The sequence below is a fragment of the Heptranchias perlo genome, unplaced genomic scaffold (genome assembly GCF_035084215.1).
Source record: "Heptranchias perlo isolate sHepPer1 unplaced genomic scaffold, sHepPer1.hap1 HAP1_SCAFFOLD_579, whole genome shotgun sequence".
NCBI classification, from domain to species: domain Eukaryota; kingdom Metazoa; phylum Chordata; class Chondrichthyes; order Hexanchiformes; family Hexanchidae; genus Heptranchias; species Heptranchias perlo.
The window spans coordinates 68,968-141,056 of NW_027139601.1; the positions used below are offsets into that span (position 1 = coordinate 68,968).

Here is a 72,089-nt window from a genome sequence, read left to right on the forward strand (position 1 = left end):
CCACTTCTGTCTCTCTCCCCCCCCCCCACTTCTGTCTCTCTCCCCCCCCCCCACTTCTGTCTCTCTCCCCCCCCCCACTTCTGTCTCTCTCCCCCCCCCCCACTTCTGTCTCTCTCCCCCCCCCCCCACTTCTGTCTCTCTCCCCCCCCCCCACTTCTGTCTCTCTCCCCCCCCCACTTCTGTCTCTCTCCCCCCCCCCCACTTCTGTCTCTCTCCCCCCCCCCCACTTCTGTCTCTCTCCCCCCCCCCCCACTTCTGTCTCTCTCCCCCCCCCCCACTTCTGTCTCTCTCCCCCCCCCCCACTTCTGTCTCTCTCCCCCCCCCCCACTTCTGCCTCTCTCCCCCCCCCCCCACTTCTGTCTCTCTCCCCCCCCCCCACTTCTGTCTCTCTCCCCCCCCCCCACTTCTGTCTCTCTCCCCCCCCCCCACTTCTGTCTCTCTCCCCCCCCCCCACTTCTGTCTCTCTCCCCCCCCCCCACTTCTGTCTCTCTCCCCCCCCCCCACTTCTGTCTCTCTCCCCCCCCCCCCACTTCTGTCTCTCTCCCCCCCCCCCACTTCTGTCTCTCTCCCCCCCCCCACTTCTGTCTCTCTCCCCCCCCCCCACTTCTGTCTCTCTCCCCCCCCCCACTTCTGTCTCTCTCCCCCCCCCCCACTTCTGTCTCTCTCCCCCCCCCCCACTTCTGTCTCTCTCCCCCCCCCCACTTCTGTCTCTCTCCCCCCCCCCCACTTCTGTCTCTCTCCCCCCCCCCACTTCTGTCTCTCTCTCCCCCCCCCCCACTTCTGTCTCTCTCCCCCCCACTTCTGTCTCTCTCTCCCCCCCCACATGTCTCTCTCTCCCCCGCACTTCTGTCTCTCTCCCCCCCCCACTTCTGTCTCTCTCCCCCCCCCCACTTCTGTCTCTCTCCCCCCCCCCCACTTCTGTCTCTCTCCCCCCACTTCTGTCTCTCTCCCCCCCACTTCTGTCTCTCTCCCCCCCACTTCTGTCTCTCTCTCCCCCCCACTTCTGTCTCTCCCCCCCCCCACTTCTGTCTCTCTCTCCCCCCACTTCTGTCTCTCTCCCCCCCACTTCTGTCTCTCTCTCCCCCACTTCAGTCTCTCTCTCCCCCCCACTTCTGACTCTCCCCCCCCCACTTCTGTCTCTCCCCCCCCCACTTCTGTCTCTCCCCCCCCACTTCTGTCTCTCCCCCCCTCACTTCTGTCTCTCCCCCCCTCACTTCTGTCTCTCCCCCCCCCACTTCTGTCTCTCCCCCCCCCACTTCTGTCTCTCCCCCCCCCACTTCTGTCTCTCCCCCCCCCCCACTTCTGTCTCTCTCCCCCCCACTTCTGTCTCTCTCCCCCCCCCACTTCTGTCTCTCTCCCCCCCCCACTTCTGTCTCTCTCCCCCCCCCACTTCTGTCTCTCTCCCCCCCCCACTTCTGTCTCTCTCCCCCCCCCACTTCTGTCTCTCTCCCCCCCCACTTCTGTCTCTCTCCCCCCCACTTCTGTCTCTCTCCCCCCCCACTTCTGTCTCTCTCCCCCCCCACTTCTGTCTCTCTCCCCCCCCCCACTTCTGTCTCTCTCCCCCCCCCCACTTCTGTCTCTCTCCCCCCCACTTCTGTCTCTCTCCCCCCCCCACTTCTGTCTCTCTCCCCCCCCACTTCTGTCTCTCTCCCCCCCCACTTCTGTCTCTCTCCCCCCCACTTCTGTCTCTCTCCCCCCCCACTTCTGTCTCTCTCCCCCCCACTTCTGTCTCTCTCCCCCCCCACTTCTGTCTCTCTCCCCCCCCACTTCTGTCTCTCTCCCCCCCCACTTCTGTCTCTCTCCCCCCCCACTTCTGTCTCTCTCCCCCCCCTCTTCTGTCTCTCTCTCTCTTTCCCCTCCCTTCCGTCTGTCTCTCTCTCTTTCCCCTCCCTTCCGTCTGTCTCTCTCTCTTTCCCCTCCCTTCCGTCTGTCTCTCTCTCTTTCCCCTCCCTTCCGTCCGTCTCTCTCTCTTTCCCCTCCCTTCCGTCCGTCTCTCTCTCTTTCCCCTCCCTTCCGTCCGTCTCTCTCTCTTTCCCCTCCCTTCCGTCCGTCTCTCTCTCTTTCCCCTCCCTTCCGTCTGTCTCTCTCTCTTTCCCTCCCTTCGTCTGTCTCTCTCTCTTTCCCCTCCCTTCCGTCTGTCTCTCTCTCTCTCTCCCCCTCCCTTCCGTCTGTCTCTCTCTCTTTCTCCCCTCCCTTCCATTTCACTTGCTCCCGTCTCTCTCTCCCCCTCCCTTCCGTCTGTCTCTCTCTCTCTCCCCTCCCTTCCATTTCACTTGCTCCCCGTCTCTCTCTCCCCCTCCCTTCCGTCTGTCTCTCTCTCTTCCCCTCCCTTCCGTCTGTCTCTCTCTCATTCCCCTCCCTTCCGTCTGTCTCTCTCTCTTTCCCTCCCCTTCCGTCTGTCTCTCTCTCTCTTTCCCTCCCTTCCGTCTGTCTCTCTCTCTCTTTCCCCTCCCTTCCGTCTGTCTCTCTCTCTCTCTCCCCCTCCCTTCCGTCTGTCTCTCTCTCTTTCTCCCCTCCCTTCCATTTCACTTGCTCCCCGTCTCTCTCTCCCCCTCCCTTCCGTCTGTCTCTCTCTCTCTCCCCTCCCTTCCATTTCACTTGCTCCCTGTCTCTCTCTCCCCCTCCCTTCCGTCTGTCTCTCTCTCTTTCCCCTCCCTTCCGTCTGTCTCTCTCTCTTTCCCCTCCCTTCCGTCTGTCTCTCTCTCTTTCCCCTCCCTTCCGTCTGTCTCTCTCTCTTTCCCCTCCCTTCCGTCTGTCTCTCTCTCTTTCCCCTCCCTTCCGTCTGTCTCTCTCTCTTTCCCCTCCCTTCCGTCTGTCTCTCTTTCTTTCCCCTCCCTTCCGTCTGTCTCTCTCTCTTTCCCCTCCCTTCCGTCTGTCTCTCTCTCTTTCCCCTCCCTTCCGTCTGTCTCTCTCTCTTTCCCCTCCCTTCCGTCTGTCTCTCTCTCTTTCCCCTCCCTTCCGTCTGTCTCTCTCTCTTTCTCCCCTCCCTTCCGTCTGTCTCTCTCTCTTTCTCCCCTCCCTTCCGTCTGTCTCTCTCTCTTTCTCCCCACCCTTCCGTCTGTCTCTCTCTCTTTCTCCCCTCCCTTCCATTTCACTTGCTCCCCGTCTCTCTCTCCCCCTCTGTTTCTCTCTCTGTCTCTCGTGCTTGTATCCTGTCCACCCACCTGACTTATTTCCCGATGAGCTTCTCCAGCAGAGCTCACTGGCTGTTCTGAAGCTCTCTTTGCAATGATTCTGTGACAGTAAGGCTCTCCTTGTATAACTCACTCCTTCCACCCGTTCGCCCCAGTTGGCACCACCCACAGCCCAAACCTTAACTGGGAACCTGTCTGAAACCCTCCACCCCCGACAACAGTAAGAGTCACCCTGAGGTGTGACGTTCCCTTGCAGTAGTGAACGTGTCCGCTTTCTGCGCACGACCAGCCTGCTAGTGAACTCGGTGGTGTGGAGGATGCTGCGTGTGAACCCATTCCAAGAATACGTCGATATTTCACCGCACTGGAATTGTTACCAGAATATGCACGAGAGGCGGAGACACACAGACAGTCGTGCACGAGAGGCGGAGACACACAGACAGTCGTGCACGAGAGGCGGAGACACACATCCAGTCGTGCACGAGAGGCGGAGGCACACATCCAGTCGTGCACGAGAGGCGGAGGCACACAGCCAGTCGTGCACGAGAGGCGGAGGCACACAGCCAGCCGTGCACGAGAGGCGGAGGCACACAGCCAGCCGTGCACGAGAGGCGGAGGCACACAGCCAGCCGTGCACGAGAGGCGGAGGCACACAGCCAGCCGTGCACGAGAGGCGGAGGCACACAGCCAGCCGTGCACGAGAGGCGGAGGCACACAGCCAGCCGTGCACGAGAGGCGGAGGCACACAGCCAGCCGTGCACGAGAGGCGGAGGCACACAGCCAGCCGTGCACGAGAGGCGGAGGCACACAGCCAGCCGTGCACGAGAGGCGGAGGCACACAGCCAGCCGTGCACGAGAGGCGGAGGCACACAGCCAGCCGTGCACGAGAGGCGGAGGCACACAGCCAGCCGTGCACGAGAGGCGGAGGCACACAGCCAGCCGTGCACGAGAGGCGGAGGCACACAGCCAGCCGTGCACGAGAGGCGGAGGCACACAGCCAGCCGTGCACGAGAGGCGGAGGCACACAGCCAGCCGTGCACGAGAGGCGGAGGCACACAGCCAGCCGTGCACGAGAGGCGGAGGCACACAGCCAGCCGTGCACGAGAGGCGGAGGCACACAGCCAGCCGTGCACGAGAGGCGGAGGCACACAGCCAGCCGTGCACGAGAGGCGGAGGCACACAGCCAGCCGTGCACGAGAGGCGGAGGCACACAGCCAGCCGTGCACGAGAGGCGGAGGCACACAGCCAGCCGTGCACGAGAGGCGGAGGCACACAGCCAGCCGTGCACGAGAGGCGGAGGCACACAGCCAGCCGTGCACGAGAGGCGGAGGCACACAGCCAGCCGTGCACGAGAGGCGGAGGCACACAGCCAGCCGTGCACGAGAGGCGGAGGCACACAGCCAGCCGTGCACGAGAGGCGGAGGCACACAGCCAGCCGTGCACGAGAGGCGGAGGCACACAGCCAGCCGTGCACGAGAGGCGGAGGCACACAGCCAGCCGTGCACGAGAGGCGGAGGCACACAGCCAGCCGTGCACGAGAGGCGGAGGCACACAGCCAGCCGTGCACGAGAGGCGGAGGCACACAGCCAGCCGTGCACGAGAGGCGGAGGCACACAGCCAGCCGTGCACGAGAGGCGGAGGCACACAGCCAGCCGTGCACGAGAGGCGGAGGCACACAGCCAGCCGTGCACGAGAGGCGGAGGCACACAGCCAGCCGTGCACGAGAGGCGGAGGCACACAGCCAGCCGTGCACGAGAGGCGGAGGCACACAGCCAGCCGTGCACGAGAGGCGGAGGCACACAGCCAGCCGTGCACGAGAGGCGGAGGCACACAGCCAGCCGTGCACGAGAGGCGGAGGCACACAGCCAGCCGTGCACGAGAGGCGGAGGCACACAGCCAGCCGTGCACGAGAGGCGGAGGCACACAGCCAGCCGTGCACGAGAGGCGGAGGCACACAGCCAGCCGTGCACGAGAGGCGGAGGCACACAGCCAGCCGTGCACGAGAGGCGGAGGCACACAGCCAGCCGTGCACGAGAGGCGGAGGCACACAGCCAGCCGTGCACGAGAGGCGGAGGCACACAGCCAGCCGTGCACGAGAGGCGGAGGCACACAGCCAGCCGTGCACGAGAGGCGGAGGCACACAGCCAGCCGTGCACGAGAGGCGGAGGCACACAGCCAGCCGTGCACGAGAGGCGGAGGCACACAGCCAGCCGTGCACGAGAGGCGGAGGCACACAGCCAGCCGTGCACGAGAGGCGGAGGCACACAGCCAGCCGTGCACGAGAGGCGGAGGCACACAGCCAGCCGTGCACGAGAGGCGGAGGCACACAGCCAGCCGTGCACGAGAGGCGGAGGCACACAGCCAGCCGTGCACGAGAGGCGGAGGCACACAGCCAGCCGTGCACGAGAGGCGGAGGCACACAGCCAGCCGTGCACGAGAGGCGGAGGCACACAGCCAGCCGTGCACGAGAGGCGGAGGCACACAGCCAGCCGTGCACGAGAGGCGGAGGCACACAGCCAGCCGTGCACGAGAGGCGGAGGCACACAGCCAGCCGTGCACGAGAGGCGGAGGCACACAGCCAGCCGTGCACGAGAGGCGGAGGCACACAGCCAGCCGTGCACGAGAGGCGGAGGCACACAGCCAGCCGTGCACGAGAGGCGGAGGCACACAGCCAGCCGTGCACGAGAGGCGGAGGCACACAGCCAGCCGTGCACGAGAGGCGGAGGCACACAGCCAGCCGTGCACGAGAGGCGGAGGCACACAGCCAGCCGTGCACGAGAGGCGGAGGCACACAGCCAGCCGTGCACGAGAGGCGGAGGCACACAGCCAGCCGTGCACGAGAGGCGGAGGCACACAGCCAGCCGTGCACGAGAGGCGGAGGCACACAGCCAGCCGTGCACGAGAGGCGGAGGCACACAGCCAGCCGTGCACGAGAGGCGGAGGCACACAGCCAGCCGTGCACGAGAGGCGGAGGCACACAGCCAGCCGTGCACGAGAGGCGGAGGCACACAGCCAGCCGTGCACGAGAGGCGGAGGCACACAGCCAGCCGTGCACGAGAGGCGGAGGCACACAGCCAGCCGTGCACGAGAGGCGGAGGCACACAGCCAGCCGTGCACGAGAGGCGGAGGCACACAGCCAGCCGTGCACGAGAGGCGGAGGCACACAGCCAGCCGTGCACGAGAGGCGGAGGCACACAGCCAGCCGTGCACGAGAGGCGGAGGCACACAGCCAGCCGTGCACGAGAGGCGGAGGCACACAGCCAGCCGTGCACGAGAGGCGGAGGCACACAGCCAGCCGTGCACGAGAGGCGGAGGCACACAGCCAGCCGTGCACGAGAGGCGGAGGCACACAGCCAGCCGTGCACGAGAGGCGGAGGCACACAGCCAGCCGTGCACGAGAGGCGGAGGCACACAGCCAGCCGTGCACGAGAGGCGGAGGCACACAGCCAGCCGTGCACGAGAGGCGGAGGCACACAGCCAGCCGTGCACGAGAGGCGGAGGCACACAGCCAGCCGTGCACGAGAGGCGGAGGCACACAGCCAGCCGTGCACGAGAGGCGGAGGCACACAGCCAGCCGTGCACGAGAGGCGGAGGCACACAGCCAGCCGTGCACGAGAGGCGGAGGCACACAGCCAGCCGTGCACGAGAGGCGGAGGCACACAGCCAGCCGTGCACGAGAGGCGGAGGCACACAGCCAGCCGTGCACGAGAGGCGGAGGCACACAGCCAGCCGTGCACGAGAGGCGGAGGCACACAGCCAGCCGTGCACGAGAGGCGGAGGCACACAGCCAGCCGTGCACGAGAGGCGGAGGCACACAGCCAGCCGTGCACGAGAGGCGGAGGCACACAGCCAGCCGTGCACGAGAGGCGGAGGCACACAGCCAGCCGTGCACGAGAGGCGGAGGCACACAGCCAGCCGTGCACGAGAGGCGGAGGCACACAGCCAGCCGTGCACGAGAGGCGGAGGCACACAGCCAGCCGTGCACGAGAGGCGGAGGCACACAGCCAGCCGTGCACGAGAGGCGGAGGCACACAGCCAGCCGTGCACGAGAGGCGGAGGCACACAGCCAGCCGTGCACGAGAGGCGGAGGCACACAGCCAGCCGTGCACGAGAGGCGGAGGCACACAGCCAGCCGTGCACGAGAGGCGGAGGCACACAGCCAGCCGTGCACGAGAGGCGGAGGCACACAGCCAGCCGTGCACGAGAGGCGGAGGCACACAGCCAGCCGTGCACGAGAGGCGGAGGCACACAGCCAGCCGTGCACGAGAGGCGGAGGCACACAGCCAGCCGTGCACGAGAGGCGGAGGCACACAGCCAGCCGTGCACGAGAGGCGGAGGCACACAGCCAGCCGTGCACGAGAGGCGGAGGCACACAGCCAGCCGTGCACGAGAGGCGGAGGCACACAGCCAGCCGTGCACGAGAGGCGGAGGCACACAGCCAGCCGTGCACGAGAGGCGGAGGCACACAGCCAGCCGTGCACGAGAGGCGGAGGCACACAGCCAGCCGTGCACGAGAGGCGGAGGCACACAGCCAGCCGTGCACGAGAGGCGGAGGCACACAGCCAGCCGTGCACGAGAGGCGGAGGCACACAGCCAGCCGTGCACGAGAGGCGGAGGCACACAGCCAGCCGTGCACGAGAGGCGGAGGCACACAGCCAGCCGTGCACGAGAGGCGGAGGCACACAGCCAGCCGTGCACGAGAGGCGGAGGCACACAGCCAGCCGTGCACGAGAGGCGGAGGCACACAGCCAGCCGTGCACGAGAGGCGGAGGCACACAGCCAGCCGTGCACGAGAGGCGGAGGCACACAGCCAGCCGTGCACGAGAGGCGGAGGCACACAGCCAGCCGTGCACGAGAGGCGGAGGCACACAGCCAGCCGTGCACGAGAGGCGGAGGCACACAGCCAGCCGTGCACGAGAGGCGGAGGCACACAGCCAGCCGTGCACGAGAGGCGGAGGCACCGTCAGACACAGCCGTGCACGAGAGGCGGAGGCGCAGGCGCAGACAGTCAGGCACGAGAAGCGCAGACGCAGACAGTCAGGCACGAGGGGCGGAGACACACGGTCGTGCACAAGAGGCGGAGACAGAGACATTGTGCACGATAATGCAGAAATGCCCATTTGACAGAAGAGAGACAGTTCATCCTTTTAGTTTTCTGCCTTTGTTTTTCTAAACTCTGGCCTAATAAATTAGTGAGAGCAGATCGCACGGCTGGTGGGAGACCACCGACAGGAAGTGCAGGTTCTGTCTTTATCCTCCCACTCTGCGCTGGCACTGTCGCACGAGGGGCTGCCACACCGCCGCCCTGGCACCAGGCACATGAGGGGTCTCTCACACCAGCAGCTCACCGAGCTCCGAAACCGCCTGGCCGGAGCTCGCAGAGACCCTGGCACAGGACAGAGCCTCTCTCCAGGACCCGAACAGCAGATCGAAGCTGAAATTCGCAAGCTCAGACCAAAGGAACCACGTGACTGAAGATATCAACAAAAGAAACAAAGCCAGCCTAAATATTTGGGGGACAGGGAGCAAGATCTTGGGGGTTGGTCTGGATCAGGCCCCTGTGTTAACCTCCTGACCCTACGTGGAATCGTATAGCACAGAAGGAGGCCATTCAGCCCATCTTGCCTGTGCCGGCTCTTCGAAAGTGCGATCCAATTAGTCCCACTCCCTGGCCTTTTCCCCGCAGCGCTGTAAATTTTTCCCCTTCAAGTATTTATCCGATTCCCTTTTGAAAGTTATTATTGAATCTGCTTCCACCGCCCTTTCAGGCAGCGCATTCCAGATCAGAACAACTCGCTGCGTAAAAAAACACTCTCCTCATCTCCCCCTCTGGTTCTTTCACCAATCACCTTAAATCTGTGTCCTCTGGTTCCCGACCCTCCTGCCACTGGAAACAGAATAAATAAGGAGAAACTATCAAAACCCTTCCTGAGTTTGAACACCTCGATTAAATCTCCTCTTAACCTCCTGCTCCAAGGAGAATGACCCCAGATTTTCTAGTCTAATAGGTCCATGTAGCCGATTTCAGTAGGGTGGTTGTGCCACTCGTGTGGCCCTGAGGCACACCTATAAGAGCCTCGGGTCCCATCCCCAGTCTGCGCTGTTAGCCGAGCTCATCTGGAGTGGGTTGGGGGGGGGGGCTTCAGTTGGCCTCAGTGCCCCCGTTAGGGAGTGGGAAAATCAGCCGGGGGTTCCTGATCACTTGCCTGCTGGGTGTGGGGCTCGGGCCAGGACGGGATTGGAGCCGGCTGTGATGTCCTCCACAGTTCAGTATCCTTCAACACCGACTGTCCGGGCTCACCCCATGAAGATTGGCCACTCGAGCGAGGTACCGGAGGGTGGCCAGTGGCCAGTGGCATCCGCCTCACAGAGAGTGTTAGCGTCTTCAGGGGAGGAGGGGACAAACTGGGAGAAGAATGTGGCTCCACCAGACACTTGCTGTTCGCGCTGAGTGTTGCATTTTCCTCGCACAGCGTTCGGTGCTGTGAACATTGAGAGTTTCTCGACCAGCAACAACACCTCGCATTGATACAGCCCCTTCAACGGAGGAAAACGTCCCAAGGCGCTTCACAGGAGCGTAAATCAGACAAAAATAGTGACACCGAACCACATGAGGAGATATTAGGACAGGTGACCAAAAGCTTGGTGAAAGAGGGAGGTTTTAAGGAGCGTCTTAAAGGAGGGGAGAGAGGTTTAGGGAGGGAATTCCAGAGCCTTGTTCCGTCCTGAATCCACCCCTGGCCTATCACACCCCATCTGCACCTCCACCCCTGGCCTATCACACCCCATCTACACCTCCACCCCTGGCCTATCACACCCCATCCACACCTCCACCCCTGGCCTATCACACCCCATCTACACCTCCACCCCTGGCCTATCACACCCCATCTACACCTCCACCCCTGGCCTATCACACCCCATCTACACCTCCACCCCTGGCCTATCACACCCCATCCACACCTCCACCCCTGGCCTATCACACCCCATCTACACCTCCACCCCTGGCCTATCACACCCCATCCACACCTCCACCCCTGGCCTATCACACCCCATCTCCACCTCCACCCCTGGCCTATCACACCCCATCTACACCTCCACCCCTGGCCTATCACACCCCATCTACACCTCCACCCCTGGCCTATCACACCCCATCTACACCTCCACCCCTGGCCTATCACACCCCATCTCCACCTCCACCCCTGGCCTATCACACCCCATCTACACCTCCACCCCTGGCCTATCACACCCCATCTACACCTCCACCCCTGGCCTATCACACCCCATCTCCACCTCCACCCCTGGCCTATCACACCCCATCTCCACCTCCACCCCTGGCCTATCACACCCCATCTACACCTCCACCCCTGGCCTATCACACCCCATCTACACCTCCACCCCTGGCCTATCACACTCCATCTACACCTCCACCCCTGGCCTATCACACCCCATCCACACCTCCACCCCTGGCCTATCACACCCCATCTCCACCTCCACCCCTGGCCTATCACACTCCATCTACACCTCCACCCCTGGCCTATCACACCCCATCCACACCTCCACCCCTGGCCTATCACACCCCATCTACACCTCCACCCCTGGCCTATCACACTCCATCTACACCTCCACCCCTGGCCTATCACACCCCATCTACACCTCCACCCCTGGCCAATCACACCCCATCTACACCTCCACCCCTGGCCTATCACACCCCATCTACACCTCCACCCCTGGCCTATCACACCCCATCTACACCTCCACCCCTGGCCTATCACACCCCATCTACACCTCCACCCCTGGCCTATCACACCCCATCCACACCTCCACCCCTGGCCTATCACACCCCATCTACACCTCCACCCCTGGCCTATCACACTCCATCTACACCTCCACCCCTGGCCTATCACACCCCATCTACACCTCCACCCCTGGCCTATCACACCCCATCTACACCTCCACCCCTGGCCTATCACACCCCATCTACACCTTCATCCCACGTGCCCCTCCACCTCCACCTATCCCCTACAGCCCACACCCTAATCACGTTTTTATCCCTCTCCTTTTGCTCGGAGTTTCTGTTCCGTGTTCTCCCCACTGGACTTGTTTCTCATTTGTTTTATGACCTGGATTAAATCTCCTTCCCCAATCTCTTATTTTAGTCATGATGTGGAGATGCCGGTGATGGACTGGGGTTGACAATTGTAAACAATTTTACAACACCAAGTTATAGTCCAGCAATTTTATTTTAAATTCACAAGCTTTCGGAGATTTTCTCCTTCCTCAGGCAAATGTTTCAAGATCTCCTTGAAGCCCACCAGCGAACAAATGTTATCTGTTTTTAATATAATGGGTCATTTGCTGGCTCTCTCTGCCTTCCGGATGTTTCTGCCTCTCTCTGTGTTTTTTTTTCTCTGTTTTTTTTTCCCTGTTTGTTTTTTTATTGAATGTGTATTCGGAGGTTCTGCAGGTAACACCTCTCTGTCTGAACACGGTGATTGCCTTGGCAACGGGCAGTTGCAGGGGCAGTCTGTAAACACCATTTCTTATTTTAGTTGCACTGGAGACTGGTTACCCACAAACAGGAAGTCTGGATCAGTTTGTGGAGTGTGTGTACCCGGTAGTTTACCATATTCCGAATCCAGCGTGGGCTGATGGGGAGGAGAGTCTTACGCCCCTTGAGTTAGGGTGAAGAGCCCCTTGTAGTTTGGTGCTACGTTCTCGATGCCCCTTCCACCCACACCGCGCACCGGGTCGAAAGGTCACGTCAAGCCAAGCGAAGGTAGAGACAAGCTGAGGCACTGACTTCCTGCTCGGGCTCATTCTCATCCTGAAACTTTTAATGTTGCAAAAATGCAATCATATTTGGCAAAGGTGTCTGTAGCCGAGGGCTTACAGAGCAGGAAAGGCCCAGGCTTCACTCCTGGCCTGTACTAAGTGAGCTGATCTCACCCAGGGCAGGACTGAACAGTGAATCGTTCCCTTTTACCCACTGTGTACTGTACAATGTACAGGAGCTGACACTGAGACACACACGGGGCCGTACAGTCCCAGACAGGAGTGAATCGTTCCCTTTTACCCACTGTGTACTGTACATGTACAGGAGCTGACACTGAGACACACACGGGGCCGTACAGTCCCAGACAGGAGTGAATCGTTCCCTTTTACCCACTGTGTACTGTACAATGTACAGGAGCTGACAGTGAGACACACACGGGCCGTACAGTCCCAGACAGGAGTGAATCGTTCCCTTTTACCCACTGTGTACTGTACAATGTACAGGAGCTGACACTGAGACACACACGGGCCGTACAGTACCAGACAGGAGTGAATCGTTCCCTTTTACCCACTGTGTACTGTACAATGTACAGGAGCTGACACTGAGACACACACGGGGCCGTACAGTCCCAGACAGGAGTGAATCGTTCCCTTTTACCCACTGTGTACTGTCCATGTACAGGAGCTGACACTGAGACACACACGGGGCCGTACAGTCCCAGACAGGAGTGAATCGTTCCCTTTTACCCACTGTGTACTGTCCATGTACAGGAGCTGACACTGAGACACACACGGGGCCGTACAGTCCCAGACAGGAGTGAATCGTTCCCTTTTACCCACTGTGTACTGTACAATGTACAGGAGCTGACACTGAGACACACACGGGGCCGTACAGTCCCAGACAGGAGTGAATCGTTCCCTTTTACCCACTGTGTACTGTACAATGTACAGGAGCTGACACTGAGACACACACGGGGCCGTACAGTCCCAGACGGGAGTGAATCGTTCCCTTTTACCCACTGTGTACTGTACAATGTACAGGAGCTGACACTGAGACACACACGGGGCCGTACCGTACCAGACGGGAGTGAATCGTTCCCTTTTACGCACTGTGTACTGTCCATGTACAGGAGCTGACACTGAGAGACACACGGGGCCGTACAGGACCAGATAGGAGTGAATCGTTCCCTTTTATCCACTGTGTAATGTCCATGTACAGGAGCTGACACTGAGACACACACGGGGCCGTACCGTACCAGACGGGAGTGAATCGTTCCCTTTTACCCACTGTGTACTGTACAATGTACAGGAGCTGACACTGAGACACACACGGGGCTGTGCAGTCCCAGACGGGAGTGAATCGTTCCCTTTTACCCACTGTGTACTGTACAATGTACAAGAGCTGACACTGAGACACACACGGGCCGTACAGGACCAGACGGGAGTGAATCGTTCCCTTTTACCCACTGTGTACTGTACAATGTACAGGAGCTGACACTGAGACACACACGGGGCTGTGCAGTCCCAGACGGGAGTGAATCGTTCCCCTTTTACCCACTGTGTACTGTACAATGTACAGGAGCTGACACTGAGACACACACGGGCCGTACAGTCCCAGACGGGAGTGAATCGTTCCCTTTTACCCACTGTGTACTGTACAATGTACAGGAGCTGACACTGAGACACACACGGGGCTGTGCAGTCCCAGACGGGAGTGAATCGTTCCCCTTTTACCCACTGTGTACTGTACAATGTACAGGAGCTGACACTGAGACACACACGGGCCGTACAGTACCAGACAGGAGTGAATCGTTCACTGAGACACACATGGGGCCGTACAGTCCCAGACAGGAGTGAATCGTTCCCTTTTACCCACTGTGTACTGTACAATGTACAGGAGCTGACACTGAGACACACACGGGCCGTACAGTACCAGACAGGAGTGAATCGTTCCCTTTTATCCACTGTGTACTGTACATGTACAGGAGCTGACAGTGAGATAAATATTGATGATCGGTGACAGGCATCAGTAAACGATCAGGCTCTGGGTGGTGTGTATCGATATCCACTTGCAGTGTTTGTGATTCTCTGCTCTGTGCAAGGAGAGGCAGAGCTGAGATGACAGTCTGTGGTGTAACTGTTCTTTGTGGTTTTCCCCTGTGATTACCCATGTGCTTTGCAATATTGATGCTACAACAGGGCGAGAAAGAGAGGCGGAGAGAGAGAGAGGCAGCAAGAGAGAGAGAGAGAGAGAGAGGCAGCGAGAGAGAGAGAGAGAGAGAGAGAGGCAGCGAGAGAGAGAGAGAGAGAGAGAGAGGCAGCGAGAGAGCGAGGGAGAGCGAGGCGGTGGCTCCTATTAATCTCACCAGCTGTCTGGTACAGCCGGCTGCAGACTGCACCAGGCTTGAATCGAGCTCTCACCCCGTGGTTTGCAGTGCGGACAGTATTTGACCCGAAGGGGTTTATGTGTGGTGAGGGGGATTTGCTACAGAGAATGACAGAACGCTGTCGGAGTGACTAACAGAAAGCAGCTCGCTCTCTCAAGGAGCCTCCAACCTGACGGCACATTTCCTCTCCGCAACAGTCAACCGTGCGAACGCAAAGTTTTTTTTTTTGGAGGGGGGGGTGCTGGATCGGTGATCGTGAAAAGGAAGATGCCCCCTCTCTCCTGAGAGGAAGAGGTGAGAGCTAAGTTTGTGTTCCTCTCTCTCTCTCTCTCTCTGCGTGTTTGAAAGCACGTCTTTTATCACCTGGTGATTGTCTGCAAACGACATGGGAATTATAGAATCGTACAGCACAAGAAGGAGGCCATTCGGCCCATCGTGCCTGTACCGGCCCTTTGAAAGAGCTATCCGATTAGTCCCACTCCCCCCCCCGACTCCCCCCTTTCCCTTAGCCATGCGAATTTTTCCCCTTCAAGTATTTATCCGATGCCCTTTTGAAAGTTATTATTGAATCTGCTTCCACGGCCCTTTCAGGCAGTGAATTCCAGATCAGAACAACTCACCGATAGAGAGAGTGCTAGCAAGTGAAGAGGAACAGGGCCTCGTGTTTAATCCCCACAGCCTGCTTGAGGCTCGATCGGAGGTGCAGGCGAAAGATTACACTTTGCAGTTTGTTTCTTTTCCTTCTTTAGAAGAAGAGAGATCGATTCTTCAGATTTGCTCAAACTTCTGCCGAGATTTGCAAGTTGGGCTTTTGGAGGAAAAAAAAAAGGACGCTGCCTGGTTTTTCCAATTGTTGAATGGACCGGCCGGCTCTGTCGGACCCTTGAGGCGTCCGAACGCTGGCGGATAAGGGGAGGACCGAGGGTGAGTCGTGTCGGCAGATCACCGGATTCTTTCCCAGGTCAGCCCCAGGATGGCCTTGCAGGGAAAGAGGAAAGAGAAGGGGATGGTTACGGAGTACGACACACAGCTGAAAGGTTAGTCCTGTGTGTCTGTCCGTCCGTCTGTGTCTGTCCGTCCGTCTGTGTCTGTCCGTCCGTCTGTGTCTGTCCGTCCGTCTGTGTGTCTGTCTGTCTGCCCTGTGTGTGTCTGTCTGCGTGTGACCTGCTCTCTCACTGTGTATTACTGCGTCTCTATGGGTCTCTGCTTGTGTGAGGTTTCCTCTCAGTCCGTGTGTGTGTGTCTGGCCCTGACTGTGTCTCTGGGTTTGTGTCTCTGGGTTTGTGTCTCTGGGTTTGTGTCTCTGGGTTTGTGTCTGTGTCTCTGGGTTTGTGTCTCTGGTTTGTGTCTCTGGGTTTGTGTCTCTGGGTTTGTGTCTCTGGGTTTGTGTCTCGGTCTCTGGGTTTGTGTGCTCGGTCTCTGGGTTTGTGTCTCGGTCTCTGGGTTTGTGTCTCGGTCTCTGGGTTTGTGTCTCTGGGTTTGTGTCTCTGGGTTTGTGTCTCTGGGTTTGTGTCTCGGTCTCTGGGTTTGTGTCTCGGTCTCTGGGTTTGTGTCTCGGTCTCTGGGTTTGTGTCTCGGTCTCTGGGTTTGTGTCTCGGTCTCTGGGTTTGTGTCTCGGTCTCTGGGTTTGTGTTTGTGCCTCTGGGTTTGTGTTTGTGCCTCTGGGTCTGTGTCTCTGGGTTTGTGTTTGTGTCTCTGGGTTTGTGTTTGTGTCTCTGGGTTTGTGTCTGTGTCTCTGGGTTTGTGTCTGTGTCTCTGGGTTTGTGTCTGTGTCTCTGGGTTTGTGTCTCGGTCTCTGGGTTTGTGTCTCGGTCTCTGGGTTTGTGTCTCAGACTTCTCTTTCCTCGTTGTCCACAGTTTTTTAAAAACCATGTATGGAGCCACCTGAGCACCACTCCCTGATTAACCCAGTTATATCTCCACTTCTCAACCGGACTGCACTCATCATCGTGGGGCCTCGCTCGGCCCTTCCCCCAGTGTCCGCGACCGTGGGGCCTCGGCCCTTCCCCTGCACCGTGGGGCCTCGCTCGGCCCTTCCCCCAGTGTCCGCGACCGTGGGGCCTCGGCCCTTCCCCTGCACCGTGGGGCCTCGCTCGGCCCTTTCCCCCAGTGTCCTCCACCATGGGGCCTCGGCCCTTCCCCTGCACCGTGGGGCCTCGCTCGGCCCTTTCCCCAGTGTCCTCCACCGTGGGGCCTCGGCCCTTCCCCCGGTGTCCTGCACCGCGGGGCCTCGTCCCTCCCCCTGCACCGCGGGGCCTCGTCCCTTCCCCCTGCACCGCGGGGCCTCGTCCCTCCCCCTGCACCGCGGGGCCTCGTCCCTCCCCCTGCACCGCGGGGCCTCGTCCCTCCCCCTGCACCGCGGGGCCTCGTCCCTCCCCCTGCACCGCGGGGGCCTCGTCCCTCCCCCTGCACCGCGGGGCCTCGTCCCTCCCCCTGCACCGCGGGGGCCTCGTCCCTCCCCCTGCACCGCGGGGGCCTCGTCCCTCCCCCTGCACCGCGGGGCCTCGTCCCTCCCCCTGCACCGCGGGGCCTCGTCCCTCCCCCTGCACCGCGGGGCCTCGTCCCTCCCCCTGCACCGCGGGGCCTCGTCCCTCCCCCTGCACCGCGGGGCCTCGTCCCTCCCCCTGCACCGCGGGGCCTCGTCCCTCCCCCTGCACCGCGGGGCCTCGTCCCTCCCCCTGCACCGCGGGGCCTCGTCCCTCCCCCTGCACCGCGGGGCCTCGTCCCTCCCCCTGCACCGCGGGGCCTCGTCCCTCCCCCTGCACCGCGGGGCCTCGTCCCTCCCCCTGCACCGCGGGGCCTCGTCCCTCCCCCTGCACCGCGGGGCCTCGTCCCTCCCCCTGCACCGCGGGGCCTCGTCCCTCCCCCTGCACCGCGGGGCCTCGTCCCTCCCCCTGCACCGCGGGGCCTCGTCCCTCCCCCCTGCACCGCGGGGCCTCGTCCCTCCCCCTGCACCGCGGGGCCTCGTCCCTCCCCCCTGCACCGCGGGGCCTCGTCCCTCCCCCTGCACCGCGGGGCCTCGTCCCTCCCCCTGCACCGCGGGGCCTCGTCCCTCCCCCTGCACCGCGGGGCCTCGTCCCTCCCCCTGCACCGCGGGGCCTCGTCCCTCCCCCTGCACCGCGGGGCCTCGTCCCTCCCCCTGCACCGCGGGGCCTCGTCCCTCCCCCTGCACCGCGGGGCCTCGTCCCTCCCCCTGCACCGCGGGGCCTCGTCCCTCCCCCTGCACCGCGGGGCCTCGTCCCTCCCCCTGCACCGCGGGGCCTCGTCCCTCCCCCTGCACCGCGGGGCCTCGTCCCTCCCCCTGCACCGCGGGGCCTCGTCCCTCCCCCTGCACCGCGGGGCCTCGTCCCTCCCCCTGCACCGCGGGGCCTCGTCCCTCCCCCTGCACCGCGGGGCCTCGTCCCTCCCCCTGCACCGCGGGGCCTCGTCCCTCCCCCTGCACCGCGGGGCCTCGTCCCTCCCCCTGCACCGCGGGGCCTCGTCCCTCCCCCTGCACCGCGGGGCCTCGTCCCTCCCCCTGCACCGCGGGGCCTCGTCCCTCCCCCTGCACCGCGGGGCCTCGTCCCTCCCCCTGCACCGCGGGGCCTCGTCCCTCCCCCTGCACCGCGGGGCCTCGTCCCTCCCCCTGCACCGCGGGGCCTCGTCCCTCCCCCTGCACCGCGGGGCCTCGTCCCTCCCCCTGCACCGCGGGGCCTCGTCCCTCCCCCTGCACCGCGGGGCCTCGTCCCTCCCCCTGCACCGCGGGGCCTCGTCCCTCCCCCTGCACCGCGGGGCCTCGGCCCTCCCCCTGCACCGCGGGGCCTCGGCCCTCCCCCTGCACCGCGGGGCCTCGGCCCTTCCCCCTGCACCGCGGGGCCTCGGCCCTTCCCCCGGTGTCCCTGCACCGCGGGGCCTCGTCCCTTCCCCTGCACCGCGGGGCCTCGTCCCTTCCCCCGGTGTCCCTGCACCGCGGGGCCTCGTCCCTCCCCCTGCACCGCGGGGCCTCGTCCCTCCCCCTGCACCGCGGGGCCTCGTCCCTCCCCCTGCACCGCGGGGCCTCGGCCCTTCCCCCTGCACCGCGGGGCCTCGGCCCTTCCCCCTGCACCGCGGGGCCTCGGCCCTTCCCCCTGCACCGCGGGGCCTCGTCCCTCCCCCTGCACCGCGGGGCCTCGTCCCTTCCCCTGCACCGCGGGGCCTCGGCCCTTCCCCCGGTGTCCCTGCACCGCGGGGCCTCGGCCCTTCCCCCGGTGTCCCTGCACCGTGGGGCCTCGGAGTCTCTGATCCCCTGGTTCATTCCTCTGTGGACTACAGACAGTTGACTGATGGCGAACAGTGTGTTTGACGATTGGGGTCTGGGCCCATGGAGACCGACTGTATTACTGTGACTATAGAGGGACAGCCTCCTGGCTCACTGCCTCTCCTCCATTAACAGGCTCTTTAAATCGGGAGGCTGGGGGAGCGTGATCGATAACTGCAGCTTTTGGTCACCTGTCCTAATATCTCCTTAAGTGGCTCGGTGTTTGATTTACGCTGCTGTGAAGCGTCTCAGGACGATTTACTCCGTTAAAGGGGCTGTATAGACACGAGTTGTTGCTGTTGTAACTAATCGGCATTCCCACAGAGATCCGGGGCCAGCTGGCCGACCAGTTGAAGTGCCTGGACACACAGGTGGAATTCCGAAGCCAGTGCCTACAGGATCTCTCCGAATTCTTCCGCAGGAAGGCAGAGATCGAGCTTGAGTATTCTCGGGGGCTGGAGAAGCTGGCCGAGCGTTTCTCCTCCAAGATCCGCAATTCCAAGGAGCACCAGGGATTCAGGTAAGATCCCTCTCCACTGTCCCGTCAAACACTCCCAGGGCAGGTACAGGGTTAGATACAGAGTAAAGCTCCCTCTACACTGTCCCATCAAACACTCCCAGGGGCAGGTACAGGGTTAGATACAGAGTAAAGCTCCCTCTCCACTGTCCCGTCAAACACTCCCAGGGCAGGTACAGGGTTAGATACAGAGTAAAGCTCCCTCTACACTGTCCCATCAAACACTCCCAGGGCAGGTACAGGGTTAGATACAGAGTAAAGCTCCCTCTACACTGTCCCATCAAACACTCCCAGGGCAGGTACAGGGTTAGATACAGAGTAAAGCTCCCTCTACACTGTCCCATCAAACACTCCCAGGGCAGGTACAGGGTTAGATACAGAGTAAAGCTCCCTCTACACTGTCCCGTCAAACACTCCCAGGGCAGGTACAGGGTTAGATACAGAGTAAAGCTCCCTCTACACTGTCCCGTCAAACACTCCCAGGGCAGGTACAGGGTTAGATACAGAGTAAAGCTCCCTCTACACTGTCCCATCAAACACTCCCAGGGCAGGTACAGGGTTAGATACAGAGTAAAGCTCCCTCTACACTGTCCCGTCAAACACTCCCAGGGCAGGTACAGGGTTAGATACAGAGTAAAGCTCCCTCTACACTGTCCCATCAAACACTCCCAGGGCAGGTACAGGGTTAGATACAGAGTAAAGCTCCCTCTACACTGTCCCATCAAACACTCCCAGGGCAGGTACAGGGTTAGATACAGAGTAAAGCTCCCTCTACACTGTCCCATCAAACACTCCAAGGGCAGGTACAGGGTTAGATACAGAGTAAAGCTCCCTCTACACTGTCCCATCAAACACTCCCAGGGCAGGGACAGGGTTAGATACAGAGTAAAGCTCCCTCTACACTGTCCCATCAAACACTCCCAGGGCAGGTACAGGGTTAGATACAGAGTAAAGCTCCCTCTACACTGTCCCATCAAACACTCCCAGGGCAGGTACAGGGTTAGATACAGAGTAAAGCTCCCTCTACACTGTCCCATCAAACACTCCCAGGACAGGTACAGGGTTAGATACAGAGTAAAGCTCCCTCTACACTGTCCCATCAAACACTCCCAGGGCAGGTACAGGGTTAGATACAGAGTAAAGCTCCCTCTACACTGTCCCATCAAACACTCCCAGGGCAGGTACAGGGTTAGATACAGAGTAAAGCTCCCTCTACACTGTCCCATCAAACACTCCCAGGGGAGGTACACCATCCAACACTGATATGTATTAAACTGATATTCAATTTCTTGGACTTTGTTGGAAAGTTACCAATGATGTGTGAGTGTCCCTTGTGAGCTCTTTATTAAATTAAATCTGATTGATTTTCTGTGCAACCTAAGAGGACGATCAGCTGACTGTGTAAAATTTACACATTGATTTCATGAACAGTATATTTAATGATCCGTATCCCCGCCCAGGAACTACAGAAAGAATCAAATCAAATGACTCAACGTGGGTTTGTTCAGGTGTCAGTTCAGTCCCTTTTGTTTCAATTTTCCCCCTTCTCCTGAAGGCATTGCCTCTCGCCAGGTACAAAAAGAGAGAGATCTGTTTTTAGTGATGTTGGTTGAGGGATAAATATTGGCCCCAGGACCCCGGGGAGAACTCCCCCTGCTCTTCTTCCAATAGTGGCCGTGGGATCTTTTACATCCACCTGAGAGGGGCAGACGGGGCCTCGGTTTAACGTCTCATCCGAAAGACGGCACCTCCGACAGTGCGGCACTCCCTCGGTACCGACCCTCCGACAGCGCGGCGCTCCCTCAGTACCGACCCTCCGACAGCGCGGCGCTCCCTCAGTACCGACCCTCCGACAGTGCGGCGCTCCCTCAGTACCGACCCTCCGACAGTACGGCGCTCCCTCAGTACCGACCCTCCGACAGTGCGGCGCTCCCTCAGTACCGACCCTCCGACAGCGCGGCGTTCCCTCAGTACCGACCCTCCGACAGTGCGGCGCTCCCTCAGTACTGACCCTCCGACAGTGCGGCGTTCCCTCAGTACTGACCCTCCGACAGTGCGGCGCTCCCTCAGTACTGACCCTCCGACAGTGCGGCGTTCCCTCAGTACTGACCCTCCGACAGTGCAGCGCTCCCTCAGTACTGACCCTCCGACAGTGCGGCGCTCCCTCAGTACTGACCCTCCGACAGTGCGGCGCTCCCTCAGTACTGACCCTCCGACAGTGCGGCGCTCCCTCAGTACTGACCCTCCGACAGTGCGGCGCTCCCTCAGTACTGACCCTCCGACAGTGCGGCGCTCCCTCAGTACTGACCCTCCGACAGTGCGGCGCTCCCTCAGTACTGACCCTCCGACAGTGCGGCGCTCCCTCAGTACTGACCCTCCGACAGTCTCCACCCCCCACCCCCACCGGGGGCACTGACCCTCACTGGGGTACAGTCCCACCCCCCCTCACCGGGGGCACTGACCCTCACTGGGGTACAGTCCCACCCCCCCCCCTCACCGGGGGCACTGACCCTCACTGGGGTACAGTCCCACCCCCCCCCTCACCGGGGGCACTGACCCTCACTGGGGTACAGTCCCACCCCCCCCTCACCGGGGACACTGACCCTCACTGGGGGACAGTGCCGTGTTAACAGCTGCCCCTTGACCCCTCACCGAAGGGACCGCTCTTCATGTCAGTTTTCTCCTTCACGGTTACAGCGAGCCCAAACCCCCCTCCCCCTCACCCCCCCCCCCCCACCCCGGCTGTTATTTTCCCATGGCACTGATCAGAATTCCTTCCCCTTGCAGAAAGGACCAGAATCTCCTGTCTCCGGTGAACTGCTGGTACCTGATCCTGGATCAGACCCGACGTGACAGCAAGGATCACGGTGCCCTGAGCGAGATTTACACCAGCAACTTAACCCTCCGCCTCTCGCACATATGCGAGGATGCCACCCGTCTCTCCAAGAAGGTAAAACCATCACTGAAGGATCACTGAGGGCGGGTTCCCACCCAGAGTCCGTTCTCTGAGGACCTGGTACAGTAACGCTGTCCTTCAGTGGCTCAGACACGGGATCACACTAGCCCAGACAGAGGATGGGGACTGGGTGTTGCAGTGGGTCAGATACCGTCCCCTCTTGCCTCCGAACGAGGCTGACATGATCATAGGGGCAACATGATACAATGGAGTAGAGTACCCCGTGTTTCAGGATAGTCTAGCAACCGTCTCCATGGTCCATCCTGCCTCGCGACAGCCTATCCTACCTAGCAACAGTCTGTCCCACCTAGCAACAGTCTCCGTGGTCCATCCACCTAGCAACAGTCTCCATGGTCCATCCACCTAGCAACAGTCTCCGTGGTCCATCCTGCCTCGCGACAGCCTATCCTACCTAGCAAGTCTGTCCCACCTAGCAACAGTCTCCGGGGTCCATCCACCTAGCAACAGTCTCCGGGGTCCATCCTGCCTCGCGACGGCCTATCCTACCTAGCAACAGTCTCCCCCGCCTAGCAACCGTCTCCATGGTCCATCCTGCCTCGCGACAGCCTATCCTACCTAGCAACAGTCTGTCCTACCTAGCAACAGTCTCCGGGGTCCATCCTGCCTCGCGACAGCCTATCCTACCTAGCAACAGTCTGTCCCACCTAGCAACAGTCTCCATGGTCCATCCACCTAGCAACAGTCTCCATGGTCCATCCACCTAGCAACCGTCTCCATGGTCCATCCTGCCTACCGACGGTCCATCCACCTAGCAACAGTCTCCATGGTCCATCCGCCAAGCGACAGTCCATCCACCTAGCAACCGTCTCCATGGTCCATCCTGCCTACCGACGGTCCATCCACCTAGCAACCGTCTCCATGGTCCATCCTGCCTACCGACGGTCCATCCACCTAGCAACCGTCTCCATGGTCCATCCTGCCTACCGACGGTCCATCCACCTAGCAACAGTCTCCATGGTCCATCCGCCAAGCGACAGTCCATCCACCTAGCAACCGTCTCCATGGGTCCATCCTGCCTAGCGATGACCCTTCCACCCAGGAGCAGTCCCAATGGTCCATCCCACCCAGTGATGGTTTATTCCACCTGGCGATAGTCTGTCCCACCGAGGGATGGTCCATTCCACGTAGCGATGGGCCGTCTATGATGGTCCATCCCACTGAACGATGGTACATGCCACCTAATGACGATGGATGCACCCCCTGATGATGGTCCATCGTACCCCCCCACCCACTGACACTCCATCACACTAGGTGACGGGCCACGTGGACCATTGAGTGGGAGTGAAGCAGTTGTGCTGCCCAGGTAGATCCAGCTGTAATGGAAGCCTCTGATTTTGTTCACAGAGTAAGGAGATTGGGATTCAGATGCAGGAGGAACTCTTCAAAGTCACCAATGAGCTTCAGACTGTGAGTATCTCTCACCCTTCCTTCACCTACAGAGCTCGGCAGGAGAGAAACTCCCCATTCCTGATTACTGCTTCACCAATGACCCGCAAAGCACTTGTTGTCTTGATAAAAAAAAAAGCTCCTCCCCCTTCCCCAGGAGGCCCCGCCTGGTGTGGTACCTACCCCTTCAGTCCGGGGTCCGGGAAGCTCTTGGGTCCCAGTCTGTGCGGAGTTACCTGATCTCAGGCGAGCCGGGACGCTGGGGGTTACAGTTGGCCTCAGTGCCCCTGGGTTCGTGAGCGGTGGGGGGAGGGGGGAGGGGAATCAGCCAGTGTTTTGGCACCTGATCGCTGCCCAGTGACTCCAGCTGGAAAGTGTGTGTGTGTGTGTGTGTGTGTGTGTGTACGGTGTGAGGACAGAGTCGGGCTCGGCTGGGAGGCCCACCACAGTAGAATAGTCCACCAACACAACATGCCCATCCACAACCTTAAACACCCACTCCCTCCCCCTCCGGCACACCGTGGCTGCAGTGTGTACCATCCACAGGATGCACTGCAGCAACTCGCCAAGGCTTCTTCGACAGCACCTCCCAAACCCACGACCTCTACCACCTAGAAGGACAAGGGCAGCAGGCACATGGGAACAACACCACCTGCACGTTCCCCTCCAAGTCACACACCATCCCGACTTGGAAATATATCGGCCGTTCCTTCATAGAATCATAGAAAGGTTACAGCACAGAAGGCAGCCATTCGGCCCATCGAGTCCACGCTGGCTCTATGCAAGAGCAACCCAGCTAGTCCCACTCCCCCGCCCTATCCCCGTAGCCCTGCAAATTCTTTACTTTCAAGTATTTATCCAGTTCCCTTTTGAAGGCCATAATTGAATCTGCCTCCACCACCCCCTCGGGCAGTGCATTCCAGATCCTAACTACTCGCTGTGTAAAAAGGTTTTTCCTCATGTCACCTTTGGTTCTTTTGCCAATCACCTTAAATCTATGTCCTCTGGTTCTTGACCCTTCCGCCAATGGGAACAGTTTCTCTCTATCTACTTTGTCTAGACCCTTCATTGTTTTCGAATACCTCGATCAAATCTCCTCACAACCGTCTCTGTTCCAAGGAGAACAACCCCAGCTTCTCCAGTCTATCCATGTGACTGAAGTCCCTCATCCCTGGAATCATTCTAGTAAATCTCTTCTGCATCCTCTCTATGGTCTTCACATCTTTCCTAAAGTGCGGTGCCCAGAACTGGAAACAATGCTCCAGTTGTGGCCGAACCAGTGTTTTATAAAGGTTCATCATGACTTCCTTGCTTTTGTACTCTATGCCTCTATTTATAAAGCCCAGGATCCTGTATGCTTTTTTAACTGCTTTCTCAACCTGCCCTACCACCTTCAACGATTTGTGTACATATACCCCCAGATCTCTCTGTTCCTGTACCCCTTTTAGAGTTGTGCCCTCTAGTTTATTCTGCCTCTCCTCATTTTTCCTACCGAAATGCATCACCTCGCATTTTTCTGCGTTAAATTTCATCTGCCACGTGTCCGCCCATGCCACCAGCCTGTCTATATCCTCTTGAAGTCTATCACTATCCTCATCACTGTTTACTACCCTTCCAAGTTTTGTGTCATCTGCAAATTTTGAAATTGTGCCCTGTACACCCAAGTCCAAGTCGTTAATGTATATCAAGAAAAGCAGTGGTCCCAGCACCGACCCCTGGGGAACACCACTGTACACCTCCCTCCAGTCCGAAAAACAACCGTTCACCACTACTCTCTGTTTCCTGTCACTTACCCAATTCTGTATCCATGCTGCCATTACCCCCTTTATTCCATGGGCCGCAATCTTGATGAGAAGCCTACCATGTGGCACTTTATCAAATGCCTTTTGAAAGTCCATATACACCACATCCACCGCATTGCCCTCATCTACCCTCTCTCTTACCTCATCAAAAAACTCTATCAGGTTAGTTAAACATGATTTGCCTTTAACAAATCTGTCGCTGCGTCAAAATCCTGGAACTCCCTCCCTAACAGCACTGTGGGAGAACCTTCACCACACGGACTGCAGCGGTTCAAGAAGGCGGCTCACCACCACCTTCTCAAGGGCAATTAGGGATGGGCAATAAATGCCGGCCTCGCCAGCGACGCCCACATCCCAAGAATGAATTTTAAAAAAAACTCAGACGTGAATAATGACCCACTGGAGATTGCCTGGACTGTGAGTCTGTGCCCCAACAAGAGTCAAGACCTTGGGGGCAGGAACACGGGGGAGGCCATTCAGCCCCTTAAGTCTGTTCTGCCATTCAATTAGATCATGGCTGATCTGTATCTTAACTCCATTTACCCACCTTTGCTCCATATCCCTCGATACCCTTACCCAACAAAAACTATCGATCTCAGTCTTGGATTTTCCAATTGACCCCCAGACTCAACAACTTTTTGGGGGAGAGAGTTCCAGATTCCCACTCCCCTTTGTGTGAAGAAATGCTTCCTGACATCACCCCTGAACGGCCTGGCTCTAATTTTAAGGTTCTGCCCCCTTGTTCTGGACTCCCCCACCCAGAGGAAATAGTTTCTCTCCATCGACCCTATCAAATCCTTTAATCATCTTAAACCCCTCGATTAGATCACCCCTTAATCTTCCACACTCGAGGGAATACAAGCCGAGTCTGTGCAACCTGTCCTCGTAATTTAACCCTTTTAGCCCCGGTATCATTCTGGTGAATCTGCACTGCACCCCCTCCAAGGCCAATATATCCTTCCTGAGGTGCGGTGCCCAGAACTGAACGCAGTGTCTCCCGATGAGGTCTGTCCCTTTGTATTCCAACCTTCGAGATAAAGGCCAACATTCCATCAGCCCTGTTGGTTATTGTTTGTATCTGTGCTTTAGCTTCAAATGATTTGTGTATTTGGACCCTCAATGCCACTGGACACCCTCTGATACCTCGTCCGAGTAGCTGTGTGCGACAGTAGACAAGAGGAGAGACGCAGAGGTAAAGGGTGACATTTTCAGGGCTATGGAGAAACAGCAGGGGGAGTGGGACTAATTCGATAGCTCTTTCAAAGAGCCAGCACAGGCACAATGGGCCGAATGGCCTCCATCTATGCTGCGTGATTCTAGGAGGGGAGAGAGGAGAAGGGATCACTGTCGCAATCGTATCCTGTGGATATCTGACCCTCTGCCATTGTGTTTTTTCCCCCATTAAATAACAAACAGGCCATGAAGACCTACCACAATTACCACTTGGAGAGTGTCAACGCAGAGAGCAAGCTGAAGGAGGTCGAGAAGCTCGAGGAGAAGCAGATGGGAAAATCCATGGAGCAGGGGGCCGGTCAGCTGGGAATGGACAATAAGGCCCAGAGACGGGGCTCCCTGCGCAAGATCGAGAAAATGAAGGAGAAGGTACAGCACAGGTTACGTCAAGCTCCCTCTACACTGTCCCATCAAACACTCCCAGGGCAGGTACAGGGTTAGATACAGAGTAAAGCTCCCTCTACACTGTCCCATCAAACACTCCCAGGGCAGGTACAGGGTTAGATACAGAGTAAAGCTCCCTCTACACTGTCCCATCAAACACTCCCAGGGCAGGTACAGGGTTAGATACAGAGTAAAGCTCCCTCTACACTGTCCCGTCAAACACTCCCAGGGCAGGTACAGCATGGGTTAGATACAGAGTAAAGCTCCCTCTACACTGTCCCATCAAACACTCCCAGGGCAGGTACAGGGTTAGATACAGAGTAAAGCTCCCTCTACACTGTCCCGTCAAACACTCCCGGGGCAGGTACAGGGTTAGATACAGAGTAAAGCTCCCTCTACACTGTCCCATCAAACACTCCCAGGGCAGGTACAGGATTAGATACAGAGTAAAGCTCCCTCTCCCATGGATGGAGCTCATTTCGACCCTCAGAAGAGCATCTCCGAGTGCGACTCTTTCCCGTGTCCCTCCTCTCAGTGAGGCTGTTAGTTGAGTGCTGATTTTGGGCCGTGCTTGTGCTTTAGGCTGTTGCCCATTATTGAGTGAGCTGAGAACGGACATTTCACGGAGGATCCCACCAGCCAGGGAGCCTTCATCTCAGGCTTGGCTAGATTCAAAAGCACCGTCCCAGAGATGAAGGGACGAGACCACCTTGTTCTCTGAAGCCTGAATCAGCAGTGGACGGAGGGATGGGCCAGGATATGGGGAAAAGAGGGAGGGGGGAGAGGGAGGGGCGGTGCCTTTGCACGTTCTCGGGATTCACACACCATTACTTGTCTTGTTTCTCTCCCAGCGGCAGGAAAAGTACCTGGAGAACCAGCTGAAATGTACCAAGGCAAGGAACGACTACCTGCTGAATCTGGCCGTGGCCAATGCAGCTCTCAGCAGCTACTTCATCCAGGACGTGTCTCACCTCATCGACGTAAGTGGCAGCCACTCTGCATACACAGGGGAGAGAGGGGATCGTTAACAGGCCTGGGTCGCGGTTCGGGAATCCCCGGGAATGCCGCTCACTCGGGAACTCAGTGGGTGTAGGGTTACGGTGTGGTACTGAGCCAAGCGCCTGAGGCAGGGCCTGAGTTACATCCACCCCAGGTAATTGCCTTACTCTGTGTGTCGGTCTCACTCCCACGGGTCTGTCCCGCGACACCCTGCAATGCTGCCTGTCGACGGGCCTGTGATATCATTCTGCACACGTTCTGAGACTGCTGGTTCCGACTGCATCAGTGCCTCAGAGTGACTCCTGCCTGCTTCCCCTTTCATTGTGAGCTCAGGAAGGGGCACATGTGAGGCTACAAAATCACAGCTTCGATGTTACTGAGTCAACACACCAGCCCGTTTTAATAAGAAAGAAAGAACAAACTTGCATTTCTACTGCGCCTTTCATGACCTCAGGATGTCCCAGAGCAATTCACAGCAAACAAAGCACTTTTTCTGAAGTGTGGTCACCATTGTAATGTGGGGAATGTGGCAGCCAATTTGCACACACCAAGATCCCACAAACATCAGTACTGCCCCTCCGACAGTGCAGCGCTCCCTCAGTGCTGACCCTCCGACAGCGCGGCGCTCCCTCAGTACTGACCCTCCGACAGCGCGGCGCTCCCTCAGTACTGACCCTCCGACAGTGCGGCGCTCCCTCAGTACTGACCTTCCGACAGTGCAGCGCTCCCTCAGTGCTGACCCTCCGACAGCGCGGCGCTCCCTCAGTACTGACCCTCCGACAGCGCGGCGCTCCCTCAGTACTGACCCTCCGACAGTGCGGCGCTCCCTCAGTACTGACCCTCCGACAGTGCGGCGCTCCCTCAGTACTGACCCTCCGACAGTGCGGCGCTCCCTCAGTACTGACCCTATGACAGTGCAGCACTCCCTCAGTACTGACCCTCCGACAGTGCAGCACTCCCTCAGTACTGACCCTATGACAGTGCGGCGCTCCCTCAGTACTGACCCTCCGACAGTGCGGCGCTCCCTCAGTACTGACCCTCCGACAGTGCAGCACTCCCTCAGTACTGACCCTCCGACAGTGCGTCCCTCCCTCAGTACTGACCCTCCGACAGTGCGTCCCTCCCTCAGTACTGACCCTCCGACAGTGCGTCCCTCCCTCAGTACTGACCCTATGACAGTACGTCCCTCCCTCAGTACTGACCCTCCGACAGTGCAGCACTCCCTCAGTACTGACCCTCCGACAGTGCGTCCCTCCCTCAGTACTGACCCTCCGACAGAGCGTCCCTCCCTCAGTACTGACCCTCCGACAGAGCGTCCCTCCCTCAGTACTGACCCTCCGACAGTGCGTCCCTCCCTCAGTACTGACCCTCCGACAGTGCGTCCCTCCCTCAGTACTGACCCTATGACAGTGCGTCCCTCCCTCAGTACTGACCCTCCGACAGTGCGGCACTCCCTCAGTACTGACCCTCCGACAGTGCGTCCCTCCCTCAGTACTGACCCTCCGACAGTGCGTCCCTCCCTCAGTACTGACCCTCCGACAGTGCGTCCCTCCCTCAGTACTGACCCTCCGACAGTGCGTCCCTCCCTCAGTACTGACCCTATGACAGTGCGTCCCTCCCTCAGTACTGACCCTCCGACAGTGCAGCACTCCCTCAGTACTGACCCTCCGACAGTGCGTCCCTCCCTCAGTACTGACCCTCCGACAGTGCGTCCCTCCCTCAGTACTGACCCTCCGACAGTGCGTCCCTCCCTCAGTACTGACCCTATGACAGTGTGTCCCTCCCTCAGTACTGACCCTCCGACAGTGCAGCACTCCCTCAGTACTGACCCTCCGACAGTGCGTCCCTCCCTCAGTACTGACCCTCCGACAGTGCGACCCTCCCTCAGTACTGACCCTCCGACAGTGCAGCGCTCCCTCAGTACCGACCCTCCGACAGTGCGTCCCTCCCTCAGTACTGACCCTCCGACAGTGCGTCCCTCCCTCAGTACTGACCCTCCGACAGTGCGTCCCTCCCTCAGTACTGACCCTCCGACAGTGCGTCCCTCCCTCAGTACTGACCCTCCGACAGTGCGTCCCTCCCTCAGTACTGACCCAATGACAGTGCAGCACTCCCTCCAATGCTGGAAACAGTTTCTCCTTATTTACTCCATCAAAACCCTTCCTGATTTTGAACCCCTCGATTAAATCTCTCCTTAAGCTTCTCTACTCGAAGGAGAACAAGCCCAGATTCTCCATTCTCTCCACGTGAGTGCTGTTGAGTGTGGAAATAACAAGGCCCAGGCAGCCTTGGTCAGCCGAGGTTTCAGCTAAACACTAACAGGAAGTGGTTGAAGAGGAAGTGGCTGCTCTCTGAGTAATTGCAGCAGTTCTTGTTTTCATGGCTTCCATTCAGCGGATGCTCAAATTCACTCTTATTGAGTCTGTAAATTGAGCCAATAAATAAAGAAGGAACTCCCATTTCTACAGCCCCTTTCACCACCTCAGGACGTCCCAAAGCTTCACAGCCAGTGAAGTACTTTTAAAGTGTGGTCACTGTTGTAATGTAGGAAACGCAGCAGCAAATTTGCGCGCAGCAAGATCCCACAAACAGCAATGTGATAATGAGCAGATCATCTGTTTTTTTAGTGATGTTGGTTGAGGGATAAATATTGGCCCCAGGACCCCGGGGAGAACTCCCCCTGCTCTTCTTCCAATAGTGGCTGTGGGATCTTTTACACCCCCCTTCCTCTCTCAGTTCTCACTCTCACCGGGGTAATGTTCCACAGCCCCCTTCCTCTCTCAGTTCAATCACTGGGATAATGTTCCACAGCCCCCTTCCTCTCTCAGTTCAATCACTGGGGTAATGTTCCACAGCCCCCTTCCTCTCTCAGTTCAATCACTGGGGTAATGTTCCACAGCCCCCTTCCTCTCTCAGTTCAATCACTGGGGTAATGTTCCACAGCCCCCTTCCTCTCTCAGTTCAATCACTGGGATAATGTTCCACAGCCCCCTTCCTCTCTCAGTTCAATCACTGGGGTAATGTTCCACAGCCCCCTTCCTCTCTCAGTTCAATCACCGGGGTAATGTTCCACAGCCCCCTTCCTCTCTCAGTTCAATCACTGGGGTAATGTTCCACAGCCCCCTTCCTCTCTCAGTTCAATCACTGGGGTAATGTTCCACAGCCCCCTTCCTCTCTCAGTTCAATCACCGGGGTAATGTTCCACAGCCCCCTTCCTCTCTCAGTTCAATCACTGGGGTAATGTTCCACAGCCCCCTTCCTCTCTCAGTTCAATCACCGGGGTAATGTTCCACAGCCCCCTTCCTCTCTCAGTTCAATCACTGGGGTAATGTTCCACAGCCCCCTTCCTCTCTCAGTTCAATCACTGGGGTAATGTTCCACAGCCCCCTTCCTCTCTCAGTTCAATCACCCGGCTGCTTTTTTCCCCTTCTCTCTAAGAGGCACTGAGGCCAAGACAGGCTGATCAGGGAGGGACAGGAGTACAGAGGAGCTGAACACAGGGCAGGGCGGGAGTGACCCGGAGCACAGGGAGGGATCACAGGGCAGGCTGGGAGTGACCCGGAGCACAGGGAGGGATTACAGGGCAAGCTGGGAGTGACCCTGAGCACAGGGAGGGATCACAGGGCAGGCTGGGAGTGACCCTGAGCACAGGGAGGGATCACAGGGCAGGCTGGGAGTGACCCTGAGCACAGGGAGGGATCACAGGGCAGGCTGGGAGTGACCCGGAGCACAGGGAGGGATAACAGGGCAGGAGGGGAGTGACCCGGAGCACAGGGAGGGATCACAGGGCAGGCTGGGAGTGACCCGGAGCACAGGGAGGGATCACAGGGCAGGAGGGGAGTGACCCGGAGCACAGGGAGGGATCACAGGGCAGGCGGGGAGTGACCCGGAACACAGGGAGGGATCACAGGGCAGGCAGGGAGGGATCACAGGGCAGGCGGGGAGTGACCCGGAACACAGGGAGGGATCACAGGGCAGGCGGGGAGTGACCCGGAGCACAGGGAGGGATCACAGGGCAGGCTGGGAGTGACCCGGAGCACAGGGAGGGATCACAGGGCAGGCTGGGAGTGACCCTGAGCACAGGGAGGGATCACAGGGCAGGAGGGGAGTGACCCGGAGCACAGGGAGGGATCACAGGGCAGGCTGGGAGTGACCCGGAGCACAGGGAGGGATCACAGGGCAGGCTGGGAGTGACCCTGAGCACAGGGAGGGATCACAGGGCAGGAGGGGAGTGACCCTGAGCACAGGGAGGGATCACAGGGCAGGCGGGGAGTGACCCGGAGCACAGGGAGCGATCACAGGGCAGGCTGGGAGTGACCCTGAGCACAGGGAGGGATCACAGGGCAGGCGGGGAGTGACCCTGAGCACAGGGAGGGATCACAGGGCAGGCGGGGAGTGACCCGGAGCACAGGGAGGGATCACAGGGCAGGAGGGGAGTGACCCTGAGCACAGGGAGCGATCACAGGGCAGGCTGGGAGTGACCCGGAGCACAGGGAGGGATTACAGGGCAAGCTGGGAGTGACCCTGAGCACAGGGAGGGATCACAGGGCAGGCGGGGAGTGACCCGGAACACAGGGAGGGATCACAGGGCAGGCAGGGAGGGATCACAGGGCAGGCGGGGAGTGACCCGGAACACAGGGAGGGATCACAGGGCAGGCGGGGAGTGACCCGGAGCACAGGGAGGGATCACAGGGCAGGCTGGGAGTGACCCGGAGCACAGGGAGGGATCACAGGGCAGGCTGGGAGTGACCCTGAGCACAGGGAGGGATCACAGGGCAGGAGGGGAGTGACCCGGAGCACAGGGAGGGATCACAGGGCAGGCTGGGAGTGACCCGGAGCACAGGGAGGGATCACAGGGCAGGCTGGGAGTGACCCTGAGCACAGGGAGGGATCACAGGGCAGGAGGGGAGTGACCCTGAGCACAGGGAGGGATCACAGGGCAGGCGGGGAGTGACCCGGAGCACAGGGAGCGATCACAGGGCAGGCTGGGAGTGACCCTGAGCACAGGGAGGGATCACAGGGCAGGCGGGGAGTGACCCTGAGCACAGGGAGGGATCACAGGGCAGGAGGGGAGTGACCCTGAGCACAGGGAGCGATCACAGGGCAGGCTGGGAGTGACCCGGAGCACAGGGAGGGATCACAGGGCAGGCTGGGAGTGACCCGGAGCACAGGGAGCGATCACAGGGCAGGCGGGGAGTGACCCGGAGCACAGGGAGGGATCACAGGGCAGGAGGGGAGTGACCCGGAGCACAGGGAGGGATCACAGGGCAGGCTGGGAGTGACCCGGAGCACAGGGAGCGATCACAGGGCAGGAGGGGAGTGACCCGGAGCACAGGGAGGGAATCACAGGGCAGGCGGGGAGTGACCCGGAGCACAGGGAGGGATAACAGGGCAGGCTGGGAGTGACCCGGAGCACAGGGAGGGATCACAGGGCAGGCGGGGAGTGACCCTGAGCACAGGGAGGGATCACAGGGCAGGCGGGGAGTGACCCGGAGCACAGGGAGCGATCACAGGGCAGGAGGGGAGCGACCCGGAGCACAGGGAGGGATCACAGGGCAGGAGGGGAGCGACCCGGAGCACAGGGAGGGATCACAGGGCAGGCGGGGAGTGACCCGGAGCACAGGGAGCGATCACAGGGCAGGAGGGGAGTGACCCTGAGCACAGGAAGCGATCACAGGGCAGGAGGGGAGTGACCCGGAGCACAGGGAGGGATCACAGGGCAGGAGGGGAGTGACCCGGAGCACAGGGAGGGATCACAGGGCAGGAGGGGAGTGACCCGGAGCACAGGGAGGGATCACAGGGCAGGAGGGGAGTGACCCGGAGCACAGGGAGGGATCACAGGGCAGGAGGGGAGTGACCCGGAGCACAGGGAGCGATCACAGGGCAGGAGGGGAGTGACCCGGAGCACAGGGAGCGATCACAGGGCAGGAGGGGAGTGACCCGGAGCACAGGGAGCGATCACAGGGCAGGAGGGGAGTGACCCGGAGCACAGGGAGCGATCACAGGGCAGGCGGGGAGTGACCCGGAGCACAGGGAGGGATCACAGGGCAGGAGGGGAGTGACCCTGAGCACAGGGAGCGATCACAGGGCAGGAGGGGAGTGACCCGGAGCACAGGGAGTGATCACAGGGCAGGAGGGGAGTGACCCTGAGCACAGGGAGTGATCACAGGGCAGGAGGGGAGTGACCCTGAGCACAGGGAGTGATCACAGGGCAGGAGGGGAGTGACCCGGAGCACAGGGAGCGATCACAGGGCAGGCGGGGAGTGACCCTGAGCACAGGGAGCGATCACAGGGCAGGCTGGGAGTGACCCGGAGCACAGGGAGGGATCACAGGGCAGGCTGGGAGTGACCCGGAGCACAGGGAGGGATCACAGGGCAGGCGGGGAGTGACCCGGAGCACAGGGAGGGATCACAGGGCAGGCTGGGAGTGACCCGGAGCACAGGGAGCGATCACAGGGCAGGCTGGGAGTGACCCGGAGCACAGGGAGGGAATCACAGGGCAGGCGGGGAGTGACCCTGAGCACAGGGAGGGATAACAGGGCAGGCTGGGAGTGACCCGGAGCACAGGGAGGGATAACAGGGCAGGCTGGGAGTGACCCGGAGCACAGGGAGGGATCACAGGGCAGGCGGGGAGTGACCCGGAGCACAGGGAGCGATCACAGGGCAGGAGGGGAGCGACCCGGAGCACAGGGAGGGATCACAGGGCAGGAGGGGAGCGACCCGGAGCACAGGGAGGGATCACAGGGCAGGCGGGGAGTGACCCGGAGCACAGGGAGCGATCACAGGGCAGGAGGGGAGTGACCCTGAGCACAGGGAGCGATCACAGGGCAGGAGGGGAGTGACCCGGAGCACAGGGAGGGATCACAGGGCAGGAGGGGAGTGACCCGGAGCACAGGGAGGGATCACAGGGCAGGAGGGGAGTGACCCGGAGCACAGGGAGGGATCACAGGGCAGGAGGGGAGTGACCCGGAGCACAGGGAGCGATCACAGGGCAGGAGGGGAGTGACCCGGAGCACAGGGAGGGATCACAGGGCAGGAGGGGAGTGACCCGGAGCACAGGGAGGGATCACAGGGCAGGAGGGGAGTGACCCGGAGCACAGGGAGGGATCACAGGGCAGGAGGGGAGTGACCCGGAGCACAGGGAGCGATCACAGGGCAGGAGGGGAGTGACCCGGAGCACAGGGAGCGATCACAGGGCAGGAGGGGAGTGACCCGGAGCACAGGGAGCGATCACAGGGCAGGAGGGGAGTGACCCGGAGCACAGGGAGCGATCACAGGGCAGGCGGGGAGTGACCCGGAGCACAGGGAGGGATCACAGGGCAGGAGGGGAGTGACGCTGAGCACAGGGAGCGATCACAGGGCAGGAGGGGAGTGACCCGGAGCACAGGGAGCGATCACAGGGCAGGCGGGGAGTGACCCGGAGCACAGGGAGCGATCACAGGGCAGGAGGGGAGTGACCCTGAGCACAGGGAGCGATCACAGGGCAGGCTGGGAGTGACCCTGAGCACAGGGAGCGATCACAGGGCAGGAGGGGAGTGACCCGGAGCACAGGGAGCGATCACAGGGCAGGCGGGGTGTGACCCGGAGCACAGGGAGGGATCACAGGGCAGGAGTGGAGTGACCCGGAGCACAGGGAGGGATCACAGGGCAGGAGGGGAGTGACCCTGAGCACAGGGAGGGATCACAGGGCAGGCGGGGAGTGACCCGGAGCACAGGGAGGGATCACAGGGCAGGCGGGGAGTGACCCGGAGCACAGGGAGGGATCACAGGGCAGGCGGGGAGTGACCCGGAGCACAGGGAGCGATCACAGGGCAGGAGGGGAGTGACCCGGAGCACAGGGAGGGATCACAGGGCAGGAGGGGAGTGACCCGGAGCACAGGGAGGGATCACAGGGCAGGAGGGGAGTGACCCGGAGCACAGGGAGGGATCACAGGGCAGGAGGGGAGTGACCCTGAGCACAGGGAGGGATCACAGGGCAGGCGGGGAGTGACCCGGAGCACAGGGAGGGATCACAGGGCAGGCGGGGAGTGACCCGGAGCACAGGGAGGGATCACAGGGCAGGCGGGGAGTGACCCGGAGCACAGGGAGGGATCACAGGGCAGGCTGGGAGTGACCCGGAGCACAGGGAGGGATCACAGGGCAGGAGGGGAGTGACCCGGAGCACAGGGATGGATCATAGGGCAGGAGGGGAGTGACCCGGAGCACAGGGATGGATCATAGGGCAGGAGGGGAGTGACCCGGAGCACAGGGAGCGATCACAGGGCAGGAGGGGAGTGACCCTGAGCACAGGGATGGATCATAGGGCAGGCTCTTTTGTGCTTTTTTCAGGAATTGATGCTCTGGCAGCGAGTCAGGAATGACTGATTGATACCATACGATTAGCATCAACTGATAGCAGCATCTCCAAGGCTTTGCAACCCATCCGGATACAAAACTTTAAATAACATAGACCAACTGGGGCTCTTTTCCCTCGAAAAGAGAAGGCTGAGGGGTGACCTGATCGAGGTCTTTAAAATTATGAAAGGGTTTGATAGGGTCGATGTAGAGAAGATGTTCCCACTTAGGAACATCGGAGTATAGGAACAGGAGGAGGCCATTCAGCCCCTCGAGCCCTGCTCTGCCATTCAATAGGGACATCGAAACAGGAGTAGGCCATTCAGCCCCTCGAGCCTGCTCCGCCATTCAATGAGATCATGGCTGATCTGTGCTCTAACTCCATATACCTGCCTTTGGCCCATATCCCTTAATACCTTTGGTTGCCAAAAAGCTATCTATCTCAGATTTAAATTTAGCAATTGAGCTAGTATCAATTGCCGTTTGCGGAAGAGAGTTCCAAACTTCTACCACCCTTTGTGTGTAGAAATGTTTTCTAATCTCGCTCCTGAAAGGTCTGGCTCTAATTTTTAGACTGTGCCCCCTACTCCTAAAATCCCCAACCAGCGGAAATAGTTTCTCTCTATCCACCCTATCTGTTCCCCTTAATATCTTATAAACTTCGATCAGATCACCCCTTAACCTTCGAAACTCCAGAGAATACAACCCCAATTTATGTAATCTCTCCTCGTAACTTAACCCTTGAAGTCCGGGTATCATTCTAGTAAACCTACGCTGCACTCCCTCCAAGGTCAATATGTCCTTCCGAAGGTGCGGTGCCCAGAACTGCTCACAGTACTCCAGGTGCGGTCTAACCAGGGTTTTGTATAGCTGCAGCATAACTTCTGCCCCCTTGTACTCTAGTCCTCTAGATATAAAGGCCAGCATTCCATTAGCCTTATTGATGATTTTCTGCACCTGTTGATGACACTTCAATGATCTATGTACCTGAACCCCTAAGTCCCTTTGGACATCCACTGTTTTTAACTTTTTACCATTTAGAAAGTACCCTGTTCTATCCTTTTTTGATCCAAAGTGGATAACCTCACATTTGTCTACATTGAATTCCATTTGCCACAGTTTTACCCATTCACCTAATCTGTCAATATCACTTTGTAATTTTATGTTTTCATCTACACTGCTTACAATGCCACCAATCTGTATGTCATCGGCAAACTTAGATATGAGACTTTCTATGCCTTCATCTAAGTCGTTAATAAATATTGTGAATAATTGAGGCCCCAAGACAGATCCCTGTGGGACTCCACTAGTCACATCCTGCCAATGTGAGTACCTTCCCATTATCCCTACTGTCTGTCGTCTTTCGCTCAGCCAACTTCCTAACCAAGTCCGTACTTTTCCCTCGATTCCATGGGCTTCTATCTTAGCTAACAGTCTCTTATGTGGGACCTTATCAAATGCCTTCTGGAAGTTCATATAAATAACATCCATTGACATTCCCCTGTCCACTACTTTAGTCACCTCTTCAAAAAATTCAGTCGGGTTTGTCAGGCACGACCTACCTTTCACAAATCCATGCTGGCTCTCTCTGATTAACTGAAAATTCTCGAGGTGTTCAGTCACCCTATCCTTAATTATAGACTCCAGCATTTTCCCCACAACGGATGTTAGGCTAACTGGTCTATAATTCCCTGGTTTCCCTCTCCTTTCTTAAAAAGCGGAGTGACATGTGCAATTTTCCAATCTAGAGGGACAGTTCCTGAATCTAGAGAACTTTGAAAGATTATAGTTAGGGCATCCGCAATGTGCTCACCGACTTCCTTTAAAACCCTGGGATGGAAACCATCTGGTCCTGGGGATTTATCACTCTTTAGTGCTATTATTTTCTTCATTACTGTTGCTTTACTTATGTTAATTTTATCGAGTCCCTGTCCCCGATTCAATATAAGTTTTCTTGGGATTTCCGGCATGCTATCCTCTTTTTCTACTGTAAATACTGACGCAAAGTAATCGTTCAACATGTCCGCCATTTCCCCATTGTAAATGACAATATCCCCACTTTCAGTTTTTAAGGGGCCAATACTGCTCCTGACCACCCTCTTTTTCCTAATATAACTATAAAAGTTCTTTGTATTGGTTTTGATATCCCTTGCGAGTTTCTTTTCATACTCTCTTTTTGTAGCTCTTACTATCTGTTTTGTGACTCTTTGTTGATCTTTGTATCTTTCCCATTCGCCAGGATCTGTGCTATTTTTTGCCTTTTTGTATGCCCTTTCCTTATGTCTTATACTGTCCCTTACCTCTTTAGTTGTCCATGGCTTTTTTTTTGGCAAGTAGAGTTCTTGCCCCTCAGGGGTATAAACCGGTTCTGTATCACGTTAAATGTTTCTTTAAACATTTCCCACTGATCATCAGTCGTTTTACCCATTAATAGATTTGCCCAGTTTACTGTGGACAGTCTCTGTCTCATCCCATTGAAGTCGGCCTTACCCAAGTCTAGAATCTTAGCGGCTGATTCACTTTATTCCCTTTCAAACACTACATTGAACTTGATCATGTTATGATCACTATTGGATAGATGTTCACGCACAGTTAAGCCGTTAACTAAATCTGGTTCATTACTCATTACTAAATCTAGTATGGCTTGCCCCCTTGTTGCCTCTAGGACATACTGCTGTAGAAAACTATCCCGGACACACTCAAGAAATTCACTACCTTTCTGACAGTTGCTAGTCTGCTTTCCCCAATCTATGTGAAGGTTAAAGTCCCCCATTAAGACCACTATGCCTTTCTTACACGCTTGTCTAATCTCTGCATTTATACAACCACATCATTTATACAATCTAGCACTTCAGAACTGCTGCCAGGGGTCCTATACACAACTCCCACTATAGTCTTAGATCCTTTCCTATTTCTCAATTCAACCCATAATGTCTCTGTTGGCTGCTTACCTCTCGTTATATCCCCCTTTATCATTGAAGTGATTTCATCTCGAATCATTAAGGCTACTCCTCCCCCTCTTCCATTTTCCCTGTCTCTCCTGTAGACCTTATAACCCGGTATATTTAGTTCCCAATCCTGACCATCCTGTAGCCATGTCTCAGTAATTGCTATCATGTCATACCCTCCAATTTGAATTTGAACCTGTAGTTCATTTAATTTATTCCTTATACTCCGTGCATTTGTATATAGAACTCTTAGTTGGGCCAAACACCCTAACCTGACCTTCAGCTTTGATGCTGGGTTAATTGCCTTACGCCTTCTAGTTTTCACTTTATCTGTAGTGCCTAAAGTACACTTTCTTTCCGCTGCTCTACACTTTTCCCTTTCACTTGTTCTTGAACAACTGTTTGTACTATTTGTATTGTAGATTTCCCCTGGGTCTTCCCCTCTCTTGCTGCTCTCAACTTTACTCCCTTCTGACTCCCCGCTCAGGTTCCCATCCCCCTGCCACTCTAGTTTAAACCTTCCCCAACAGCACTAGCAAACACCCCCACGAGGACATTGGTCCCGGTCCTGCTCGGGTGTAACCCGTCCCACTCGTACAGGTCCCACTTTCCCCAGAACCGGTCCCAATGTCCCAGGAATCTAAATCCCTCCCTCCTACACCATCCCTGCAGCCACCATTCATCCTGTCTATTCTCCTGTTCCTATACTCACTAGCACGTGGCACTGGTCGTAATCCTGAGATCACTACCTTTGAGGTCCTGCTTTTTAATTTATCTCCGAACTCCTTAAATTCATCTTGCAGGACCTCATCCCTTTTTTAACCTATGTCATTGGTACCGATATGGACCACGACTACTGGCTGTTCACCCTCCCCCTCCAGAATGCCCTGCAGCCGCTCCGTGACATCCTTGACCCTGGCACCATCCTGGAGTCACGTTTGAGGTCACAGAAACGTCTGTCTGTTCCCCTTACAATTGAATCCCCTATCACTATAGCCCTGCCACTCTTCTTCCTCCCCTCCTGTGCAGCAGAGCCACCCGTGGTGCCACGAACTTGGCTCTTGCTGCTTTCCCTTGATAAGCCATCTCCCCCAACAGTATCCAGAGCGGTATATCTGTTTGAGAGGGAGATGGCCCCGGGGACTCCTGCTCTACCTGCCTAGTCCTTTTACTCTGTCTGGCGGTCACCCATTTCCTTTCTGCCTGCGTAATCTTTACCTGCGGTGTGACCACCTCACTGAACGTGCTATCCACGATAGTCTCAGCATCACGGATGCTCCACAGTGAATCCACCCACAGCTCCAGCTCCGAAATGCGGTGAGCCAGTAGCTGCAGCTGGACACACTTCCTGCACACATGGTCGCCAGGGACACCGGTAGCGTCCATGACTTCCCACATAGGAGCATATCACGGGTGCGAGCTCTGCTGCCATGAATTGCCTTAGATTTACACTGTGCTCACCTCTCGGACTCTCCTCCCACTCTCGGACTCTCCTTTTACACTGTGTTCACCTCTCGGTCTCTCCTCCCGCTCTCGGACTCTCCTTTTATACTGTGCTCACCTCTCGGACTCTCCTCCCGCTCTCGGACTCTCCTTTTACACTGTGTTCACCTCTCGGACTCTCCTCCCACTCTCGGACTCTCCTTTTACACTGTGCTCACCTCTCGGACTCTCCTCCCCCTCTCGGTCTCTCCTCCCGCTCTCGGACTCTCCTTTTACACTGTGTTCACCTCTCGGACTCTCCTCCCACTCGGACTCTCCTTTTACACTGTGTTCACCTCTCGGTCTCTCCTCCCGCTCTCGGACTCTCCTTTTACACTGTGCTCACCTCTCGGTCTCTCCTCCCGCTCTCGGTCTCTCCTTTTACACTGTGTTCACCTCTCGGTCTCTCCTCCCGCTCTCGGACTCTCCTTTTACACTGTGCTCACCTCTCGGTCTCTCCTCCCGCTCTCGGACTCTCCTTTTACACTGTGTTCACCTCTCGGTCTCTCCTCCCGCTCTCGGACTCTCCTTTTACACTGTGCTCACCTCTCGGTCTCTCCTCCCGCTCTCGGACTCTCCTTTTACACTGTGCTCACCTCTCGGTCTCTCCTCCCGCTCTCGGACTCTCCTTTTACACTGTGCTCACCTCTCGGACTCTCCTTTTACACTGTGCTCACCTCTCGGTCTCTCCTCCCGCTCTCGGACTCTCCTTTTACACTGTGTTCACCTCTCGGACTCTCCTCCCGCTCTCGGACTCTCCTTTTACACTGTGTTCACCTCTCGGTCTCTCCTCCCACTCTCGGTCTCTCCTCCCGCTCTCGGACTCTCCTTTTACACTGTGCTCACCTCTCGGACTCTCCTCCCACTCTCGGACTCTCCTTTTATCCTGTGCTCACCTCTCGGACTCTCCTTTTACACTGTGCTCACCTCTCGGACTTTCCTCCCACTCTCGGACTCTCCTTTTACACTGTGCTCACCTCTCGGTCTCTCCTCCCGCTCTCGGACTCTCCTTTTACACTGTGCTCACCTCTCGGTCTCTCCTCCCACTCGGACTCTCCTTTTACACCACGCTCACCTCTCGGACTCTCCTCCCGCTCTCGGACTCTCCTTTTATACTGTGCTCACCTCTCGGTCTCTCCTCCCACTCTCGGTCTCTCCTTTTACACTGAGCTCACCTCTCGGTCTCTCCTCCCGCTCTCGGACTCTCCTTTTACACTGTGTTCACCTCTCGGACTCTCCTCCCGCTCTCGGTCTCTCCTTTTACACTGTGCTCACCTCTCGGACTCTCCTCCCGCTCTCGGACTCTCCTTTTACACTGTGCTCACCTCTCGGACTCTCCTCCCACTCTCGGTCTCTCCTTTTATACTGTGCTCACCTCTCGGACTCTCCTCCCACTCTCGGTCTCTCCTTTTATACTGCGCTCACCTCTCGGACTCTCCTCCCACTCTCGGTCTCTCCTTTTATACTGTGCTCACCTCTTGGACTCTCCTCCCACTCTCGGTCTCTCCTTTTATACTGCGCTCACCTCTCGGACTCTCCTCCCACTCTCGGTCTCTCCTTTTATTACTGTGCTCACCTCTCGGACTCTCCTCCCACTCTCGGACTCTCCTTTTATACTGTGCTCACCTCTCGGTCTCTCCTCCCACTCTCGGACTCTCCTTTTATACTGTGCTCACCTCTCGGACTCTCCTCCCACTCTCGGACTCTCCTTTTATACTGTGCTCACCTCTCGGTCTCTCCTCCCACTCTCGGACTCTCCTTTTATACTGTGCTCACCTCTCGGTCTCTCCTCCCACTCTCGGACTCTCCTTTTATACTGTGCTCACCTCTCGGACTCTCCTCCCACTCTCGGACTCTCCTTTTATACTGTGCTCACCTCTCGGTCTCTCCTCCCACTCTCGGACTCTCCTTTTATACTGTGCTCACCTCTCGGACTCTCCTCCCCCTCTCGGACTCTCCTCCCGCTCTCGGTCTCTCCTTTTACACTGTGCTCACCTCTCGGACTCTCCTCCCACTCTCGGACTCTCCTTTTACACTGCGCTCACCTCTCGGACTCTCCTGCCTCACCTGTGACGTCACACAGTCGTTGTCTGTTGTTGCAGGTCTGCTGCTGCTCTTATTCCCCACTCTCAGTCTTCTGCTGCTCAGGTCTGCCGCCGCTCCGCGGGAAAAAGTTCGGAAAAGCAAGGCAAAGCAGCACCTCCTTCCCCCACTTCCCCGAACTCCCACACTCACCACTTGTGGGGGAGACCAGAACCAGGGGCCATAAATATAAGATAGTCAGTAATAAATCCAATAGGGAATTCAGGAGAAACCTCTTTACCCAGAGAGTGGTGAGAATGTGGAACTCACTCCCACAGGGAGTGGTTGAGGGGAATAACAGAGATGGATTTAAGGGGAAGCCGGATAAACACATGAGAGAGAAAGGAATAGAAGGATAGGGTGATAGGGTGAGATGGAGTAGGGAGGGAGGAGGCTCGAGTGGAGCATAAACACCGGGATAGACCAGATGGGCCGAATGGCCTGTTCCTGTGTTGTAAAATTCTATGTGATTCCACGTTAGGGATGAACAGTATTTGAGGAAGTGCAGAGCCAGGGAAAAGAGGATCAGGGAAAGAACAAAAGGGAAGGGCGGTGATAGGGTGGAGGGCAGGAGTGATTAAATGACAGAAGGGGATGATGGTGTGAGGCAGGGAGGGTGGGAATGGGACAAGTGAAGACACAGAAGTGAATGATTCCCTTTTACACACATTGGACGGTTATACTAACGCTGGCGTCTCATCGTTTGGCAGTATTGGGACCTGGGATTTCACTCGGCTCTGAGCCGCACCCTGAGGACGTACCTGAGGGCGGAGTCCAGCGTGGAGACGTCTCGCCGTGAGGGTCTGAAAATCATTGAGGCGGCAGTCGACAGTCTGGACCCTCAAAGCGACAAGATGAAGATCATGGATATCAACTGCACCGCATTCTGCCTCCCAAACAAGCTCGAGTTCCTGCCGCATGATCAAGACCAGGTGTTTACCCCCTCCGCCTCGCCCCTCGGCCCCCCGTCCCTCCGCCTCGGCCCCCCGTCCCTCCGCCTCGGCCCCCCGTCCCTCCGCCTCGGCCCCCCGTCCCTCCGCCTCGGCCCCCCCTCCCTCCGCCTCGCCCCCCCCTCGCTGTTTAAGCCCGGGGGTGTCGGGCTCGTTCCCCCGGAGTCTGATTCCGAAACCCCTCCAACCAATGGAACGGGAACTTTTATTTATATTTGTTCTTGGGGATTTGTTCTTGGCTCTTTCAAAGAGCCAGCACAGGTACGATGGGCTGAATGGCCTCCTTCTATCCTGTATCATTCAATGATTCTGTGATAGTTAACAGGGTGAAATGAAGTCTGAAGGAAGGGGGCCCGCGTGGAGTATAAACACCAGCACAAACAGTTCATTCTTCAAAAAAAAACTTTTGTCAGTCAGATTTGTTTAAAAACAATCTGATTTATAAAAAGTCCCTGTCCCTTCCATTAGTTCTCTTTTCTCAGAGGAAGAAGGAAGTTTTAGTCTGATTATTCCTCATAGGCAAAACAATTAGCCTCACAGATGGGGAAGTGTTAACTGGTGATTTGGGAGCAGCATTGAAAAATTCAGCAGTGAAAGTTTGGGAACAGAGTTTGGAGGCAAACTGAAAGCAGAAGATGGGTTCAAAAGTTCAGTTCATGGATATCAGTGAACTACTGACACTCGGGGAGACCCCCTCAAATACTGACACTCGGGGAGACCCCCTCAAATACTGACACTCGGGGAGACCCCCTCAAATACTGACACTCGGGGAGACCCCCTCAAATACTGACACTCGGGGAGACCCCCTCAAATACTGACACTCGGGGAGACCCCCTCAAATACTGACACTCGGGGAGACCCCCTCAAATACTGACACTCGGGGAGACCCCCTCAAATACTGACACTCCCCGAGACCCCCTCAAATACTGACACTCGGGGAGACCCCCTCAAATACTGACACTCCCCGAGACCCCCTCAAATACTGACACTCGGGGAGACCCCCTCAAATACTGACACTCCCCGAGACCCCCTCAAATACTGACACTCCCCGAGACCCCCTCAAATACTGACACTCCCCGAGACCCCCTCAAATACTGACACTCCCCGAGACCCCCTCAAATACTGACACTCGGGGAGACCCCCTCAAATACTGACACTCGGGGAGACCCCCCTCAAATACTGACACTCGGGGAGACCCCCCTCAAATACTGACACTCGGGGAGACCCCCCTCAAATACTGACACTCGGGGAGACCCCCTCAAATACTGACACTCGGGGAGACCCCCTCAAATACTGACACTCCCAGAGACCCCCTCAAATACTGACACTCCCAGAGACCCCCTCAAATACTGACACTCGGGGAGACCCCCTCAAATACTGACACTCCCAGAGACCCCCTCAAATACTGACACTCCCAGAGACCCCCTCAAATACTGACACTCGGGGAGACCCCCTCAAATACTGACACTCCCAGAGACCCCCTCAAATACTGACACTCCCCGAGACCCCCTCAAATACTGACACTCCCAGAGACCCCCTCAAATACTGACACTCCCAGAGACCCCCTCAAATACTGACACTCCCAGAGACCCCCTCAAATACGGACACTCCGAGAGACCCCCTCAAATACCGACACTCCCCGAGACCCCCTCAAATACGGACACTCCGAGAGCCCCCCTCAAATACGGACACTCCGAGAGCCCCCCTCAAATACGGACACTCCGAGAGCCCCCCTCAAATACGGACACTCCGAGAGACCCCCTCAAATACCGACACTCCGAGAGACCCCCTCAAATACCGACACTCCCAGAGACCCCCTCAAATACCGACACTCCCAGAGACCCCCTCAAATACTGACACTCGGGGAGACCCCCTCAAATACTGACACTCCCCGAGACCCCCTCAAATACTGACACTCCGAGAGACCCCCTCAAATACTGACACTCCGAGAGATCCCCTCAAATACTGACACTCCCCGAGACCCCCTCAAATACTGACACTCCCCGAGACCCCCTCAAATACTGACACTCCCCGAGACCCCCTCAAATACTGACACTCCCAGAGACCCCCTCAAATACTGACACTCCGAGAGACCCCCTCAAATACCGACACTCCGAGAGACCCCCTCAAATACCGACACTCCGAGAGACCCCCTCAAATACCGACACTCCCAGAGACCCCCTCAAATACTGACACTCGGGGAGACCCCCTCAAATACTGACACTCGGGGAGACCCCCTCAAATACTGACACTCGGGGAGACCCCCTCAAATACTGACACTCGGGGAGACCCCCTCAAATACTGACACTCGGGGAGACCCCCTCAAATACTGACACTCGGGGAGACCCCCTCAAATACTGACACTCGGGGAGACCCCCTCAAATACTGACACTCGGGGAGACCCCCTCAAATACTGACACTCGGGGAGACCCCCTCAAATACTGACACTCGGGGAGACCCCCTCAAATACTGACACTCGGGGAGACCCCCTCAAATACTGACACTCGGGGAGACCCCCTCAAATACTGACACTCGGGGAGACCCCCTCAAATACTGACACTCCCGGAGACCCCCTCAAATACTGACACTCCCAGAGACCCCCTCAAATACTGACACTCCCAGAGACCCCCTCAAATACTGACACTCCCAGAGACCCCCTCAAATACTGACACTCCCAGAGACCCCCTCAAATACTGACACTCCCGGAGACCCCCTCAAATACTGACACTCGGGGAGACCCCCTCAAATACTGACACTCGGGGAGACCCCCTCAAATACTGACACTCCCAGAGACCCCCTCAAATACTGACACTCCCAGAGACCCCCTCAAATACTGACACTCCCAGAGACCCCCTCAAATACTGACACTCGGGGAGACCCCCTCAAATACTGACACTCGGGGAGACCCCCTCAAATACTGACACTAGGGGAGACCCCCTCAAATACTGACACTCGGGGAGACCCCCTCAAATACTGACACTCGGGGAGACCCCCTCAAATACTGACACTCGGGGAGACCCCCTCAAATACTGACACTCGGGGAGACCCCCTCAAATACTGACACTCGGGGAGACCCCCTCAAATACTGACACTCGGGGAGACCCCCTCAAATACTGACACTCGGGGAGACCCCCTCAAATACTGACACTCCCAGAGACCCCCTCAAATACTGACACTCCCAGAGACCCCCTCAAATACTGACACTCGGGGAGACCCCCTCAAATACTGACACTCCCAGAGACCCCCTCAAATACTGACACTCCCAGAGACCCCCTCAAATACTGACACTCCCAGAGACCCCCTCAAATACTGACACTCGGGGAGACCCCCTCAAATACTGACACTCGGGGAGACCCCCTCAAATACTGACACTCGGGGAGACCCCCTCAAATACTGACACTCGGGGAGACCCCCTCAAATACTGACACTCGGGGAGACCCCCTCAAATACTGACACTCCCAGAGACCCCCTCAAATACTGACACTCCCCGAGACCCCCTCAAATACTGACACTCCCAGAGACCCCCTCAAATACTGACACTCCCAGAGACCCCCTCAAATACTGACACTCCCAGAGACCCCCTCAAATACGGACACTCCGAGAGACCCCCTCAAATACCGACACTCCCCGAGACCCCCTCAAATACCGACACTCCGAGAGCCCCCCTCAAATACGGACACTCCGAGAGCCCCCCTCAAATACGGACACTCCGAGAGCCCCCCTCAAATACGGACACTCCGAGAGCCCCCCTCAAATACGGACACTCCGAGAGACCCCCTCAAATACCGACACTCCCAGAGACCCCCTCAAATACCGACACTCCCAGAGACCCCCTCAAATACTGACACTCGGGGAGACCCCCTCAAATACTGACACTCCCCGAGACCCCCTCAAATACTGACACTCCGAGAGACCCCCTCAAATACTGACACTCCGAGAGATCCCCTCAAATACTGACACTCGGGGAGACCCCCTCAAATACTGACACTCGGGGAGACCCCCTCAAATACTGACACTCCCAGAGACCCCCTCAAATACTGACACTCCCAGAGACCCCCTCAAATACTGACACTCGGGGAGACCCCCTCAAATACTGACACACCCAGAGACCCCCTCAAATACTGACACTCCCAGAGACCCCCTCAAATACTGACACTCGGGGAGACCCCCTCAAATACTGACACTCGGGGAGACCCCCTCAAATACTGACACTCGGGGAGACCCCCTCAAATACTGACACTCGGGGAGACCCCCTCAAATACTGACACTCGGGGAGACCCCCTCAAATACTGACACTCGGGGAGACCCCCTCAAATACTGACACTCGGGGAGACCCCCTCAAATACTGACACTCGGGGAGACCCCCTCAAATACTGACACTCGGGGAGACCCCCTCAAATACTGACACTCGGGGAGACCCCATCAAATACTGACACTCGGGGAGACCCCCTCAAATACTGACACTCGGGGAGACCCCCTCAAATACTGACACTCGGGGAGACCCCCTCAAATACTGACACTCGGGGAGACCCCCTCAAATACTGACACTCGGGGAGACCCCCTCAAATACTGACACTCGGGGAGACCCCCTCAAATACTGACACTCCCGGAGACCCCCTCAAATACTGACACTCCCAGAGACCCCCTCAAATACTGACACTCCCAGAGACCCCCTCAAATACTGACACTCCCAGAGACCCCCTCAAATACTGACACTCCCAGAGACCCCCTCAAATACTGACACTCCCGGAGACCCCCTCAAATACTGACACTCGGGGAGACCCCCTCAAATACTGACACTCGGGGAGACCCCCTCAAATACTGACACTCGGGGAGACCCCCTCAAATACTGACACTCCCAGAGACCCCCTCAAATACTGACACTCCCGGAGACCCCCTCAAATACTGACACTCGGGGAGACCCCCTCAAATACTGACACTCGGGGAGACCCCCTCAAATACTGACACTCGGGGAGACCCCCTCAAATACTGACACTCGGGGAGACCCCCTCAAATACTGACACTCGGGGAGACCCCCTCAAATACTGACACTCGGGGAGACCCCCTCAAATACTGACACTCGGGGAGACCCCCTCAAATACTGACACTCGGGGAGACCCCCTCAAATACTGACACTCGGGGAGACCCCCTCAAATACTGACACTCCCAGAGACCCCCTCAAATACTGACACTCCCAGAGACCCCCTCAAATACTGACACTCCCAGAGACCCCCTCAAATACTGACACTCCCAGAGACCCCCTCAAATACTGACACTCCCAGAGACCCCCTCAAATACTGACACTCCCGGAGACCCCCTCAAATACTGACACTCGGGGAGACCCCCTCAAATACTGACACTCGGGGAGACCCCCTCAAATACTGACACTCCCAGAGACCCCCTCAAATACTGACACTCCCAGAGACCCCCTCAAATACTGACACTCCCAGAGACCCCCTCAAATACTGACACTCGGGGAGACCCCCTCAAATACTGACACTCGGGAGACCCCCTCAAATACTGACACTCGGGGAGACCCCCTCAAATACTGACACTCGGGGAGACCCCCTCAAATACTGACACTCGGGGAGACCCCCTCAAATACTGACACTCGGGGAGACCCCCTCAAATACTGACACTCGGGGAGACCCCCTCAAATACTGACACTCGGGGAGACCCCCTCAAATACTGACACTCCCAGAGACCCCCTCAAATACTGACACTCCCAGAGACCCCCTCAAATACTGACACTCGGGGAGACCCCCTCAAATACTGACACACCCAGAGACCCCCTCAAATACTGACACTCCCAGAGACCCCCTCAAATACTGACACTCGGGGAGACCCCCTCAAATACTGACACTCGGGGAGACCCCCTCAAATACTGACACTCGGGGAGACCCCCTCAAATACTGACACTCGGGGAGACCCCCTCAAATACTGACACTCGGGGAGACCCCCTCAAATACCGACACTCCCAGAGACCCCCTCAAATACTGACACTCCCAGAGACCCCCTCAAATACTGACACTCGGGGAGACCCCCTCAAATACTGACACTCCCAGAGACCCCCTCAAATACTGACACTCCCAGAGACCCCCTCAAATACTGACACTCCCAGAGACCCCCTCAAATACTGACACTCCCAGAGACCCCCTCAAATACTGACACTCCCAGAGACCCCCTCAAATACTGACACTCCCAGAGACCCCCTCAAATACTGACACTCCCGGAGACCCCCTCAAATACTGACACTCGGGGAGACCCCCTCAAATACTGACACTCGGGGAGACCCCCTCAAATACTGACACTCCCAGAGACCCCCTCAAATACTGACACTCCCAGAGACCCCCTCAAATACTGACACTCCCAGAGACCCCCTCAAATACTGACACTCGGGGAGACCCCCTCAAATACTGACACTCGGGGAGACCCCCTCAAATACTGACACTCGGGGAGACCCCCTCAAATACTGACACTCGGGGAGACCCCCTCAAATACTGACACTCGGGGAGACCCCCTCAAATACTGACACTCGGGGAGACCCCCTCAAATACTGACACTCGGGGAGACCCCCTCAAATACTGACACTCGGGGAGACCCCCTCAAATACTGACACTCGGGGAGACCCCCTCAAATACTGACACTCCCAGAGACCCCCTCAAATACTGACACTCCCAGAGACCCCCTCAAATACTGACACTCGGGGAGACCCCCTCAAATACTGACACACCCAGAGACCCCCTCAAATACTGACACTCCCAGAGACCCCCTCAAATACTGACACTCGGGGAGACCCCCTCAAATACTGACACTCGGGGAGACCCCCTCAAATACTGACACTCGGGGAGACCCCCTCAAATACTGACACTCGGGGAGACCCCCTCAAATACCGACACTCCCAGAGACCCCCTCAAATACTGACACTCCCAGAGACCCCCTCAAATACTGACACTCGGGGAGACCCCCTCAAATACTGACACTCCCAGAGACCCCCTCAAATACTGACACTCCCAGAGACCCCCTCAAATACTGACACTCGGGGAGACCCCCTCAAATACTGACACTCCCAGAGACCCCCTCAAATACTGACACTCCCAGAGACCCCCTCAAATACTGACACTCGGGGAGACCCCCTCAAATACTGACACTCGGGGAGACCCCCTCAAATACTGACACTCGGGGAGACCCCCTCAAATACTGACACTCGGGGAGACCCCCTCAAATACTGACACTCGGGGAGACCCCCTCAAATACGGACACTCGGGGAGACCCCCTCAAATACGGACACTCCGAGAGACCCCCTCAAATACGGACACTCCGAGAGACCCCCTCAAATACTGACACTCCGAGAGACCCCCTCAAATACTGACACTCGGGGAGACCCCCTCAAATACTGACACTCGGGGAGACCCCCTCAAATACTGACACTCGGGGAGACCCCCTCAAATACTGACACTCGGGGAGACCCCCTCAAATACTGACACTCGGGGAGACCCCCTCAAATACCGACACTCCCCGAGACCCCCTCAAACACCGACACTCCCCGAGACCCCCTCAAATACCGACACTCCGAGAGACCCCCTCAAATACGGACACTCCGAGAGACCCCCTCAAATACCGACACTCCCAGAGACCCCCTCAAATACTGACACTCCCAGAGACCCCCTGTAAATACTGACACACTCCCGGGGACCCCCTGTAAATACTGACACACTCCCGGGGACCCCCTGTAAATACTGACACACTCCCGGGGACCCCCTGTAAATACTGACACACTCCCGGGGACCCCCTGTAAATACTGACACACTCCCAGGGACCCCCTGTAAATACTGACACACTCCCGGGGACCCCCTGTAAATACTGACACACTCCCGGGGACCCCCTGTAAATACTGACACACTCCCGGGGACCCCCTGTAAATACTGACACACTCCCGGGGACCCCCTGTAAATACTGACACACTCCCGGGGACCCCCTGTAAATACTGACACACTCCCGGGGACCCCCTGTAAATACTGACACACTCCCGGGGACCCCCTGTAAATACTGACACACTCCCGGGGACCCCCTGTAAATACTGACACACTCCCGGGGACCCCCTGTAAATACTGACACACTCCCGGGGACCCCCTGTAAATACTGACACACTCCCGGGGACCCCCTGTAAATACTGACACACTCCCGGGGACCCCCTGTAAATACTGACACACTCCCGGGGACCCCCTGTAAATACTGACACACTCCCGGGGACCCCCTGTAAATACTGACACATTCCCGGGGACCCCCTGTAAATACTGACACACTCCCGGGGACCCCCTGTAAATACTGACACACTCCCGGGGACCCCCTGTAAATACTGACACACTCCCGGGGACCCCCTGTAAATACTGACACACTCCCGGGGACCCCCTGTAAATACTGACACACTCCCGGGGACCCCCTGTAAATACTGACACACTCCCGGGGACCCCCTGTAAATACTGACACACTCCCGGGGACCCCCTGTAAATACTGACACACTCCCGGGGACCCCCTGTAAATACTGACACACTCCCGGGGACCCCCTGTAAATACTGACACACTCCCGGGGACCCCCTGTAAATACTGACACACTCCCGGGGACCCCCTGTAAATACTGACACACTCCCGGGGACCCCCTGTAAATACTGACACACTCCCGGGGACCCCCTGTAAATACTGACACACTCCCGGGGACCCCCTGTAAATACTGACACACTCCCGGGGACCCCCTGTAAATACTGACACACTCCCGGGGACCCCCTGTAAATACTGACACACTCCCGGGGACCCCCTGTAAATACTGACACACTCCCGGGGACCCCCTGTAAATACTGACACACTCCCGGGGACCCCCTGTAAATACTGACACACTCCCGGGGACCCCCTGTAAATACTGACACACTCCCGATGTCTCTTTCTCCTAACTTTGAACGACAGTCTCAGCTCCTGAATGGAAATTAATTGTCCAAGTAATATTTATGTTCGTGGGCAGAAAGAGGATTTTCAAGCTTCTAATTCAGCAATTACAGAAAAGTCGAGGAGTTCTCGAGAATCTGGAATTGTGTGGTCAGCGTGCTCGCTGCGGTCTGACCCCAGGGGGCAGTACTGAGCCACAGTCAACACCGGCCAGCTGGATGTTCACCTTCGCTGGCAGAACGGCCGCAGGTGGCCACAGTTCAACTGAGCACCACGGCTTCATCACGAGGGAGGCATTTGTGCATTAAAGTTAGTGCAAAGTGTCAGGAGGGGTGAATCCTAGTGTTGGGGGTCTGGGTTGTGGAGAGAATTGGGGTTTTCAGCCTTCGAAAGGAGGCGTCTGAGGGGCCCATCAAGCAGAGGAGCGTCGTGTGACAGGAGGGGCTCCGTGTGTAAGTGTGGGGACTCCGTGTGACAGGAGGGGCTCCGTGTGACAGGAGGGGCTCCGTGTGACAGGAGGGGCTCCGTGTGACAGGAGGGGCTCCGTGTGACAGGAGGGGCTCCGTGTGACAGGAGGGGCTCCGTGTGACAGGAGGGGCTCCGTGTGTAAGTGTGGGGGCTCCGTGTGTAAGTGTGGGGGCTCCGTGTGTAAGTGTGGGGGCTCCGTGTGTAAGTGTGGGGGCTCCGTGTGTAAGTGTGGGGGCTCCGTGTGTAAGTGTGGGGGCTCCGTGTGTAAGTGTGGGGGCTCCGTGTGTAAGTGTGGGGGCTCCGTGTGTAAGTGTGGGGGCTCCGTGTGTAAGTGTGGGGGCTCCGTGTGTAAGTGTGGGGGCTCCGTGTGTAAGTGTGGGGGCTCCGTGTGTAAGTGTGGGGGCTCCGTGTGTAAGTGTGGGGGCTCCGTGTGTAAGTGTGGGGGCTCCGTGTGTAAGTGTGGGGGCTCTCCGTGTGAGAGGAGGGGCTCTCCGTGTGAGAGGAGGGGCTCTCCGTGTGAGAGGAGGGGCTCTCCGTGTGAGAGGAGGGGCTCTCCGTGTGAGAGGAGGGGCTCTCCGTGTGAGAGGAGGGGCTCTCCGTGTGAGAGGAGGGGCTCTCCGTGTGAGAGGAGGGGCTCTCCGTGTGAGAGGAGGGGCTCTCCGTGTGAGAGGAGGGGCTCTCCGTGTGAGAGGAGGGGCTCTCCGTGTGAGAGGAGGGGCTCTCCGTGTGAGAGGAGGGGCTCTCCGTGTGAGAGGGGGGGCTCTCCGTGTGACAGGGGGGGTTCTCCGTGTGACAGGAGGGGCTCTCCGTGTGACAGGGGGGGCTCTCCGTGTGACAGGGGGGGTTCTCCGTGTGACAGGGGGGCTCTCCGTGTGACAGGGGGGCTCTCCGTGTGACGGGGGTTCTCCGTGTGACAGGGGGGTTCTCCGTGTGACAGGAGGGGCTCTCCGTGTGACAGGGGGGTTCTCCGTGTGACAGGGGGGTTCTCCGTGTGACAGGGGGTTCTCCGTGTGACAGGGGGCTCTCCGTGTGACAGGGGGGCTCTCCGTGTGACAGGGGCTCTCCGTGTGACAGGGGGTTCTCCGTGTGACAGGGGGTTCTCCGTGTGTCTGGGGGGGTTCTCCGTGTGACAGGGGGTTCTCCGTGTGTCTGGGGGGGCTCCCTGTGTAAGGGGGGGCTCTCCGTGTGTCTGGGGGGGCTCTCCGTGTGTCTGGGGGGGCTCTCCGTGTGACGGGGGGGCTCTCCGTGTGACGGGGGGGCTCTCCGTGTGACGGGGGGCTCTCCGTGTGTCTGGGGGGGCTCTCCGTGTGTCTGGGGGGGCTCCCTGTGTAAGGGGGGGTCCTGTATATAGAGGGGTGCCAGAGAGTAATGGTAAAGGTTAATTGGGAATATTACAGTGAGTCGGTTAGAGTGTCAGACTGTCACTGAGCAGAATCTCTGCCCCCACTGTTTCGGGGTGCGAGGTTTCCCTGAGATGAATCGTTTATTTTTGACCCCCTCTCTACGCTCCGGCCTAATTCGTGGGAGGTGACGATCGAACGGGGACATTTATCCCATTGCTTGGTTTCATTTTCTTCTCTTTGCCTGTGACAGGTGTGTGAAGTGAGGACAGAGTCTGCCGTCTACCAGGAGCTTCTCACACGGTTCCAGAACCTTCAAACCACGCTGGTTACGGCCAAACTGGAGACGGAAGAGGTAGGGACAGATTCCTCTCAAGCAGCTGCCCAGGGCCAGGTTTGGTCCCACAGCACCGAACAGGCAACAGGTCACTGGGTAATGGCAAATGTGGCAGAGTGAATGAGGGGGGTGTGTGAGTGTGAGGGGATGTGCGAGGGTGAGGGGATGTGCGAGGGTGTGAGTGTGAGTGTGAGGGTGTGAGTGTGAGTGTGAGGTTGTGAGTGTGAGTGTTTGTGAGTGTTTGTGAGTGTTTGTGAGTGTGAGTGTTTGTGAGTGTTTGTGAGTGTTTGAGTGTCTTTGTGTGAGTGTGTGTGAGTGTGTGTGTGAGTGTGTGTGTGAGTGTGTGTGAGAGTGTGTGTGTGAGTGTGTGTGAGAGTGTGTGTGAGAGTGTGTGTGTGAGAGTGTGTGAGAGTGTGTGTGTGAGAGTGTGTGTGAGAGTGTGTGTGAGAGTGTGTGTGAGAGTGTGTGTGAGAGTGTGTGTGAGAGTGTGTGTGAGAGTGTGTGTGTGAGTGTGTGTGAGTGTGTGTGTGAATGTGTGTGTGTGTGTGTGTGAGTGTGTGTGTGAATGTGTGTGTGAGTGTGTGTGAGAGTGTGTGTGAGAGTGTGTGTGAGAGTGTGTGTGTGAGAGTGTGTGAGAGTGTGTGTGTGAGTGTGTGTGTGAGAGTGTGTGTGAGAGTGTGTGTGAGAGTGTGTGTGAGAGTGTGTGTGAGAGTGTGTGTGAGAGTGTGTGTATGAGTGAGTGTGTATGAGTGAGTGTGTATGAGTGAGTGTGTGAGTGAGTGTGTGAGTGTGTGTGTATGAGTGAGTGTGTGTGTGAGTGTGTGTGTGTGTGTGTGAGTGAGAGTGTTTGTGACTCTGACTCCGCTAGTTGCCGATACCGAGACTGACTCTGTCTCCCTCCCTCCACCTACAGATTAATAAGACCCTGAAGGCCACACTGCGGGTGTTGCAGGACCTGGTCACCACAGATGATTACGACATTCCCGACATCTTCCAGCCCAGCCGGTCTACGGAGTCCGTCAAATCGGTCGGCTCGGGCTCGGGCTCGGGCTCGGGCTCGGGCTCCGACAAGGCCAACATCACCAAGCGGCGTTCCAACCAGCAGGACACCGAGACCTACTACTTCACCGTAAGCCCAGGGATCGGCAAACGGCGGGGAGAGCGCAGGGCAGGGCGTCGCAGCCCAGCCCACGCCCAGTGAGGGGGGGGCACAGGTTATACCCCCTTGCCCATTGCACGGCCAGTGTGCGGGGAATGGTGGGGGGGTGGTGTTGGAGGGAGGGGGCACACTACCACCATGGGCACAGGATAGACCTACTAAGGGCGGTGTGGGTTTGGGGGACAGTGAGTCCCCCGGGGCTGGGGGTGCAGTGTGTGGCCGTATTGCTGCGATGATCACACTCTCTCTGTGCCTCTCAGAAAGTGAAGGAGTACGTGGACGGGAGCAACAGGATCACCAAGCTGGACGCCAAGTACAAGCTGCTGAAATCTGCCATCGACAAGGGTGAGTCCCTGCGCCTAAACCCAGAGAGACCCGCGAGGCGCTCACTGCGAGCACGGCTCATACTGCAACACAACAACGGGAGGAATGCTCAAAGGGTCTGGTCTCTATCGCCCTCGTCTGCGAGGGTCTCAACAAGGGCCCACCCCCACCACTCCCCTTCCCATTGGCCCCATGGAGACCCCTCCCCTTCCCATTGACCCCGTGGGGAGCCCTCCCCTTCCCATTGACCCCGTGGGGAGCCCTCCCCTTCCCATTGACCCCATGGGGAGCCCTCCCCTTCCCATTGACCCCGTGGGGAGCCCTCCCCTTCCCATTGACCCCGTGGGGAGCCCTCCCCTTCCCATTGACCCCGTGGGGAGCCCTCCCCTACCCATTGACCCCGTGGGGAGCCCTCCCCTTCCCATTGACCCCGTGGGGAGCCCTCCCCTTCCCATTGACCCCGTGGAGACCCCTCCCATTCCCATTGACTCCATGGAGACCCCTCCCATTCCCATTGACTCCATGGAGACCCCTCCCATTCCCATTGACTCCATGGAGAGCCCTCCCGTTCCTATTCCCGTTCGAATCGCCAACCTTAAAGGAAGAGGGAGAGGCTGAGAGGTTTGTGGGGGGGTTGTAGGGCTGCAGGAGAAAGGCAAGTTGTAACGAGTGAGGCTCCGAAGCCTGGTTCCCATTGATCCTGTGATTGGCGATCCGGCCCTCCTGCCCCATTCCCACTAACCCTGCGGATGAGGCGCTCTGACAGAGTAGATAGAGAGAAACTGTTCCCATTGGCGGAAGGGTCAAGAACCAGTGGGCATAGATTTAAGGTGATTGGCAAATGAACCAAAGGTGACATGAGGAAAATCTTTCTTAAACAGCGAGTGGTTAGGATCTGGAATGCGCTGCCCGAGGGGGTGGTGGAGGCAGATTCAATCGTGGCCTTCAAAAGGGAACTGGATAAGTACTTGAAAGGAAAGAAATTTGCAGGGCTACGGGGATAGGGCGGGGGAGTGGGACTAGCTGGATTGCTCTTGCATTGAGCCGGCACGGACTCGATGGGCCGAATGGCCTCCTTCCGGGCTGTAACCTTGCTACGATTCTATCCCAGACCATCACTAACTCAGGAATGTAAGCGCCCACACCCTGAGACAATGAGGGAGCTCCGAGCTAGTGACCCACAGCAGTGACACCCAACTAACCCCACTCTCTTCTGTTCCCTGCAGGGGTCGTGGAGAACGAGAACACACACAGGTGAGTTCCCTCTTCACCCCGTCCACCGGCTCACAGAACGGGAACAGGCCGCACCTCGGGAAGGATAGACTGGCCTCGGAGGGGAGGGGGCAGCGCAGATTCCCCAGAATGATACCGGGGCTAAAAGGGTTAAATTCCGAGGACAGGTTGCACAGACTCGGCTTGTATTCCCTCGAGTGTAGAAGATTAAGGGGTGATCTAATCGAGGGGTTTAAGATGATTAAAGGATTTGATAGGGTCGATGGAGAGAAACTATTTCCTCTGGTGGGGGGAGTCCAGAACAAGGGGGCAGAACCTTAAAATTAGAGCCAGGCCGTTCAGGGGTGATGTCGGGAAGCATTTCTTCACACAAAGGGGAGTGGGAATATGGAACTCTCTCCCCCCAAAAAGCTGTGGAGTCTGGGGGTCGATTGGAGCTTTCAGCACTGAGACTGATGGTTTTTTGTTGGGTCAGGGTCATGGGAACCAAGGAGGGTAAATGGGGTTAAGATACAGATCAGATATGATCTAATCGAATGGCGGAACGGGTTCGAGGGGCTGAATGGCCTCCTCCTGTTCCTAATGTAACAGGTTCGAGGGGCTGAATGGCCTCCCCCTGTTCCTGTGCTGTGATTGAGAGCCCAGGGTGCAGTGAGATCCAGGCGGGCAAGCTGCTAATTCTCTTCCTGCCCTCTCAGGTTGTCCTCTACCCTCGGCCGCTCCCAGAGACAGAGGAAGCCTCGGCCCTGCTCCCTGTACAATCAGAAACTCTTCAACGGGGAGCTGGAGATCTTCATCAAGGTACTCAGGACAGAACCAGGACGGGAGGGAGACGGACGGACGGACGGGAGGGAGACGGACGGACGGGAGGGAGACGGACGGACGGGAGGGAGACGGACGGACGGGAGGGAGACGGACGGACGGGAGGGAGACGGACGGACGGGAGGGAGACGGACGGACGGGAGGGAGACGGACGGACGGGAGGGAGACGGACGGACGGGAGGGAGACGGACGGACGGGAGGGAGACGGACGGACGGGAGGGAGACGGACGGACGGGAGGGAGACGGACGGACGGGAGGGAGACGGACGGACGGGAGGGAGACGGACGGACGGGAGGGAGACGGACGGGAGGGAGACGGACGGACGGACGGACGGGAGGGAGACGGACGGACGGACGGGAGGGAGACGGACGGACGGGAGGGAGACGGACGGACGGGAGGGAGACGGACGGACGGGAGGGAGACGGACGGACGGGAGGGAGACGGACGGACGGACGGGAGGGAGACGGACGGACGGGAGGGAGACGGACGGACGGGAGGGAGACGGACGGGAGGGAGGGAGACGGACGGACGGGAGGGAGGGAGACGGACGGACGGGAGGGAGACAGACGGACGGGAGGGAGGGAGACGGACGGACGGACGGGAGGGAGGGAGACGGACGGACGGGAGGGAGGGAGACGGACGGGAGGGAGACGGACGGACGGGAGGGAGACGGACGGACGGGAGGGAGACGGACGGACGGGAGGGAGGGAGACGGACGGGAGGGAGGGAGACGGACGGACGGGAGGGAGGGAGACGGACGGACGGACGGGAGGGAGGGAGACGGACGGACGGACGGGAGGGAGGGAGACGGACGGACGGGAGGGAGGGAGACGGACGGACGGGAGGGAGACGGACGGACGGACGGACGGGAGGGAGGGAGACGGACGGACGGGAGGGAGGGAGACGGACGGACGGACGGGAGGGAGACGGACGGACGGACGGACGGGAGGGAGACGGACGGACGGACGGACGGGAGGGAGACGGACGGGAGGGAGACGGACGGACGGGAGGGAGACGGACGGACGGGAGGGAGACGGACGGACGGGAGGGAGACGGACGGACGGGAGGGAGGGAGACGGACGGACGGGAGGGAGACAGACGGACGGGAGGGAGGGAGACGGACGGACGGACGGGAGGGAGGGAGACGGACGGACGGGAGGGAGGGAGACGGACGGGAGGGAGACGGACGGACGGGAGGGAGACGGACGGACGGGAGGGAGACGGACGGACGGGAGGGAGGGAGACGGACGGGAGGGAGGGAGACGGACGGACGGGAGGGAGGGAGACGGACGGACGGACGGGAGGGAGGGAGACGGACGGACGGACGGGAGGGAGGGAGACGGACGGACGGGAGGGAGGGAGACGGACGGACGGGAGGGAGACGGACGGACGGACGGACGGGAGGGAGGGAGACGGACGGACGGGAGGGAGGGAGACGGACGGACGGACGGGAGGGAGACGGACGGACGGACGGACGGGAGGGAGACGGACGGACGGACGGACGGGAGGGAGACGGACGGGAGGGAGACGGACGGACGGGAGGGAGACGGACGGACGGGAGGGAGACGGACGGACGGGAGGGAGACGGACGGACGGGAGGGAGACGGACGGACGGGAGGGAGACAGACGGACGGGAGGGAGGGAGACGGACGGACGGACGGGAGGGAGGGAGACGGACGGACGGGAGGGAGGGAGACGGACAGACGGGAGGGAGACGGACGGACGGGAGGGAGGGAGACGGACGGACGGGAGGGAGGGAGACGGACGGACGGGAGGGAGACGGACGGACGGGAGGGAGGGAGACGGACGGACGGGAGGGAGACGGACGGACGGGAGGGAGGGAGACGGACGGGAGGGAGACGGACGGACGGACGGGAGGGAGACGGACGGACGGGAGGGAGACGGACGGACGGGAGGGAGGGAGACGGACGGACGGGAGGGAGGGAGACGGACGGACGGGAGGGAGGGAGACGGACGGACGGGAGGGAGACGGACGGACGGGAGGGAGACGGACGGACGGGAGGGAGACGGACGGACGGGAGGGAGACGGACGGACGGGAGGGAGACGGACGGACGGGAGGGAGACGGACGGACGGGAGGGAGACGGACGGACGGGAGGGAGACGGACGGACGGGAGGGAGACGGACGGGAGGGAGGGAGACGGACGGACGGACGGACGGGAGGGAGACGGACGGACGGGAGGGAGACGGACGGACGGGAGGGAGACGGACGGACGGGAGGGAGACGGACGGACGGACGGGAGGGAGACGGACGGACGGACGGACGGGAGGGAGACGGACGGACGGACGGACGGGAGGGAGACGGACGGACGGACGGACGGACGGACGGGAGGGAGACGGACGGACGGACGGACGGACGGGAGGGAGGGAGACGGACGGACGGACGGACGGACGGGAGGGAGACGGACGGACGGACGGGAGGGAGACGGACGGACGGACGGGAGGGAGACGGACGGACGGACGGACGGGAGGGAGGGAGACGGACGGACGGGAGGGAGACGGACGGACGGGAGGGAGACGGACGGACGGACGGGAGGGAGACGGACGGGAGGGAGACGGACGGACGGGAGGGAGACGGACGGGAGGGAGACGGACGGACGGGAGGGAGACGGACGGACGGGAGGGAGACGGACGGACGGGAGGGAGACGGACGGACGGGAGGGAGACGGACGGGAGGGAGACGGACGGACGGGAGGGAGACGGACGGACGGGAGGGAGACGGACGGACGGGAGGGAGACGGACGGACGGAGGGAGACGGACGGACGGACGGACGGACGGACGGGAGGGAGACGGACGGACGGACGGGAGGGAGACGGACGGACGGACGGACGGGAGGGAGACGGACGGACGGACGGGAGGGAGACGGACGGACGGACGGACGGGAGGGAGGGAGACGGACGGACGGGAGGGAGGGAGACGGACGGACGGGAGGGAGGGAGACGGACGGACGGACGGGAGGGGGACGGACGGGAGGGAGACGGACGGACGGACGGACGGGAGGGGGACGGACGGACGGACGGGAGGGAGACGGACGGACGGGAGGGAGACGGACGGACGGGAGGGAGACGGACGGACGGGAGGGAGACGGACGGACGGGAGGGAGACGGACGGACGGGAGGGAGACGGACGGACGGGAGGGAGACGGACGGACGGGAGGGAGGGAGACGGACGGACGGACGGGAGGGAGGGAGACGGACGGACGGGAGGGAGGGAGACGGACGGACGGGAGGGAGGGAGACGGACGGGAGGGAGACGGACGGACGGACGGGAGGGAGACGGACGGACGGGAGGGAGACGGACGGACGGGAGGGAGGGAGACGGACGGACGGGAGGGAGGGAGACGGACGGACGGGAGGGAGGGAGACGGACGGACGGGAGGGAGACGGACGGACGGGAGGGAGACGGACGGACGGGAGGGAGACGGACGGGAGGGAGGGAGACGGACGGACGGACGGACGGGAGGGAGACGGACGGACGGGAGGGAGACGGACGGACGGGAGGGAGACGGACGGACGGACGGACGGGAGGGAGACGGACGGACGGACGGACGGGAGGGAGACGGACGGACGGACGGACGGGAGGGAGACGGACGGACGGGAGGGAGACGGACGGACGGGAGGGAGACGGACGGACGGGAGGGAGACGGACGGACGGACGGGAGACGGACGGACGGGAGGGAGACGGACGGGAGGGAGACGGACGGACGACGGACGGACGGGAGGGAGACGGACGGGAGGGAGACGGACGGACGGACGGGAGGGAGACGGACGGACGGACGGGAGGGAGACGGACGGACGGGAGGGAGACGGACGGACGGACGGACGGGAGGGAGACGGACGGACGGACGGACGGGAGGGAGACGGACGGGAGGGAGACCGACGGACGGGAGGGAGACGGACGGACGGACGGACGGGAGGGAGACGGACGGACGGACGGACGGGAGGGAGGGAGGGAGACGGGACGGACGGACGGGAGGGAGACGGACGGGAGGGAGACGGACGGACGGACGGGAGGGAGACGGACGGACGGACGGGAGGGAGACGGACGGACGGACGGACGGGAGGGAGGGAGACGGACGGACGGGAGGGAGACGGACGGACGGGAGGGAGACGGACGGACGGACGGGAGGGAGACGGACGGGAGGGAGACGAACGGACGGGAGGGAGACGGACGGGAGGGAGAGACGGACGGACGGGAGGGAGACGGACGGACGGGAGGGAGACGGACGGACGGGAGGGAGACGGACGGACGGGAGGGAGACGGACGGGAGGGAGACGGACGGACGGGAGGGAGACGGACGGACGGGAGGGAGACGGACGGACGGGAGGGAGACGGACGGACGGACGGACGGACGGACGGGAGGGAGACGGACGGACGGACGGGAGGGAGACGGACGGACGGACGGACGGGAGGGAGACGGACGGACGGACGGGAGGGAGACGGACGGACGGACGGACGGGAGGGAGGGAGACGGACGGACGGGAGGGAGGGAGACGGACGGACGGGAGGGAGGGAGACGGACGGACGGACGGGAGGGGGACGGACGGGAGGGAGACGGACGGACGGACGGACGGGAGGGGGACGGACGGACGGACGGACGGGAGGGAGACGGACGGACGGACGGACGGACGGGAGGGAGACGGACGGACGGACGGGAGGGAGGGAGACGGACGGACGGGAGGGAGACGGACGGACGGACGGGAGGGAGACGGACGGACGGACGGACGGGAGGGAGACGGACGGGACGGACGGGACGGGAGGGAGACGGACGGACGGGAGGGAGGGAGACGGACGGACGGACGGGAGGGAGACGGACGGACGGACGGGAGGGAGACGGACGGACGGGAGGGAGACGGACGGACGGAGGGAGGGGGACGGACGGACGGACGGGAGGGAGACGGACGGACGGGAGGGAGACGGACGGACGGACGGGAGGGAGACGGACGGACGGGAGGGAGGGAGACGGACGGACGGACGGGAGGGAGACGGACGGACGGGAGGGAGACGGACGGACGGACGGGAGGGAGACGGACGGACGGACGGGAGGGAGACGGACGGACGGACGGGAGGGAGGGAGACGGACGGACGGACGGGAGGGAGGGAGACGGACGGACGGACGGAGGGAGGGAGACGGACGGACGGACGGGAGGGAGACGGACGGACGGACGGGAGGGAGACGGACGGACGGACGGGAGGGAGACGGACGGACGGACGGGAGGGAGGGAGACGGACGGACGGACGGGAGGGAGGGAGACGGACGGACGGACGGGAGGGAGACGGACGGACGGACGGGAGGGAGACGGACGGACGGACGGGAGGGAGACGGACGGACGGACGGGAGGGAGACGGACGGACGGACGGACGGGAGGGAGACGGACGGACGGATGGGAGGGAGACGGACGGACGGACGGGAGGGAGACGGACGGACGGACGGGAGGGAGACGGACGGACGGACGGGAGGGAGACGGACGGACGGACGGGAGGGAGACGGACGGACGGGAGGGAGACGGACGGACGGGAGGGAGACGGACGGGAGGGAGGGAGACGGACGGACGGACGGGAGGGAGACGGACGGACGGGAGGGAGGGAGACGGACGGACGGACGGGAGGGAGACGGACGGACGGAGGGAGGGAGACGGACGGACGGACGGGAGGGAGACGGACGGACGGACGGGAGGAGACAGACGGACGGACGGACAGACGGAGGGAGGGAGACGGACGGACGGACGGGAGGGAGACGGACGGACGGACGGGAGGGAGACGGACGGACGGACGGGAGGGAGACGGACGGACGGACGGGAGGGAGACGGACGGACGGGAGGGAGGAGACGGACGGACGGACGGACGGGAGGGAGACGGACGGACGGACGGACGGGAGGGAGACGGACGGACGGACGGGAGGGAGACGGACGGACGGACGGGAGGGAGACGGACGGACGGACGGGAGGGAGACGGACGGACGGGAGGGAGACGGACGGACGGGAGGGAGACGGACGGGAGGGAGACGGACGGACGGACGGACGGACGGGAGGGAGACGGACGGACGGACGGGAGGGAGACGGACGGACGGACGGGAGGGAGACGGACGGACGGGAGGGAGACGGACGGACGGGAGGGAGACGGACGGACGGGAGGGAGACGGACGGGAGGGAGGGAGACGGACGGACGGACGGACGGGAGGGAGACGGACGGACGGGAGGGAGACGGACGGACGGGAGGGAGACGGACGGACGGGAGGGAGACGGACGGACGGACGGGAGGGAGACGGACGGACGGACGGACGGGAGGGAGACGGACGGACGGACGGACGGGAGGGAGACGGACGGACGGACGGACGGACGGACGGGAGGGAGACGGACGGACGGACGGACGGACGGGAGGGAGGGAGACGGACGGACGGACGGACGGACGGGAGGGAGACGGACGGACGGACGGGAGGGAGACGGACGGACGGACGGGAGGGAGACGGACGGACGGACGGACGGGAGGGAGGGAGACGGACGGACGGGAGGGAGACGGACGGACGGGAGGGAGACGGACGGACGGACGGGAGGGAGACGGACGGGAGGGAGACGGACGGACGGGAGGGAGACGGACGGAGGGAGACGGACGGACGGGAGGGAGACGGACGGACGGGAGGGAGACGGACGGACGGGAGGGAGACGGACGGACGGGAGGGAGACGGACGGGAGGGAGACGGACGGACGGGAGGGAGACGGACGGACGGGAGGGAGACGGACGGACGGGAGGGAGACGGACGGACGGGAGGGAGACGGACGGACGGACGGACGGACGGACGGGAGGGAGACGGACGGACGGACGGGAGGGAGACGGACGGACGGACGGACGGGAGGGAGACGGACGGACGGACGGGAGGGAGACGGACGGACGGACGGACGGGAGGGAGGGAGACGGACGGACGGGAGGGAGGGAGACGGACGGACGGACGGGAGGGAGGGAGACGGACGGACGGACGGGAGGGGGACGGACGGGAGGGAGACGGACGGACGGACGGACGGGAGGGGGACGGACGGACGGACGGGAGGGAGACGGACGGACGGGAGGGAGACGGACGGACGGGAGGGAGACGGACGGACGGGAGGGAGACGGACGGACGGGAGGGAGACGGACGGACGGGAGGGAGACGGACGGACGGGAGGGAGGGAGACGGACGGACGGACGGGAGGGAGGGAGACGGACGGACGGGAGGGAGGGAGACGGACGGACGGGAGGGAGGGAGACGGACGGGAGGGAGACGGACGGACGGACGGGAGGGAGACGGACGGACGGGAGGGAGACGGACGGACGGGAGGGAGGGAGACGGACGGACGGGAGGGAGGGAGACGGACGGACGGGAGGGAGGGAGACGGACGGACGGGAGGGAGACGGACGGACGGGAGGGAGACGGACGGACGGGAGGGAGACGGACGGGAGGGAGGGAGACGGACGGACGGACGGACGGGAGGGAGACGGACGGACGGGAGGGAGACGGACGGACGGGAGGGAGACGGACGGACGGACGGACGGGAGGGAGACGGACGGACGGGAGGGAGACGGACGGACGGACGGACGGGAGGGAGACGGACGGACGGGAGGGAGACGGACGGACGGGAGGGAGACGGACGGACGGGAGGGAGACGGACGGACGGACGGGAGACGGACGGACGGGAGGGAGACGGACGGGAGGGAGACGGACGGACGACGGACGGACGGGAGGGAGACGGACGGGAGGGAGACGGACGGACGGACGGGAGGGAGACGGACGGACGGACGGGAGGGAGACGGACGGACGGGAGGGAGACGGACGGACGGACGGACGGGAGGGAGACGGACGGACGGACGGACGGGAGGGAGACGGACGGGAGGGAGACCGACGGACGGGAGGGAGACGGACGGACGGACGGACGGGAGGGAGACGGACGGACGGACGGACGGACGGGAGGGAGGGAGGGAGACGGACGGACGGACGGGAGGGAGACGGACGGGAGGGAGACGGACGGACGGACGGGAGGGAGACGGACGGACGGACGGGAGGGAGACGGACGGACGGACGGACGGGAGGGAGGGAGACGGACGGACGGGAGGGAGACGGACGGACGGGAGGGAGACGGACGGACGGACGGGAGGGAGACGGACGGGAGGGAGACGGACGGACGGGAGGGAGACGGACGGGAGGGAGACGGACGGACGGGAGGGAGACGGACGGACGGGAGGGAGACGGACGGACGGGAGGGAGACGGACGGACGGGAGGGAGACGGACGGACGGGAGGGAGACGGACGGACGGGAGGGAGACGGACGGACGGGAGGGAGACGGACGGACGGACGGACGGACGGACGGGAGGGAGACGGACGGACGGACGGGAGGGAGACGGACGGACGGACGGACGGGAGGGAGACGGACGGACGGACGGGAGGGAGACGGACGGACGGACGGACGGGAGGGAGGGAGACGGACGGACGGGAGGGAGGAGACGACGGACGGAGGGAGGGAGACGGACGGACGGACGGGAGGGGGACGGACGGGAGGGAGACGGACGGACGGACGGACGGGAGGGGGACGGACGGACGGACGGACGGGAGGGAGACGGACGGACGGACGGACGGACGGGAGGGAGACGGACGGACGGACGGGAGGGAGGGAGACGGACGGACGGGAGGGAGACGGACGGACGGACGGGAGGGAGACGGACGGACGGACGGACGGGAGGGAGACGGACGGACGGACGGGAGGGAGACGGACGGACGGGAGGGAGGGAGACGGACGGACGGACGGGAGGGAGACGGACGGACGGACGGGAGGGAGACGGACGGACGGACGGGAGGGAGACGGACGGACGGGAGGGAGGGGACGGACGGACGGACGGGAGGGAGACGGACGGACGGGAGGGAGACGGACGGACGGACGGGAGGGAGACGGACGGACGGGAGGGAGGGAGACGGACGGACGGACGGGAGGGAGACGGACGGACGGGAGGGAGACAGACGGACGGACGGGAGGGAGACGGACGGACGGACGGGAGGGAGACGGACGGACGGACGGGAGGGAGGGAGACGGACGGACGGACGGGAGGGAGGGAGACGGACGGGACGGACGGGAGGGGAGGGAGAGACGGACGGACGGACGGGAGGGAGACGGACGGACGGACGGGAGGGAGACGGACGGACGGACGGGAGGGAGGGAGACGGACGGACGGACGGGAGGGAGGGAGACGGACGGACGGACGGGAGGGAGACGGACGGACGGACGGGAGGGAGACGGACGGACGGACGGGAGGGAGACGGACGGACGGACGGGAGGGAGACGGACGGACGGGAGGGAGGGAGACGGACGGACGGACGGACGGGAGGGAGACGGACGGACGGATGGGAGGGAGACGGACGGACGGACGGGAGGGAGACGGACGGACGGACGGGAGGGAGACGGACGGACGGACGGGAGGGAGACGGACGGACGGACGGGAGGGAGACGGACGGACGGGAGGGAGACGGACGGACGGGAGGGAGACGGACGGGAGGGAGGGAGACGGACGGACGGACGGGAGGGAGACGGACGGACGGGAGGGAGGGAGACGGACGGACGGACGGGAGGGAGACGGACGGACGGGAGGGAGGGAGACGGACGGACGGACGGGAGGGAGACGGACGGACGGACGGGAGGGAGACAGACGGACGGACGGACAGACGGGAGGGAGGGAGACGGACGGACGGACGGGAGGGAGACGGACGGACGGACGGGAGGGAGACGGACGGACGGACGGGAGGGAGACGGACGGACGGACGGGAGGGAGACGGACGGACGGGAGGGAGGGAGACGGACGGACGGACGGACGGGAGGGAGACGGACGGACGGACGGGAGGGAGACGGACGGACGGACGGAGGGAGACGGACGGACGGACGGGAGGGAGACGGACGGACGGGAGGGAGACGGACGGACGGGAGGGAGACGGACGGGAGGGAGACGGACGGACGGACGGACGGACGGGAGGGAGACGGACGGACGGACGGGAGGGAGACGGACGGACGGACGGGAGGGAGACGGACGGACGGACGGGAGGGAGACGGACGGACGGGAGGGAGACGGACGGACGGGAGGGAGACGGACGGACGGACGGACGGACGGGAGGGAGACGGACGGACGGGAGGGAGGGAGACGGACGGACGGGAGGGAGGGAGACGGACGGACGGGAGGGAGACGGACGGACGGGAGGGAGACGGACGGACGGGAGGGAGACGGACGGACGGGAGGGAGACGGACGGACGGGAGGGAGACGGACGGACGGACGGACGGGAGACGGACGGACGGACGGACGGGAGGGAGACGGACGGACGGACGGGAGGGAGACGGACGGACGGACGGACGGGAGGGAGGGAGACGGACGGACGGGAGGGAGACGGACGGACGGGAGGGAGGGAGACGGACGGACGGGAGGGAGGGAGACGGACGGACGGGAGGGAGGGAGACGGACGGACGGGAGGGAGGGAGACGGACGGACGGACGGGAGGGGGACGGACGGACGGACGGGAGGGAGACGGACGGACGGACGGGAGGGAGACGGACGGACGGGAGGGAGTGAGACGGACGGACGGACGGACGGGAGGGGGACGGACGGACGGACGGGAGGGAGACGGACGGACGGACGGACGGACGGACGGGAGGGAGACGGACGGACGGGAGGGAGACGGACGGACGGGAGGGAGACGGACGGACGGACGGGAGGGAGACGGACGGACGGGAGGGAGGGAGACGGACGGACGGACGGGAGGGAGACGGACGGACGGACGGGAGGGAGACGGACGGACGGACGGGAGGGAGACGGACGGACGGGAGGGAGGGGGACGGACGGACGGACGGGAGGGAGACGGACGGACGGACGGACGGGAGGGAGACGGACGGACGGGAGGGAGACGGACGGACGGACGGACGGGAGGGAGACGGACGGACGGGAGGGAGACGGACGGACGGACGGGAGGGAGACGGACGGACGGACGGGAGGGAGACGGACGGACGGGAGGGAGGGAGACGGACGGACGGACGGACGGGAGGGAGACGGACGGACGGGAGGGAGGGAGACGGACGGACGGACGGGAGGGAGACGGACGGACGGACGGGAGGGAGACGGACGGACGGACGGGAGGGAGACGGACGGACGGACGGGAGGGAGACGGACGGACGGACGGGAGGGAGACGGACGGACGGACGGGAGGGAGACGGACGGACGGACGGGAGGGAGACGGACGGACGGACGGGAGGGAGACGGACGGACGGACGGACGGGAGGGAGGGAGACGGACGGACGGACGGGAGGGAGACGGACGGACGGGAGGGAGGGAGACGGACGGACGGACGGACGGGAGGGAGACGGACGGACGGACGGGAGGGAGACGGACGGACGGACGGGAGGGAGACGGACGGGAGGGAGACGGACGGACGGACGGGAGGGAGACGGACGGACGGACGGGAGGGAGACGGACGGACGGGAGGGAGACGGACGGACGGACGGACGGACGGGAGGGAGACGGACGGACGGACGGGAGACGGACGGACGGGAGGGAGACGGACGGACGGGACGGACGGGAGGGAGACGGACGGACGGGAGGGAGACGGACGGACGGGAGGGAGACGGACGGACGGACGGGAGGGAGACGGACGGACGGACGGGAGGGAGACGGACGGACGGACGGGAGGGAGACGGACGGACGGACGGACGGGAGGGAGACGGACGGATGGAGGGAGACGGACGGACGGACGGGAGGGAGACGGCGGACGGACGGACGGGAGGGAGACGGACGGACGGACGGACGGACGGACGGGAGGGAGACGGACGGACGGACGGGAGGGAGACGGACGGACGGACGGGAGGGAGACGGACGGACGGACGGGAGGGAGACGGACGGACGGACGGGAGGGAGACGGGCGGACGGACGGGAGGGAGACGGGCGGACGGACGGGAGGGAGACGGACGGACGGACGGACGGGAGGGAGACGGACGGACGGGAGGGAGACGGACGGACGGACGGGAGGGAGACGGACGGACGGACGGGAGGGAGACGGACGGACGGACGGGAGGGAGACGGACGGACGGACGGGAGGGAGACGGACGGACGGACGGGAGGGAGACGGACGGACGGACGGACGGGAGGGAGACGGACGGACGGACGGACGGACGGACGGACGGACGGGAGGGAGACGGGAGGGAGACGGACGGACGGACGGACGGGAGGGGGACGGACGGGAGGGAGACGGACGGACGGACGGACGGGAGGGAGACGGACGGGAGAGGGAGATGTTCGGGAGGAGCCGGGCGAGGGAGGGAGACGGGCGGGAGGGAGGGAGGGGGATCATTCTGGACACCTGGTACTTGGGAGGGCGTCAGAGGGGGCTCGGTCCAAATAGATCCCAGGCTGGGAGAGGCTGTCGGTGCCTGGGGACAGCGGCCGTGCTGGTACAGCCTGCAGCACACGGCAGAGCTCCCGGGGACTGCTCCTGCTGCCAGTGACCCCTCTGTTGTATTAACCGCGTCCCGTGCCCTGGGACCAAAGGTCGAGGCCCCACCCTCAGGTATTCGCAACAGAATTTGTATCCTCTTCACTCGCAGACTCGTCCCCCCCTCACTCCATCCTTCACCTCCTCAGGGACCCCCCCCCCCGCTCCCCCGCACCCGTGCCACACACCCCGTCCAGGCAGAGAGAGAGAGAGAGAGAGAGAGAGAGGGTGGGGAGGTGGGTGGGGATTGTGGCAGGTTTCACACACAGTCCTGGGAACCAAGCTGGCCGCTCGAAGAATGTGCGCCCGCTCCCCTTCCCGCCCGCGAGGCAGAGCGCCCGGTCTCGCCCGCTCCCCTTCCCGCCCGCGAGGCAGAGCGCCCGGTCTCGCCCGCTCCCCTTCCCGCCCGCGAGGCAAGCGCCCGGTCTCGCCCGCTCCCCTTCCCGCCCGCGGGGCAGAGCGCCCGGTCTCGCCCGCTCCCCTTCCCGCCCGCGGGGCAGAGCGCCCGGTCTCGCCCGCTCCCCTTCCCGCCCGCGGGGCAGAGCGCCCGGTCTCGCCCGCTCCCCTTCCCGCCCGCGGGGCAGAGCGCCCGGTCTCGCCCGCTCCCCTTCCCGCCCGCGGGGCAGAGCGCCCGGTCTCGCCCGCTCCCCGGGGGTTGAGCAGGGAAACAAGAACTCGGTGTGTGGGGTACTGGGGTGTGCGGGGTACCGGGGGGTGTGCGGGGGTACCGGGGGGTGTGCGGGGTACCGGAGGGTACCGGGGGGGGTACCGGGGGGTACCGGGGGGGTGTGCGGGGTACCAGGGGGGGGTGTGCGGGGTACCGGGGGGTACCGGGGGGTGTGCGGGGTACCGGGGGGGTGTGCGGGGGGGTACCGGGGGGTACCGGGGGGTACCGGGGGGTGTGCGGGGTACCGGGGGGGTGTGCGGGGTACCGGGGGGTACCGGGGGGTGTGCGGGGTACCGGGGGGGTGTGCGGGGTACCGGGGGCGGTACTGGGGGATACCGGGGGGGTGTACGGGGTACTGGGGGGTACCGGGGGGTGTGCGGGGTACCGGGGGCGGTACTGGGGGATACCGGGGGGGTGTGCGGGGTACCGGGGGGTGTGCGGGGTACCGGGGGGTGTGCGGGGTACCGGGGGGTGTGCGGGGTACCGGGGGGTGTGCGGGGTACCGGGGGCGGTACTGGGGGATACCGGGGGGGTGTGCGGGGTACCGGGGGGTGTGCGGGGTACCGGGGGGTGTGCGGGGTACCGGGGGCGGTACTGGGGGATACCGGGGGGGTGTGCGGGGTACTGGG

At 61.0% G+C, this 72,089-nt stretch overlaps 1 protein-coding gene across 1 annotated transcript; it reads left to right on the forward strand.

Annotated features, from left to right (window-relative positions):
- Positions 1-14,184: 14,184 nt before the first annotated feature.
- On the forward strand, positions 14,185-58,296 carry LOC137316287 (SLIT-ROBO Rho GTPase-activating protein 3-like; the record flags this gene model as incomplete). The annotated part of the gene is made up of 13 exons (XM_067980357.1): positions 14,185-14,587; positions 15,043-15,330; positions 18,894-19,089; positions 21,874-22,036; positions 23,408-23,470; positions 26,668-26,853; positions 27,720-27,848; positions 43,424-43,645; positions 54,665-54,766; positions 55,662-55,877; positions 56,168-56,252; positions 57,458-57,485; positions 58,163-58,296. Coding segments are annotated over exons 2-13 (1,588 nt in total), but the record flags the coding sequence as incomplete, so codon positions are not given.
- Between the last annotated feature and the right edge of the window lie 13,793 nt (positions 58,297-72,089).